At 36.0% G+C, this 72,089-nt stretch overlaps 1 protein-coding gene across 2 annotated transcripts; it reads right to left on the bottom strand.

Annotated features, from left to right (window-relative positions):
* Positions 1 to 33,080: 33,080 nt before the first annotated feature.
* PI15 (peptidase inhibitor 15) lies at positions 33,081 to 61,323 on the bottom strand. 2 transcript variants are annotated; one of them, XM_032316653.1, is made up of 6 exons: positions 61,149 to 61,323; positions 60,275 to 60,615; positions 38,604 to 38,722; positions 37,525 to 37,657; positions 37,289 to 37,404; positions 33,081 to 33,580 (listed from the first exon to the last, which is right to left on the bottom strand). In XM_032316653.1, the coding sequence occupies exons 2-6, from the start codon at positions 60,545 to 60,547 to the stop codon at positions 33,445 to 33,447; spliced, it is 777 nt and encodes a 258-aa protein (XP_032172544.1). In that variant the 5' UTR covers positions 60,548 to 60,615; positions 61,149 to 61,323; the 3' UTR covers positions 33,081 to 33,444. The 2 variants fall into 2 exon arrangements, with proteins under 2 accessions (XP_032172544.1, XP_032172545.1); XM_032316654.1 differs by having other exon boundaries at positions 60,275 to 60,587.
* Positions 61,324 to 72,089: the final 10,766 nt, after the last annotated feature.

Genomic DNA, 72,089 nt, shown 5'->3' with positions numbered 1-72,089 from the left:
CTGTACATGAATGTTTATAGCAACTTTATTCATATTTGCCAAAACTTGGAAGCAACCAAGAGATCCTTCACTAGGTGATGGAGTCAACCTTAACAAGGACCTGAAAGCTGTTGCTTTAAAATAGAATCATTAAGAAAGATAGCAATTGGGGTGCAGGGGTGGGGCTCAGGTGTTCAGCATCTGCCTTCCACTCAGTTCATGATCCCAGGGTCCTGGAATCAAGCCCCATGTCCTTGGGCTCCCTGTTAGCGGGAAGTCTGCTATTTCCTCTCCCCTCTGTTTGTGCTCTCTCTTTCTCTCTTAAATAAATAAATAAAATCTTTAAAAGAAAAATAAAAAATAGTGATCAATCAAAATACTTGGAATATTTAGAACCTGACATCACTATTGAGCCTCTAAGTGTGGAAAGAATATATTTATTTCTTTTTATATCTTTAGGCAATTTTAAGAAATATTTTTTCTTTTATTTCTTAGTTTGTGTTTCAAAAGCTTGATTTTGGACAATTTGGATACCTTGCAATTAACTACATGTCAGGTAGATGTGGCCACAAATGATTTGTACAGAATTGTTGCTTATCGTATACTTCCTTTTTTTCACTGTTTTTATTCTTACATAACCAAAATACACCATAGGTCATGAGTTCAAACAAAGCCACAACCCATTTATAGTTTCCCCCAATCATGCCCACTGTAAATTAACCCAGCTGTTGATTGGCTTTCCAGTTTTAAGAACCCATTGTAGCTTTGCTGAATATTAGGAGATATTTTGAGCTTTGTGTGCTGGGTGCAGTTGGAAGTCACTGAAACATGACTTCCTCAGAGGGGAAAGAGTTTTTGGCCACAAGATAACTCTTACCAAAGTTTTGATGAGTTAAGTGTAAATGAATCAGAAACATATTATGTTTCCCTTGAAGTACTCAGGATTTAAAAATTAAGGGGCAAATGGCTTGGCAAAATGTCTTAAGAGACTTTGCCAAACCCAAATATTAAAAAAAGAATAGTTTGGGTATTTTCAGAATTCTAAATGCTACCAGTTTTGCCTATAACTAATTTTTATAGTTTGACATTGAATCATGGAATCTAGTGGAATCAAATAGAAAATTCTGAGGAAAAGTAGATTACTACCTTATTGCCACTCACTAGTGTTTTCTATAATTAGTGTTTTCTGTAATTAGTTCCTAATATATTTTAAATCTACACTCAAAACAAAAATTTTCTATTCCACCCAGGTTCACATGCTGCCTCCTCTAGTTCGTTACTCGCTGTTTGAGCTCGAACAAGTAACTTAACCTCTCTGTGCCTCAGATTCCTTATCTTTAAAATGAACATTGTTGCAATGAGCACTGGGTGTTATGTGTAAGCGATGAATCACAAAATTCTACTCCTGAAACCAATATCACACTATATGTTAGCTAACTAGAATTCAAGTAAAAACTTCATACAAAAAGAAGAAGAAGAAGAAGAAGAAGAAGAAGAAGAAGAAGAAGAAGAAAAAGAAGAAGAAGATGATGATAAGGAAGAAGAAGGCAGAGGAGGAGGAAAAAAATGAACATAATTATATAGTATTGCCTGCATATGTAATATATTGAAGACCCCTAAGCAGTATTAGGAACATAATATGTGCTCAATAAATAATCAATATTGTTAAAGGGTACAGTTGCTTCAGTTACCAAAGATAAGCCACTTATAAATAACTTTGCTTCCCTGATCCTTACTGGAGTTGAAAGAATTAAATATCCAGATTCTAATTATGGTATTTGGCTTCAAGTCCCAACCCAGTTTTTTAATGAACTCTCTAGTTACTTCTCTCCTCTCAATACTATTCCTGTGAGGTTGCTTTTACTCCCCACCTTCAAAAGAGGAATTGTCGTCACTAGATCTGTATGGGCAGTTGGGACCATGTTCTCTATTTCTCTGCTCCTGCAGTCCCAAGATTTACAACATGGTGGTAACTCCATCCCTTTATGTTCTTTATGAGGAAGAGAGGAGCTATCAAAACACATTCCCCAATTTCTGCATACACCCGTACCCCAACTCTTGATATCACCAGTAGAATCATTGCTACCAGAAAGGAAGTCATAAATCTCATTTTGAGGTGATAGCAGTTCCCTGAGATAGTGTTTAAAACTAATCTTTTGTCATTCATGCATTTATTTATCAAATATATACTGAGAATGAATGACTATTTGATCTATTAGAGGAACCAGGGTTTTTGATTTGTTTTATTTTGTTTTATTCTGTTTTTTAGAGAAAGGGAGAGAGATGGGGGAGGGGAGAGAAACAATCTTAAGCAGACTCCACACCCTGTGTGGAGTCCCATGCAGGGTTCAATCTCACGACCTTGAGATCATGACCAGAGCAGAAATCAAGAGTCAGATGCTTAACTCACTGAACCACCCAGGCTCCCCTGGAGGAACCAGATTTTATGAAAGACAGTCAAATCTATTTATCTTGCCACTCAGAATAATGCTATGTAGCTGAGGAGATGATGCAGCCATAAATCTTGGTATTATAGAGCAGAGTACCTTTAAAAAAGAGACTGAGTGGAACAGGCATGTTGGAGAAGGCAGCAAAGGCTGAGAGCTCTCTGCAAGCTGAAAGGGTCCAGAAAGGTTCGAGGAAAAGGTGGAACAGAGAGCTGAATGTTGTGATGTCAAACAGTTATTAAATAGATTGAAAGAGAAGACAAGGACATTCTGAGAACCCAGAAGACAAAAACTTGAGGGGGAGGAAATTCACGTGAGACAGCAATAAGTCACAGCTGCCTGGAAGAGAGCATGGTAAGGAATCAGACTAATGACTTTGAGGATGGTCTACATAGGGGGAATACAGACAAAGTAAATTGTGCTTGAAGTATATACAGTCCTAAATGAAGCTATTAGCTGGTGTTGAATGAATAAGAACACCCAAGGTAAACTGGGTCATGAAAGAGGTGCCTGACCTGTATCTCTAGTTCTCTTGGTAGGATCTGGTAGTGCCAGAGAGTATTCCAGACACTGAGAAGCAGCAGTGAAGAAAACAAAGAAACCTTTAGGTGGTTCATTCTAGAAAGGGAGGGAAAATAGGAAAAAACACAATTATATCATTTGTCTTATGACCATAAGTATGATGAAGAAAAACAAGCCTGAGACGGTGGGGATGGTTACCATTACATGCTACACTCTCACTACACTACACTGCTATTCTTTGTTTACAGGATAATTTTTGCCTCTATTCCTCTAGAAGCTTTCATTCTGTCCAGAGATAGGACTGTAAAAGATGATACATGAGTGACTCATATTCAAATGTTTTCCTTTTATGAATGATGAAACTGTAGTTCATGATAGCAAATAAGTATTTCAGTTCTATTTGAACTCAGGAATATATATATATATATATTTTTTTTTTCATGTAATTAAAATGCTCAAGAGTCTTAATTTTAGTGTCCTGAGAGTCTGAAAATTGGCCTCAACTCTCCTGAATATTTTCACACAGGTTATATGAGTGTTTCTATATAAAGGAAACTCCAACTGACCCACTTGATACCCAGAGTCTCCAAGTTTCAAGGCAGGACTTTCACAAATGTTTGTGATTAAATACAGGAAGGCAGCAAGTGACAAAGGGTCAGTTGGAAGTTGTCAACTTTTCCAGGAGAAAAAAAATCTTATATTAAGGAAGAAGTTACATATATCAGTTGATTAACAAAATTGCTTTTTAAATTCTAGGGACATAAATCTAACTGTGAGAAATTTTAACAAAAATTTTACAAAGATTTACCAAAAGAAAGTTCCAAGAAGAATTGTATTACTAGCCAGGAGAATTTGTTCTGTAAACTTTGCAAAGTCACTCTTTGTACATGCTGTTTCTTTGGCCTGGAATGCTCTTCCCTTTAACTAATGAAACTCTTACCATTTACAGTTCACTTTATGGTCTACCACTGTTTCTCTGATAGCACGCCCATGTAGATTTCAGTGCAGTGTGTTCCTATCAAACACTGAGATTTCTTCTGTTGCTGATTTTTTCATCAGAAATGTAACAACTCAAACCTGATTCTCATTTCCATTTTTCATGGTTGGTGGAAGTTTGTCCTGAAATCTGTCTGTTTCTCAGTTAATGTGAAAAGGAGGCTCATTCAGGAGTCACTAACGTTTCCAGGCAGATTTGGAAGTTATTGGATCAGAAATTATGATTACCATTGTTAAAATGAGGTGTAGCTTGAAATATAATACGATTTTCTTTATGTTAAGATTGCACATTGACTATAGAAGCAATGAATCAAATGAAGACTGATGAATTCATTCATGCATGCTTCAATTGTGCATTCAAGCATGGTAATTGAATAGAATAGAGTTATTATAATTTCTTAAAAATTATCTAAACATATGATATAGGAGAGAGCAATTACCTGCCGTCAAAGATTTTGAGAATTTTGGTCAGAATTCTCATGGAGAGGCTGAGATCATTGAACTGAGATGAGACATCTACAATAAAAACATAAAATAATATTTTAATGGTTTTCTCAAGATGAAAGAGAAGATTGCTCTTCCAGGCTTCTAATAGTTTTGTTCACTGGCAGGATTTTTTACTAAGAAACTTATAAGTCGGTTTTAATACTTGCCCATAAAAAGAAAGGAATTGAAATTCTGAATTAATTTTCATTATGCCCTTCCGAGATATTTGGCTAAAGTTGAACCATATTATAAAGTATTTAGTTATTATTATTATTTTTTAATTAAGGTGGCTATCTATAAAGTATTGAGGTTTAATCAATCACCTCTGTGACATTGGAGAATCCAATTTGTTGATTTTGCCACTTGTATTTAAGATTAAATTCCTTTTCATCCCTAACTTTGTACAATTACTAAATAAAAATTTGACTTTTTCAAAATAAACTGAAAATGTTTATAAAGCAGTTTAAGTTCTTCTCTTGATAAAACATGAGCATAAATATCATTGTGAAACTCTGGACTTAAAAACTTCTGATAATACACCTTTTTGGGGGGTCTGGATTTTTTTTCAGTCAATATTATTTTGAAATTCATCAGTATCTGTTTATCTGTTTATCATGTACAGCATATAATTTAATGCATAAAACTCTAGTAAAATATATACAGAAAACCAGTTAGGGATGCCTGGGATCAAGGAGAGGGCTAAGGAAGCCAATACAAAAGAGCATGGGAAAGTTTGGTAGTAATGGAGACATTCTGTTCCTTATTTTATTGTGCTAATAGTTTCCTAAGTACACACAACACTTATCCAGCTGGATAATTTAAATATGGGGAGTTTGTTGTATGTTAATTATAGCTCAAAAGAGCTGTTTAAAAACTCATGAAAATAAGCTTTTCTCATTCCTTTTTTTTGTAAGATAAATCACTCTGGTACTTCTTAAATTTCTAGTCTATTAAATTTATTAATTATATCATATTTTCAAAAATTTTGTCTTACAGAGTCTATGAAAAAAATTTTGAAAACTTTCACTAAACAATGTATAAGCATATACACATCCAGATGATATAACCTCAGTCTGATTTATGGCTTATTGTTAAGGACAAAAAAAGTTGAAAATCATGATTTATGCTCTTCAAAAAAGCATAAGAACTAAGTCTGAAATTCATCGTTATGTGGTCAAGTTATAGTGGCTGTGATATTTGGGGCCACCTGGCTCTGTTCAAGTCCCTTCTATGAAAGCACTATGAAACTCAAAACTGGGAGAGACCAATGGTGAACTAAGAAGGGGTCAGAATGTTCTCTGTGAATACCAGCTTTTATGAAATATCAGTTCTCTGACAACATCAAAATTAATCAATAAGTAGCTTAGTTAATCAATAATTAGCTTATAATCCAATAATAACAAAATAAACAAAATCTTAGGTTATCTTAACATGCATTGGAGTTACCATTAAAAATATATCAATTTATATATTAAATTGAAAATTTAAAATATAACTAAATCGATTTTTACTGGTAACCCCAATATACTATTGGTAACACTAAGAGTATATTATTGATATTACCAATAATATATTATGGTAATACTAATATGTCTTATTGAAAAAGTTGTTTTGTGGTCTTAACACATGCAGTTTGGGTTAGTGGATGCTTCTGGCCAACAGACTTTCTGGATTCTCTGTTTTGAAGTGCCCCTCATCCCTTGGATGCAGCCTATCCTCACAGTCGCAGCTCCTGCCTCTGTTTCAGGAGACCCTTGTTTCAATCTGCATGTTGCTACATGCAGTTTCTCAAAACTACTAGGGACTTTTGTTTCTCAAAAGTACTAAGGACTTTTGTACTTCTGTCTCTTTTCCTATACTGTCTTCTATCTCAAGCCACAAAGTACATCTGGAAAAGGCAGTTTTCAAGCACCAGATTTAAACATTGAGTGAAATAATTTAAGTAAAAAAAAAGAAGTATCCAGTGGCTCTATGCAAAGTCAATGTGCAACAAATGGTAGTTAAGTAACATTTTTTTAAAAGATTTTTATTTATTTATTTGACAGAGACCACAAGTAGGCAGAGATGCAGGCAGAGAGAGAGGAGGAAGCAGGCTCTCTGCTTGAGCAGAGAGCCTGATGCGGGGCTCGATCCCAGGACTCTGACATCATGACCTGAGCTGAAGGCAGAGGCTTTAACCCACTGAGCGACCCAGGTGCCCCAGTTAAGTAACATTTTTAACTGTACTTTCTCAGCTTTCAAATAGCAACAGAATTAACCATATTATATTTAGTAATGCACTTTATTCTTTTTTCAGTGTATTTAACAATCATATTAGACTCTATCTCTGTGAAGTGGAGGGTCAGATAGCATCTTACCTGTATCCTTGACAGCTCATTGAATTATGCCTCCTCCTGGACACTTAATATAAACTAGCTGAATCCAGCTGCCTTGATATTTAAACAAGAGTCTGAAGATATTCAGTGACTCCTAGGGCATATCATCTTGGTGGAATATAGAGTAGAGTCGTCTACTCTAGCCTTTCTCTTTTGTTACAAGAAGATAATTAAACCCAAGAAAAAGGGCATGAGGAAGCTGAGATGCATTTGCACACTTGGAGAACAACATGTATCGCTTTTAGTCTGGCCCCATCAAACCCAAGATTTCCTGGTTCTGGTGCGGAATTTGCCAGTTGATCATGTTTTAGACAATGCTTTAAGTATACTGCAGTGTGATATCAAGGTTCAATTCAAATTTGCATATAACAAAGTTAGACTTTGGATTTCAAAATGATCAACAAGACTATAAAACACTGAATCACTGTAGGGTCATTTGCAGGGTGGGGGGAGCAGGGGAATGTTAATCTAAGGATTTTCTGAATATATGCAAATTCTCCAATTTTTCTCAAAGAAGCAAATATAACAAGGATGTTCTGTTTTGAAATTTCTTATGGCCTTATAATATTTCAACATTTATTCAATATTAATCCATATCTGCTGACAAATCTATCATTTTATCTGTATAAAACTTGCTCTCCACTCTACTTTACTATCCCAGGACCCTGAAATCATAATCTGAGCCCAAGACAGTTGCATAACTGGCTGAGCTACCCGGACACCCCTAAAGAGATACTGTTTAAATGAGGTTCTAATGATGAAAAGGAATTCACGTATAAGTCTGGGGAAGAGAGTTCTAGAGAGAGATGAAGAATAGGTCTAGAATTGAGGATGCAAAGTCCTGAAACAACTTGGCGGACTATTGTCAGCTTAGGATGCACTGTGAGATGGGCAGATCCACCCAAGAAATCATTACATTTTCTTCAAGAACAAAGAACATATGAAATAGCCAACACTTCTTGAGAGATGTCTAAGGGCAGACATTGTTTGAAGTCCTTTATATATGATTTCTTAATCATCCCAACAACTTTATGAGGTTGTTTTTACCCCTATTTTATAGAAGACAAACTGAGACACAATGAGCCTAATTTGTAAAGAATCAAAGCCAGATTCAAACAAATCTTTTGTCTCCAGAGTCTATACCATTATGCTATTCTGCCTCTTTTATGTTCTGTAGCTTTTAGGAAGGTATTACAGAAATAAAATCAAGCTGGCTTGGACAGTATTGGGATGGGCCAGAAGAGGATATGGTGAGATGAAATAAAATCTACAAAGGAATCTCTCCCCCACACACTTGTCTTCCCTTTGCTGTCCCTTTGCTCCAGGACAGAGAGGGGCAAAAAATAAATGAATAAATAAATAAAATCAGGCCTCAGGCTTAGTTCATTAGTCCAGAGAATATAAATTTGAAAGGAGATCTAAAGCAGGGATAACAATTAAAAGAGGAAAAGGCACGTGTTAGTAATTGTTTTCACATTCTGGTGCCCAAATATCATTTATGGAGCAGTGGTAGATTGAACCAAAAACTTAGGGTTTCAGGTTTAATTGTATAGGTGAGGTTTCACAGAATTTTTCTAACTGATCATAGCTATGTAATGAGAAGATCACTGGAATTGAGAGATGGAACTTTATTCAATGGGAGAATTAGAAGGACAAATCAAGAGCCCAGTCAGAAGTGAGTTCTAAAGAACTGGGATACCAAGGCCCTAGAATGACCAGTGGGAGTATGGACATTAACCTATTACTTATCTAAGTTCCTTTTGGTCTTCTCGCTTAGGTAGAAGGTACCAGACCTTCAGTGCTAGTTTATGTGCTCCTGACCCAGTTTGAGAGTCACAACACTTGAAAACTGAAAAGGCATTTGAAATTGCTGGGTAACAAAGCAGAGGCTATCCAGTCCCCACATCAGTTTTGAGACCCACCTCATGCCCACCAATGGGCTACTCCCTTTGTGGCTATCTACCCAGACAAGCCCGTGGAAAGATGAAGACACCATCAAGGTCTTTCCCCAAGCTGGATCGTTATAAATAGGAGAATTAGACACAGTAAATACTGTAATTAAAAATAAACTAAAACAATCATACACACAAAGTGAACTTCTGCCAATTAGATACACTTGAATGGATCGGAGCCAAAATTTTGGAAAAACAGAGCAGTAAAAGATGCAAGCAGTCCAAGAGCATTAAAGATTGCTAGGATGAGAGGATATCACAGTGTCTCACAATATCTTTCTCTTAACTCATCCCAACTCACTTTCCAGAAATCTCCAGTCCACACTTCATTACCTTGTCCAGCCATAGTTGTTAAATATACATGGGAGAAGTACAAAGTCTTCAAGAACATAGCTTTTCCCACTTATTCTCCTGGACAAAGCAAGGGTGGCAGACTCCACCAGAAAAATGTCTCCAGCTCTTTTCTTTCTTTCTTTCTTTTTTTTTTTTTTTTTAAGATTTACTTATTTATTTATTTGACACACAGAGAGAGATCACAAGTAGGGAGAGAGGCAGGCAGAGAGAGGTGGGAAAGTGGGCCCCCCGCTGAGCAGAGAGCCCAACACGGGACTTGATCCCAGGACCCTGAGAATATGACCTGAGCCGAAGGCAGAGGCTTAACCCACTGAGCCACCCAGGCCCCCCTCTAGCTCTCTTCTTTATCCACAACATTCAAAGCAGCTATTTTTTGTGTTGCTGTGAGCGGATACTGCAGAAAGCTCCCCAAGACAGCTGTGTGTGCTTCAAGACAGAATATAAAGATAGGTGTATTCTGTAGTGTGTGGAAGATCTCATGTACTCCTTAGATAACAGTGCCAATACTGACAGTGGTATCAAAGGAGAAAGGGTAGATGGGATAATTAAAACAATCCTCAGTGCCTGAGCAAGGCCTCAGCTTCTTGTATAAACTTAAAAACAGTACAAATCATTTAGTCACTGAAACCCTTTTCCAATCCTTGCTTCAATAAAGTAAATAGCTCCTTAAGAACATAAGAGCTAACACAACTTTAGAGAACTGAAGCCGGCCAGTTTTCCATTCTATGTGGCGTCGAGAGCACAGAGAGGGGGGCTAGTCTATTAAAATCAGGTGAGCCCATAGACATGTCTGCACTTGGAAGGTGAAGGGCGAATCCCCAGCTGTTTAAATCCTCAAAGAAATAATGGGCTGATATCCCAAATACAGAGATGTGTTATATGTAGGTCAAGAGAGTGTAAACTTTTTTCCCAAGGTTCCTCTGAGCCAGAAGCTGGTTTTCTACCTTTTGAAACATTATTGTGTACAAGCAGGGACTGAGATCTCTGCTGGGGAGCCAGCCAGACTGCCGGCCGTGGTTAGTAGAAATGCTTATTTGTTCTGGGAAGCAAAACTAGTGGGAGAAAAAAAGGCAACTCTTGAACAAAACTCTAAAAAGAAACAGATCTGAGGAATCTGGTGAAATTGAAACTTTTAATCCAAGAAAGATAATAATGACTGAATGGAAAATAATCTTCATAACCCTCATATTTTCATTTCAAACCTTGGAGTTATTTTATGGTCTAGAATTGCTGCCATCACAGTGGATAATCGTTGCTTGATCTGCAGTTGCTTATTGGAATTATTTCTTCTCTTAACCTCAGGTTAACTGATGGCAGCAAAAGAATTAGTTGGGCAAATTTCTTGAAAGGTAACTATTTCAAGTGGAAGCCCGACAACTAATCCTAGGCTCCTTTGGCTTCCATAGGAAGAGTGATCACACTGTAAACGGAGGAAGAGAACTATACACAGGTGTGGTGGCTAGTTTCTAAATGGAGCAGCTGAGCTCTGCTTAACAGGGTCTCTTTCCGGCTCCTATGATCTTACTAATGAACAGACTGGCTTACATTTTAGGGGAAATATCAGTGTAGATAATTGTCCATTCATATTTCTTGTCCCAATATCAGTATAGATCCTTGTCCATTCATAGTCCATGCCCCAAATTGCCATGTTGCTCCCCTTCTGGCAGATGCAGGTGGGGAAAAGATGGGTATCAAAATTATTCTTTTTTTTTTTTTAAGATTTTATCTATTTATTTGAGAGAGAGAAGGAGAGGAGAGAGCATGAGAGGGGAGAGGTCAGATGGAGAAGCAGACCTCCTGCCGAGCAGGAAGCCCCATGTGGGACTAGCTCCTGGGACTCTAGGATCATGACCTGAGCCGAAGGCAGCTGCTTAACCAACTGAACCACCCAGGTGCCCTCGGGTGCCATCAGTTAACCTGAGGTTAAGAGAAGAAATAATTCCAATAAGCATTAGAACTGGAAAAATACCCTTTCCACCTATTGCTCGTATTGAGCAAGGGGCTTCCTATGTTTTTAGTTTAATGGACTCTTCTTCCCCCATTGGATATAATTTCTTGTCTATTTATTGTTAGCAGGAATTTGAATTGTTCTTAAAAGTCCTTTCAATCCAGTCCTCCATGGAAACCTATTAATTAATTAACTAATTAATTAATTAATTTTAGTCTACCTGAAGACTTTAAATGGGAGTGTAGTGAAAATTGTATCCACTTTTTTTTTAGCAAATTAACTTTTTATAACAAGAACTGATAGCAATAAATATACCTTATGTTCATTCCTTACATTCTTCCTCAAATCATTTGCTCTATCAAAATGTTTGTTTGAATTATTCATCAATATAAAGTGTGGCACCTTTGAGGCAAGTTTCAAATTCAGTTCTTTCTTCAAGTAACTGTGAACTTGAGAGAGCCAGAAGAAAAGTTCTTTTTTTTTAAAAAAAAAATTTTATTTATTTATTTGATAGAGATTACAAGTAGGCAGAGAGGCAGGCAGAAAGAGAGGAGGAAGCAGGCTCCCTGCTAAGCAGAGAGCTCTAGGCAGGGCTCGATCCCAGGACCTGAGTTCATGACCTGAGCTGAAGGCAGAGGCTTTAACCCACTGAGCCACCCAGGCGCCCCAGAAGAAAAGTTCTATTTCATGTTGAAACAAAAGAAGTCTAGAGACAATGTGAATCTATCTGGCAGAGCAGGAGTTAGCATTAGTTTCTTGTTATCATAAAAATATTAACCTTCCATATTCTTTGACTTGTATTTAATATGCCCAACTCTCAGTCTACCCTTTGTCCAATCCAGATATCCAGTTAGACTTTTGGAATAACAAGATAGCATTTAGTCAAACATCTAAAGTCACCAAATTGCATTGCACTGTGGTTAAATTACATATTATTTCTGTTTTTATATTCATGTTGGAATCTGGTTAGTTTCAGCATCTAGAGTTCTGGACTGGGAAAATATTCCCACTCTCTTGAAATTTAGAATGGAAAAAGGTATTCAAAACAACTAAACCCAAGTTTCAGTTAAGTCCCAGAGAGATACAGAGCAAAGAGCACAAACAAGGGGAAGGGTAGAGGAAGAAGGCGAAGCAGACTCCCCACTGAGCAGGAGGTGGGAAATGGGGCTTGATCCCAGGACCTGAGCCAAAGGGAGCTGTTAAACCAACTGAGCCGCCCAGGCACCCCAAATGTTAAAGGCTTTTTAACTATACATTTATGTGAATGTACTTTCATTATCATATTAACATATTACATATTGGAATTGTTTCTCAACCGTCTATCTCTAAGAGTTCAAATTACTGAAACATATACTCTTTCACACTTGTAGGGGAAATCTCTGTTTGTCAAGATTGTTAGAAATGTGATGAGCTTTCTAAAAGGGAGAAATCTAAATAGAATCACCTAGCAATATTTCAGAGGAGAATGCGGGCAGCGTGGTATTTTCATAAAATTAAAATTGTAAAAATGAAAGAGTTATTTTGATTTGGGAGGAGGAAAGTCAAAATGTAAAAAATGTTTTATTTTACAAATGATAAGATTACACCGGAAGTTAAATTATAGCGAGCAACATTCCTAACTTCAGGAAAGGATCAAAAACATTCATGAAGAAGGGTTTGATGATTTAGTGTCAAATAGTGGATCCAAAGACTGTATCATTTCTCCTGATGTAATTATGGGGGAACACAGCAACACGTCGAGAAGGTTTTTAAGACACCGTGCCTTGTTTTGGTTTACTGCAACTCTTTGCACTTCTGTAATCACTTGGGGGTTATCTCTATAACAATAGTCATGATTTATAACCAGTGATTCCCTGTTTAACTAGGGGCAATGTCACTATTCAATATTTATCAACTTTTTACTAATTTACTAGTTATTCTGTCAAGAAATTTACATATGAAATTGACTAAGGTTAAAAACACAGTCTGAAGTTTAAATTGCTTGGAGTCCAGTCCTGACTCTGCCATGTACTAGCTGAAGATCCTCTTGCTTTTGTTATACAACTATCTTTCAAACCCTATTTGAAAAGGCGAGGAATCCAAAGAATGTAATAACAAAAGAGAAAGCAGGTGGGTAGTCTCATAGAAAATAGTCACATAAAGATGGCCTCCATCAGCATAAGAGAAGATGAGAAATAAAGCCACCACACAAGAGGGGACAGCTGGAAAACTTGCCTGACTGCATCTTGGCAGTAGGTGGTAAGAAAATAAAATTGTCCTTGAAAATTTTCAACCACAAGCCAGCCCTGACAAGATGAATGTTTCCAGTCCAGCTCAGCTCTGTCTTTGAGGTCTGAAAAATCTGAATCAAGGAACTTAAAGTAGTTCCAGATTGGTAGCATCCTTACGAGACTAACTGAAACAAAGGAAGCTCATCTTAGAGTAACTTGGCTTTAACCCAGGCCTCGATCTGGGTCATGTGTGAGGTAGAGGATACAATTAGCTGATATAGAATATAAAATAACTACATTTAATTTATGCAAGAAATAAAATAAGCCTATAAGAATAGAAAGGGAATAAGATGCTATAAAGAATAACCAAGAAATTTTGAGCAAAAACTTATTGTACCTTTGGAAATAAAATCAAATGTTTTGTCACTTCTTAGAATTATGTCTTTTTTATATTGATTCACTTAATAGTTCTGGATATAAAAACTTTTAGAAGTGCACTATAAACTCTTTCTCCCAGTTCATGCTTTGCCTTTTCATTTTCTTGATGTCATCTTTTGATAAACAGAAGGTCTTAATTTTAATAAAGTTCAATATATCAACCTATTCTTTTAGTTTTAATGCTTATTGTGTCCTGTTTAAGAAATGTTTGTCTATCCCCAAATCATGAAGATAGTCTCTGATATGGGAAAAAGAGGCAGATGAGAAATTATTAAATTTCCTTGCTGCCCATAGCCCATTGACAAGTCCTTAAAACAGGCAGAGCGACATTGTTCTAGGGACACAACTGCCTCAATGTTAATACTTTGCTAAGGGCAAAAGGCAACCTTAGTCTGACCCCCAGGATCCTGTAAGTTTACTTTAACATATAAAAATTCCTTTAGAAATTTCCTTTATCTCTAAACCCCCCAAGATATGTGTTGTCAATCACCCCCCAAACATATGACCTGTGTTTATACATCCGAAGGGTCTCATGACTCATGACTCTCCTGACTTAACTACAGTAGTTGTGAAATTAGTACTGAGATCTGGTAATGTACGTCCTCCAGTTTTACTCCTGCAACTCAAGATTGTCTGGGCTTCTCTAGGTTCTTTGCTTTCTCATGTAAATTTCAGCTTCGACTAATCGGTTTTCATAGAAAATACAATGGAACTTTAAGAGGGATTGCACTGAATTTGTAGATTAATTTGAAGGGTATTGGCATCTTAAAAATACTGAGTTTTTCAGGACACCTGTGTGGCTCAGTTGATTAAGTGTCTGCCTTTCATTCAGGCCATGATTCCAGGGTCATGGAATTGAGCACCACATCCGGTTCCTTGCTCAGTGAGGAGCCTGCTCTCTGCCTGTTGACCCCCATCTTGTGTACATGCTCTCTCTCTCTCTGTGTCTGACAAATAAAATCTTTTAAAAAAATATTACATTTTCCAATGCATGTAAAAGCTATACATTTTTATTGACAAACTGTGACAATTTCCCTCATTCTTTTTTTGTACTTTTTAAATTGAGTTATAATTATACTTACAGTGTAATAATAGTTTCAGGTGTAAAATGTAATGATTTAGTAATTCTATGCATTTCTCAGTGCTCATCATGATAAGTGTACTCTTGATCCCTTTTATCTATTTCATCTATCCACCCAATTTTTGTATTTTTTAGTGGTAAAGGCCTTGCACATATTCATTAAATTTGAAACTAGACATTTTGTATTTTGATACTATTGTAAATGAATTTTTTAAATTTTATTTACTCTTGTTGCTAATAAGATGAAATTCAAACAGACATTGATATATTCAGTGATTTTTAAAAATTAATTCTAGTTATTTGTAAGCTCCTTTGGATTTTCTATGCATTATAATCATGTCTTGCATTGATAATGACAGTCTTAATTTTTCTTTTCTATTCTTTGTATCTTTTATTTCCTTATTATTTTACACTGGGTAAGACTTAAGTACAATACTGAATGGAAGTGATTGTAATGTACATCATTATTTCATTCTTATTTCAGTAGAAAATTGTGCAGTATTGAGCCAGCTTAAATATGATGGTAGCATAAGACATTTGTCAGTAGCGTTTACCAAATTAAGGCAAGTTCCTGTCTTTTCCAAAATAATGAGAGGCATTTTCATTTTTTCCAAGATAGTGTGATAATTTTTATCAAATGATCTTTCTGCTTTTATTCAGATGATGTATGAATTTTCTCTTTTATTCTAATAATGTTAAGAATTATACTGATTGATTTCTGAGGAGTAAATAAACTTTAAGTTGCAAAACTAAATACTTATTAGTAATAGCACACATAAAAGCTGCCTTTTATATATATATTTAGATATTTTATTTGGATATTATATTATCTTTTATGTCTATATTTGGATATCTATTTGGTTATTTTATTTAGGATTTTAGCATAGAGGTATTGGCTGATAGTTATTGTTTCGTGTAATGTCCTTGCCTCATTGATGTACCAAGGTTATACTGGCCACATAAAACAAACTGGTAACTATCCCTCATTTTACAACTTTTTGGAAGAGTCTTTGGAATTTTATTATTATTTCTTCCTCAACTGTTTAGCATAATTCTCTTGGGAAATCATCTGGCCCTGAAGAGTTCTTTGAAATAATGTATTTAATTACAAGCTATTCAACTTTTTCATTCTGTCTTATAGTAGTTTTGATTTTTTTTCAAGTAATTTTCTAATTCATCAGATTTTTCAAATGCATTTGCATAATGCCATTTATAATGTTTTATTATTATTTTAATATTTGTAAGTTCTATAATCAGTTTTAGTTTTTTACTCTTGATATATCTTAAGAATGTAACACATTTATTAATCTTTCAAAAAATCTGTTTTGATTTATCTGTGTTTTCTATTATACATCTGATTTCTTTCATTGATTTCTTCTCTTCAATTTGCTTTTTTTCCTTCTACAGTCTTTTAGTTTATTTTGCTGTTTTTGTTAGCTTCTTGTGATAGAAGCTCAAGTTGTTACATCTTAACTTTCCTTCTTTTCTGCTACATGCATTTAGAGCTATAAATATATAGTTAAATACTACTTTTGTTGCAGCGCCCAAGTGTTTATGTCATTGTTTCATTATCATTCAGTTAAAAAAATCTTATTATTTCTAGGTTTCAGCTTTGGCTCATTGATAAATTCCTTAATTTTTAAACATTTGGGATTGTTTTCTTTATATTTATCTTTTTTTCTCATTTAATTCCACTGAAATCAAAGAATATACTATTTGTGGTTTAAAATTTGGTAAGTCTTGCTTTCTGGCCCAGCATATGGTCCCATTTGGTAAATGGTCCATACAAAACATTATTCTGCCCTTGGGTGAAATCTTCTATATGTATCAAATAAGTCATGTTGGCTGATCAGAACTTCTATGCCTTTTTAAATTTTTGTGTGTGCTGATTCTGTCACTTACTGAGACATGTGTTAAACTCCCCCCTCTATGATTTTGAGTTATTTACTTTTTCTTTTAATTCTATCAATTCTTGATATTCAAGCTATGCTATTTGGTACACAAACCTTATAATTCTTTAATCTTCCTGTAGAATCAAGAATTAATGAGTCTTTCATGTAAGTAAAAACTGACATAGCTGGATTTTAAACTAACATCCAGCAATTTATCTCCCATTTGTCCACCTCTTCTTTGTTTCTTGGTTCCTCCTTTCTTGACTTCTTTGAATTAATCAATTTCTTTCCATTTTCCTGCTCCACTAGGTTCTTATTCTTACAATGTTTAACTATTCCTTAAATAATTACTCTAGAGATAAAAATATGATTTCTTTCTTTCTTTTTTTAAAGATGGGTTTATTTGAGAGAGAGTGTGTGAGTATGCACATACAGGGGGGAGGGGCAAAAAGGGAGGGATAAACTTCAGCAGACTCGACACTAAGTGCAGACCCCAAAGGGGGCTCTATCACAGGACCCTGAGTTCATGACCTGAGCTGAAACCAAGAGTCAGACGCTTAACCAACTGAGCCACCCAGGCACCCTCAAGTATGATTAATTAAAGCATTATTTACATTAATACTGCAACCATTTCCTCATCAATGTAACAGTTTAATTCCATTTATCCCTGAAGGGGAGCAGAATATGCCACATCAAAATATGCCATTTTGGCATATTGATTATTTTGAATTAAAGTTACTTGAGAAAAATCCAGGGCAAGACACTGTGACCCTCCTTTGTCTTCCTGAAAACAATAAATAAATCTCCCATGTAAAAGGTACGTACCTTTTACTAAGAGGAAGAGAGACACCCTTATAATCAGGGATAGGGAATTTAGGGCTAAGAAAGCTGTATAAACAAAGCTTATTACTTCTTCATTAACTTATTATCCCAAACCCCTTTGTCCTGTCAATTCTTCACAAATTTATTCTTTGTCTAAAAGGTATAAAAGCTGTCTGCTTTGGTCACTTTTTTGAGTTCCATATTTTTATGGGCTTCCATATGTACAAAGTAAGTTTGCTTTTCTATTTTCAATCTGTCTTATGTCAACTTAATTATTAGACTAACCAGAGAACCTAGAATGGAAGAAAGGAAAATTTGTCTTCCCTAAACTATTTGCATTATTGCATTATTGTTACATTATTTAGATTATTGCTGCATATGTATTATTGCATATTTATTTTATAAACTGCATGAGGCATTATTATTGTTATTTTAAACAGCTAATATTCATTTATATTTATTCCCATAGCCACCTTTCTAATGCTTTTCATTTCTTCCTATAGTTTTATTTTTCCAGGTAGGATCACTTTCTTCTATCTAGGAACTCCCATTAATATTTCTGACAACATAGGTATTTTACAATAATTCTCTCAGCTTTGTTTTCTTTTAATCTGCAGTTATGTTGATTTCATCTTCACTTTTGAAGGATTGTTTCTATCCTTCAAATATAGAATTCTGGGTTGGAGGTTTTCTACCTCTAATACAATACTTTAAGGACATTGTTCCTTTGCATTCCATCTTCTGTTGAAAAGTCACCCACGAGTCTTGTTATTTTATTACTGACAATGGGCTTTTACTTCCTGTTGCTTTTAAGATCTTTCATTGTCTTTGACTTTTAGCAATTTGACTATGATGTGCTTAGGGTAGTTTATATACATATGTATATATATGGTAATTGGGGTTGTAGAGCTTCTTTAATCCCTTGGCAAATGTCTCATAGCTCTTGGGGAAAAGTCTCAGTAAATCAGAAGAATGTAAAATTTGCATTATAATTATGTATCATGGAGAAGGGGTAGAGGGAGAGAGGACTTAGTTCAGATAGCAGATCCTTCAGAAAATCTTGGGAGAGCCATACCTACTCACAAACCCTAGGTTTCTCCTAGTGGTTCTCTCCTAGAACACTGCATTACAGCAAATTTAGTAATATACTGTAACTGTAACTGTCTATATTTTTACCTAGTGAAATGATCAGACCACAAATAATATGGACTCTTTGTTCTCCCTATGCACAAATGTGTATGTATGCAAAACATGAAAAATAATTTTTATTAATCATATAATCATATTAATAAAAATTATTTTATTATGCCATTATATGTCTTTATTTTTGTTTGTGTATTTTGCTTGTTTAAAATTTAAAAAAAGGGGAGCCTGGGTGGCTCAGTGGGTTAAAGCCTCTGCCTTCAGCTCAGGTCATGATCCCAGGGTCCTGAGATAGAGCCCCACATCAGGCTCTCTGCTCCACAGGGAGCCTGCGTCCTCCTCTCTCTCTGCCTGCCTCTCTGCCTGCTTGTGATCTGTCTGTCAAATAAATAAATAAAATCTTTAAAAAAAAATAAAACTAAAAAAAAAAAAACCAAAAACTAGACAACTAAATAGGTGCTTTAAATTGTCCTGAATAGTATTTACTTCCTGGAGTCAATTAAGAACGAGTTATTGGAATTATGAAGTTAAATTTCCCCCCCAAATCAGTAGAGTTACTGAATAAGGGGATCAACTCTTACATTGTATTTGATTTCTAAATTTTTATTAAATATAAAATACCTAGAGTAGATACACCTTTGAAAGTACTTTTAATTAAGCATAAAGTATAACACTAAAAAATTATTTAGTATTTACAACCCTTTATCAATTATTCAAGCTCTTAGTCAGTGTTTCTCTTCAACTACAATCTCAGATATCTTCAAGAAAATCACCACCCACCTGTTTGTCCACCCAAAGAATGACGTACATTATCTTGTCAAAGTTTGGGAAACTTAAGATCATTTGCATATTCTTGATATAGATTTTGTTAGCATGTATGGATTATTGTTTCTATATTTAATATGAGTAATGCAAAAGAAATACTGAATGTCCGGTGACAAAATTCTTTTAAGGCCCTGTGAGTGTTTAACAGAAGTGTGCTACCACAGATAGTTACAAGAGTGGCATCTGTTGGTCACTCATGTATCTGCGGATATGTGGTTAAGGCACAAATAATGCGGCAGGTTGACCACAGGAATGCATTAATTGCTTCACTAGGTAAAGGCTGTTCTGTGCTAACACTTTGTGATACCAAGAGGACCCTAGCATAGACCTTGTAGCATTCAAAATAAGATTTTTGGAATGATTTTGAATATGCAATCAGGGAAACTAAGAGGCAAATGTAATAATTGAGGTGTCATTCAGTGTTATTGGGGCTTAAAGGAAAAAGAATAAGCTTGTAACATCAAGTAGAAGCCAAAGATAGCCCAAGGAGGTAAAATAAAGCCATAGGATGTGTGTTCTGGGGAATACACACACACACACACACTCACACACACACACACACCACACACACACAAGCATCCGGACAACATAACTACACAAGACCAAAGATGTTGAGACATTTAGGTTGGTTCATCTGTAGAAAATGTGTGTGAAGCATAGCCAGAAAAAGCTACCAATAAAAATTCTCCCTTCAGCACAGGGGAGGGTAAATGTGAGGAAATGTTCCTTGCACTTATTCTGTGTGGGCAAGAAGCAAAGGAAAGTATTTGAGCAGGGAATTTACATGTCAGCGTTGGCCTCAGAGAGACTGATATAGCAATTGGGTGTTTCGCAGTCATATATATATATATTTTTATTTTCACAGTCATATTTAAGAATCTACTTATGTCTCACTTGAACCACTGAAATGTCCTAGAGGTAATAGACATCAAAGAGAGTACACAATCCAAGAGAAGAATTAAAAACAAGCAAACAAAACAAAATGAAGATTGCATTGAATGCAGCAGAGAGGCTGAAGAAAATAAGCACTAATTGTGTTCAATAAATAGATCACATAGATCTTCCCAGGCAGTTTCATTTGATGAAGAACAAACATCAAGTATTTGCTCAAATTTCATCTCCTCAGTGAGACCCTTCTTGACTGCCACCGTGTAAAGTACCTTTTATCCACTATCTCCTTCCCCTGTTTTATTGCTTTCATAACAATCACCTCCACTGGGCATTTTATTATGTATTTATTTGTTTCTTTGTTTCTTCCCCTCTGCCAATGCAATGTAAGCTTCTGATAAGCAGGTACTTTGTCTGATTTTTGTCTTGACTACTGGCTGATCTGTAAATGTACTCAAGAAATATTATGGAATAAGCAGATGATTGAAAAGCATCAACAATGAAAGGGGTAACCAGGATCTGAAATCAATGACTAGAGGTGGCATGACTAGGTGAACAGTGAGGGATTAAAGAGTGTTAAGACAGTGTACACACACAGTTCAAATGCTGCTGGTTCTCAAAGGAAAGAACAAACTGAATAGTGAGAGATTGAAAAGCAGGTAAGACAATGACTCTTGTGCTATTCTGGGCTTGGACGAAGAGTAAAAATGTAAGAGAAAGAAAGAATGATTGACAAACCAAGTCTTAATAAAGACAGCCTCTCTGACTCTCTACAGGGAGATAGTGGCCAAAGAGATCTTTATAAAATGTGTCAGGTCCTGATGCCTGTCTGCTTAAAACTCTCAATGACTTTCCACTTCATTTAGACCCTTAAATGGTCTACCCCATGCCACCTGGTCTGGAGCCTCCTTGACCTCATTCCAACTTTGTTTTCTTCTCTCAATCCACCACAAGCCTAGTCCATAGTTCCCCTCCCTTTCTTCCTCTGCCTGGAAACTTCTTCCCTAGAGGTCTACACTGTTTGTGCTTTGGTATATTTTCCACGTAGCTATCTCCCTCAAATCTTTCATATCTTCGCTGAAGATACCTTAGTTAGGCTTTTCCTGACCCTTCATGCAAAACTTCCTTCCTGTACTTCCCACTTGTCATCTACCTTATTTTTACTCCATAGCATTTATCACTCTGATATATTCCATATCTCAATTTGTTTACTGTCAATGTCCTCACCTCTAGAATATACATTCTGTGAAGGTATGGATTTTTTATGTTTTGTTCACTGCATAGCTCCCAAACCTGGAATAGAGTCTGACACATAGTTAGAACTTAAAAAAAAAAAATTAGAAAAATGAGTGCCTGTGTGCATAATTATAATGAAATATAGGAATGAATAACCCATAGAGGAGTTTAATGTATTCACCAGACTAGTTTGGTTTTGACTGCTTACTCATGAATACCTCTATCAGTGGTTCTAAGTCAAGGGTATCACTGCATCCCTCCCCCTCCAGAAGGCCATTTAAAATGTATACAGGTAATTTCTGTATTAACCATTCTGTAGAAACTGAAGAAATTTCTCTAGGGATTTAACATTCAGATAAGCCAGGAATGATAAATGCCTTTCAAGGCAGGGACAGTCTGTCTCAACAAAATATTTCCCCATCCCTCATGTCAACATCATTCTTACTGAGAAACACTACTAAAAAATAATGCTTTATTATCTATAAAAACACAAAAGGCTGCCCAATACTGTTATGAGTCTGTTTATTAATAAATAAGAAAGTATTAAAAATAAATGGACATTATGTTTTACTTTAGGAAAGATTTATAATTTATCCCAAAACATTACTACAATTATAGGTTTAGATCGTTGTTCTATTATATAGTAAGATTTATCATTTTATTTTCTATCTCCAAAAAGATAGTTCACGTTCTTAGACTTCTTTTTTTTTTTTTTTTTCCTACTTGAATATGTTTCTCCTTCACATTGGTTTGATGGTTTCAGTTCATGAATCCAGTCAAAATAGAATTCTCACTGTCTCAGTGTTCTGGGTACCAGAACTCACTAAGTATAATGGGGAAAGACCCAGGTTGTACACAGAACAATTAATTCTGTTATTTCCAGATTGTCCTAGTTGATTCACATGGAATTACTGAGCAAATGCAAACCTTGACATACTTCTTTTTACTTATTTCTTCTTTCTCTTTCTCTGTGGCTTACTCACATTTTTAAGTACAAGGTACAAATAGTGCAGGAAAAAGTTGAAGAATTTGGTGCTGTTTTCTCAGAACTAGCATTCTTTGTCTCATTCTTTTCCATATAAGGGTGAAATCGGGGCACAACATAAAAATGTCTCTCTAGGCAATCTCTGTCATAAGTTGGTCATTCAGATTACATGGACCTGTTCCCAAAGGGATACTAATTTAATTCTGATTTCCCAAAGGGATACTAATTTAATTCTGATTTCAACTACAGATTAAAAAATAAAAGGAACTTAGATGAGAGATAATGGTTTTCTGGAAAAACAGGCTTGGTTTCTGTATCTGTGGCAAATTAATTCTGTTAGCAGAAACTCTAAGGATATAGATTCCATAAATCCGTGGTTATTTTTCAGAACATCATGAAAAAGTAATAGTGATTACAAAAATTATTTATTTATTTATTCCTTACCAAGTACTGTGTGCAAGAAATTCTTTACATCTATTACCTCATTCATTCATTTACTGATCTATCTCACAAATATTTATTGGACATCTACAAAGTTCTAGGTATATTCCAAGGCCCTGAAAATAAGGTAATAAATAAGGTAAAGTGCTGCCTTCGTGAAGCTTATGTTCTTGTGGGAGAGACAGATAGTAGACCAATATATGTAATGCAATTAGCAGCGTGCACACATGCAGATCTTAGCTCAGTTATAATATTGGTAGTTCTATGGAGGCAAAAATGCAAAGGAAGAGTTAGAGAGTGATGGGGTGGGAAAATTATTAGTTGGGGGGCTGGTGCGGCAGATTGAAAGGCTAAGGGAAAAGCCTGTGTGACTGTCTGGGAGGAGGATGTCCCAGTCACAAGGAAGAACAAGTGAAAAAGCCCAAAGACCAGACGAATTTACAGAAAGCAAGCATATGAGGGCTGCCAAAGAGAAGTAGAGTAAGATGGAGAATGAGGAAGAAACCAGTCCAGCAGAAGTAATGATAGTGCACTGGGTGCATTGAGTGCCTTGGAATGTCAGCGGAAGGTTTTGGGCAGCAGAGTCATTGAATGTGCTTTACTTTCTAAAAGATCAATCCAGAAGCTGTGGGGTGCTGGATTGTGAAAGAGCAAAAGTGGAAGCAGAGAAATACGTAGTGAAGCTGCCAGTGTTTAGACTTGTCACCTCCAAACTTTTTGGTGTATACCCTTACTTGTAGAAAGTTTCATCTTGCACACTCTTGCACACTCACTGTATATAATATAAATTATACCATGATGCCAGTATATATTAGACATTATACCATGCCCTGATATATTGTGTGTTTATGAAATAGAAGTAACAAATAAAATATTTAGAATAAAATTTTTAAAAAACTTTAAAAATGTTATTATTTTACCAGTGTTGTAAAAACATTTGCCTTCACCAAAATATTATTTGGTATTTCTGCTATTATTTTAATTTTAAATTTCATTAGTATTTACAATTTCTATCGGAACAATAGGACAACATAAACTCAATAATTTTGAAAAGTCTTATTTAGTATAAAGCTTCAAGCACAATTTTCATTTATATTGGTTTAAAAATGTTTGCTAATCATGACAGCTTCACCGTCACTAGCTAGCATATCAAAACAAATGTCATTAATGAATATTTAAGAGCATTGTCACCATTCCAAATAGTCCTGAAGATTTTTAATTCTTCCACCAGTCTGTCACACATGATTGGATCATCATTGTTTTTCCTCATAATGTGGTTGACAGAAAGCTTGTTATGATAAGCACAGTAATTATGACTGCTAAAGTTCCTTAGGGTTAATTTGTGCTTTCATTACTAAATTATTTTAAATCTTGAGGTTCCAATATTTGTCAAGGTCCAGTAAAAGCTGGATTTCAAAAGTAGTTAATTCTCTTCCCTGAGTCACTAAAATGCACTATGTGCAAAAGCCCTAAAAGCAGACAGTCACCTGAGGAGCATAGTAAGGCCACCTTGTACACTCACCATTCCTTCAGGATGCCCCAACTGCTTCTGGAGACACATGACCCTTACATGTGTGGATCTGGGGGAGAAGGGGTATCAACCCATTATCCTGTACAAAATCTTAATAACTTTCCTTTTTTCTTTAGATAAAGTTAAATAAAAGTAGGAGTTCTTGTGTTTTTTAAGTGCTTTTCTTAATGGTTCTTCTTGTGCATTTTCTGGGAGCACAAATTCCTTGTTGGACACCATTAATTTATTTGAGAAACAATGGTGGCTTGGATTAGGCTGTTGGCAGTTGAGGAGATGTCAAGCATTACTTCTAATGGTGAATGGTATCAGAGATAATAATCTGGGCAATAGATGCACTAATTGTTACTGGATTGCCATAGTCCCTAGGGCTTTTTTACCACTCAAAGCTAAACATACTGATTTTCATAAAGAAGATAGCTTGAGGTAATAACTCATATTTCAAATTCATAGTTAATATTTTAGTGTTACTTAACTTTTTTAGAAATAATCTTCTTTTCTCTTAGATTGAAATCTTTGGTTCCTGAAAAGAGGACCCAAATTTCTTATTCACTTTATTTTTTCTCCTCTTTTACTCCTAATACCACCACAGAGAGCCAACTGAACAAAGTTGTTTCTTTGTAGCTCTGTCTTTGCAACACTAAGGTTATACATTCATTGCATTTCAAAGTTATTTGAAATATTGTTTTCCCCTCCATCCAGTTCCCGCTCTCACAGGTAATTATTTTTATTTTATTTTTATTTATTTTTTTCTTAAGGATTTTACTTATTTATTTGACAGATATCACAAGTACACAGAGAGTCAGGCAGAGAGAGAGGAGGGAAGGTAGGCTCCCTGCTGAGCAGAGAGCCTGATGTGGGGCTCGATCCCAAGACCCCAGATCATGACCTGAGCTGAAGGCAGAGGTTTAACCCACTGAGCCACCCAGGTGCCCCCATTTTTATTATTTTTTAATTTATGATTCTATGTCTCTTTTTGCAAATAAAAACAGATATATATTATAACTGCTTGTGAGTATATGTGTATTATTTCCACTAATATTTCTTACTAGGGGAACATTCTAGTTATATACTTATGTATCATGCTTTTTCACTTAGTATCATATCCACGGAGACCACTCCTTACCAGTGTACAGGGATTTTTCTTGTTCTGTTTTTCATTTGCATAGTATTCCCCTATGTGGACATACCATTCAGGTAATTCTCTTTGTAACTTTCAAACATGTGGATAGGGAACTGGAGGCTTGAAAGATGAGGGAGTGAAGTGAAAAGGGAAGACTAGCAGGAGAAAAAGAGGCAGTTGACAGAGAGCCACAGGGCTCCTGGAGAGAGTCTCTGAAAGGATTCAGGTTAGTGAGGCTTGGGTGAAATATGGTTCATTGGTTGTGGCAGCAATTCCAGTGTGTGTGTGTGTGTGTGTGTGTGTGTGTGAGAGAGAGAGAGAGAGAGAGAGGCTAGGCGACTTCCCACATATCACCAAGCAATTCTCAGACATAGGCAGGGTGTCTAGGAATTTTTTTTTTAAGATTTTTATTTATTTATTTGACAGACAGAGATCACAAGTAGGCAGAAAGGCAGGCAGAGAGAGAGGAAGGTAGGCAGGCTCCCAGCTGAGCGGAGAGCCCAACGATGTGGGGCTCGATCCCAGGACCCTGAGATCATGACCTGAGCCCAGGGCAGAGGCTTTAACCCACTGAGCCACACAGGCGTCCGGGGTGTCTAGGAATTCAACTCAATTCTGATACTATCTACTCAGAGATAACATCAGTTCCCACAGGTCAAGATTCAGTCCTACAAGACTGCTCTCCACCTCAGATGACAGGCACATGCCCAGGTTATTACCTGTGCTTACCACCAGCTATGAATTGGGGTTCCCAGGACTTCCTCCTTGGAGTTCAGATGCCAGTCACAGGTCTAGGTTTCACCTGTACTTCGGAGCAACTGGCTATAAATCAGAGGTTCCCACCACTTCCTTTGGACTCCATGAATTTGCTAGAGCAGCTCACAGAACTCAGAGAAACATTTTACTTACTAGATTACCAGTTTATGATAAAAGGATGTAACTCAGGAACAGACAGATGGAAGAGATGGGCCAAGCAAGGAATGTGGGAAGGACAAGGACTTCCATGCCCCTCCTGGTGCCCTCTCCCTAAACTTCCTTGTGTTCACCAACCCCAAAGCTCTCAGAACTCTGTGGTTTTTCTTTATCTATGGAGGCTGCAAAAGAGAGGCATGATTGATTATATCATTGATCATTGGCTATTGATTCAAATTCCAGCCCCTCTCCCCTCCTGGGACATCAGGGGGTGGGACTGAAATTTCCAAGCCTCTAATCACAGGGTTGGTTCCATTGACAACCAGCCCACATTCTTACCTGCTTTCTAAAAGTCACCTCATTAACATAGCACACCTTTCTCACTCTCTGTCAACACTTAGGAATTCCAAGGATTTGGGAAGCTCTGAGTGAGAAATCAGAGGAAGAACAAATATGTATTTCTTATAATAAATCACAATATCACATATAATAAGGAGAATTTTAAAGTCCTAGATTCAGATACTTCTCAGCGTCCTGGCCTGTGAGATGTACATTTCGCCAGAGAGAAAGGAGTTACTCTTCTATAAGGTAGAGCCACCCTAGGAATCACTATCCTTGGGCCAACTAGTGGCCTGAGGTGTGCCTCTTCCCCAGGAACATTTACGGTTTCTCTTCAGGCTTTCTATGTGGGGAAGCATAAACATATTTGGGTTCAACTATTACAATTTTCCGCAGCCAGAACTTCTTGATGAATATTGATCTTTTCCTCTTCCTCCATGGAAATGTCTTTTATATTTTTACTTCAAAATATTATTTGGAATTGAGTAGAAAAAGAAGGGAAGAAGGAAAGACTGAGGCAGGGAAGAGAAGAAAGAAAGGGGAAAAAGGGAAAACAGAAGATTATTGGTATATTTCAGTGATGCATTAAAGATAAAATCATTGTTGCTTTAGAGATGTACCTCATCATACCTTATCAAAATTACTATGCCATCTAGTTCTAAGTCTATTTGAAAAATCTTCTGAAAACAAGAAAACAGATATACTTTTAAAACAAAACAATTATAGTATTTTATTGAAAGAAAAAAAATATAGCAGAGTTCAAAAAGCTACACTTGTTATGCTTTATAAGAACAGAGGTTTACACAGGTTTTATGTATGTACACATTCATGACATTATATCACAAAATCAAAGCACCTTTCACTGCCACAGTGTTAGGTAATGAATAAAATTTATCCAAATTAGTCTTTAAAAAAATGTAAACCGATATGGTATATTTTAGGATTATGTACATATTCAAAATGTTTAGATATTTAAAAAATACATTGTTTTGGTATATGCACCACAATTATCTCCAATTCCCAAACTACAATGGTACCAAAATTCTGTTTGTCAAACAACAAAACATGAGATCCTTTAAGTTATCTGCAAACACCAAAGTTAACATTTGATTCTTCATCACACCAGTAAAGTGAAGTGGGTATTGAAATAATTCAGTGCCTCAAATTTTTTCTTATTTTAATTACCTGATTGTTTTAGAGAAAAATAGGGGGTAACTGGATGTTTTAGATCATGTTTTTCTGTTTAATGGAATTCTTGGGCTCTACGAAAAACCATTCTGCTCACTGGGGAAAGTTTGGAGTTTGAGCAGATCCATTTTTTATGCAGTATATGTTAGAGTTTTATATATAATTGAGATCATAAAAAGTGTTCTTTTGCTTTAAAATAAGTTTGAAAATACTACTGTGGAAAACTGCTTCAAAATATATATCATTCGGTTATGCTAACATAGTATAAGAAACATTCCTGTCCGAACAGGTTCTCACAATTGTGTGGTACCTACACATAATGTCAATGACAACCTCAACTGGAAGTTTACAAAAGACTTTTGTCTTCATTAGTTATATCAAGTGATATAATTCTAAGTTTTTATATACATCTGTTAGGCTAGAAGGACTTTGAATGGAATAATACAATTTTATCATTAGCTAAATACTATGACCAGAGAACGTTATCAGATTTTAGACCAACAAGTAAAACTAGAGAGGTAATCCTTTTTTATGAAATGAATTATTTTAACATATCTCCTTTTAATCTTACATACTACGTTAAATAAAAATAATCACTTCTGAAAATGAGACATACTTATAATTCTGTTCCCTAACTTTAACTCTAATTGTATTTATGTTGTAAACCAAGTGAAAAACATACTTTAGTAATACTTAGTTTAAAAAAAAACACTTCGATGAGCACCTTAGAACTAAAATATCATTACAAAACATTATTATTTAAGAAAGTGGATGCCAAGACATAGTCTCTCTCTTATCCTCTTCGAAAATTATATCAATACAGCCAAGCATTTTCAAATGCTGTCAGATTTAAAGAGTACCCAAGAGTTCCAATATTGAGGAACTTAAATTTTTTTGAACAAAAGAAACTGCTCTTTTTGCAACCCAAGCAGCCACCAAAAATCTATTTTCACAATCACCAGAGGGCGCCAGTGTCCGCAGCACGACTGGTGTAGGTGTACTCCAACCTTCAGGTGATACTTGAATTTGGACACTGCCAAGCTAAAAATGACTTTAAAAAAAGGAAATTGATAACTTCTAAAAAATTATATTTACATTCTGTAACACCTAGGTAATGTTGGATTGTTAGATAAATAAGAGAGTTCACTGGCCCATTTCTGGGTAACATTAATTTAACAGGATCTTATTAATATTTCTGAATCAGGAATTGAACGGATATCACTTTTAACAAAATAAAAAGAGCATTACTAAAACTATTAACACTAACAATTCATTTAGCACCACGTATTTAGCACCAGAATCAATATCGATAGTTCACACTTAGTAAAAACTTTAACTGAAAAGAACCTCAAAATGGTAACAAGTATATGGTGGTTTTAATGCATTTCAGCACCATTAACGAGTGAACTGTTAAACTTTGTAAACTTTTGATTGACCTCTCATAAGACAAAATTATATCATGGCATAATTTTTAAAAATAATTTTGCATGTGTTTAAATATGTCTCTCTCCACACAAATAATGACAATATTTTATATATATATATATATATATATATATATATATATATATATATACTGTTTATAGAAACTATATATATCAAATATACTGTTAGGCACTGATAGAAATCTAACTTTACTCTCCCTAAACACTTTGGTAGGTAAAAGCTTCCATTTATGTCAAAATTTGCATCCTTTGGTACTGAGGAAGACAGGGAAAGGTGTTTTACAAAGGGGAGAACACAGAGCACAGGCTGTTACTTTTCCTTCCTGGACACAATCAAATTGCCTGTGTAGCTTATATATTCATTTACTAGCAGGGTATGAAGATAAAACACTTCAGCTGGTCTAAATGTGTATCAGGTTTGCTTCTGTAGATGTTATAAGTTGATTTAACACAAGCATGTATTAGTGAGAAAAATGCACGCTGTTTCAGTCCATATAGTCTGAGTAAACCGTACTGGGTCAACTTGCCTTCGTGTTTGGTCAGCTCTGTGCTAGACCTGCACGGATCTTTCGAATGAATGTTTCCACGAAGGTTTCAAGTGAACGCTATGGCGCTGCCAAGTGAAGCTGGTAGGGGAAACCCTGACGGACAACAGAAATCACGACACTTAGACTACTGAACAGAAGCAAAAATGGTACTAATAAAAATTGTTTCCACCACATTTTAAAAGCAAACTTATCTGTCATAACCAGCAACATTAAGATTGTGCCTACACGACTTAAATACAATTCTGTAAAGAAATCCATCAGTTTAAAAGTTAAAATTGTCATTTTTCCTGATGACATGGAAGCAAAAAAAAAAGTCCTGTATTGTGACAGAGTGTTTTCTTTTTTACTGTATAAAGGGTGATCTGAAAACTCTTTGCCGTAGAGAGAGGATCTGTACTGTGGGATATGGAGAATACGGAGAATACTCTTTCTTTTGAGTGACATGTTTGGAAATGAAAACCTCAACATTGACTGTTTAAAGCTGCTCTTAAGAAATATCCGATACCCAGACTCTTTCTGCCCCTGGGAATTACAGGAAGAAGGAGCCATCTTAGCACCATGGTTGAATGCTGTGAAAAACAGAGCACACTGTGGATATCAGCAAATTTTCATTTGCTTTTGCCTGGAAAATGAAACATTTCACTTGCCTACCTTACGCTACTCACTTTAAAAAGTACACAGAGCGTAACAAAAATACCCGTTATATTTTCAGCTGAGTTGTTAAGTTACAAATAAATGCATAGCTCTAGTTGTGATTTGGAAAGGATTGTGGTGGAAGTTATTCATGCCTAGATCCTAGGTCTTAATCTGGTATGTTTGATGACTTATCTGGATTTCTGATGCATTCAGAGCTTTATATTTAAGACATTTTTTTGTCTTAATAAAATACAGAAAGGAGGGAATCCCTTAAATTGTTGCAATTCTACACTTTATAGTTAATTCTAAAAATATATTCATAGACACATTTATTAAACACTTACTGCATTATAGGCACTCTATAAGAAGTTGGGATGAGAATCAGACAGTTTCTGCCAAAGAGAAGCTCATAAAACTTAATTTTTTCCAATAAGTTTCACAACATTAATGATGCTTTTACTATTCATAAATTTGCTATTAATATCGTAACTTTAGTCTCATAGGAACCTCTGTGAAATATGTAGCAAATATCATTATTCTTTTTCAGAACTGAGAAACCAAGCCACACAAGCAATCCAGCAACAGGACTGGAACTGAGAACAGTCATCTTTGTTTAATAGTACTTTTGCTACTTCTATAGAAGAACTCTAGGGAAATGTAAGTTGGAAATACTTTGTAGAGAAAGCATGTAAACCTCCCACTAATTAGCTTTCTCTCCAATTGCCCATAGCTAGATAAAAGTTAGACTGGGGCTTGAATCTTACTTACAACTACTTCTGCTCTCCAGTTTAGTCTCCAAAAACATTTATTTTTAATACAGTCTATGTATGTGCCCACAAAAGCAGAGTAGTATGATATCAAAAACTTTTGGTCACCACATTCAATTTGTAAAAAGGAATCAGACCAATTGTTTGTCATCATGTAAACCCAGAACTCCAGATGGTGGATTTTTCCCTCGTTGACTGGATTTAATTGTCAACTTTCAGTGCCTCCGCCCTAAAAAACTGCAAATGTGTAGAGAATTTTAAACAAGTAGCTTCCTTCTGTTATTTGCACTCTGGAACTAACCCTGTTTGCTTATGCTGTAATCCTATGGAAGCATTACAGAACTTGTGAAAACACACACACACACACACACACACACACCATAATATAAGATGTCTCGACCCAGATGTTGAATTTTTCTCTCTAATAGCAAATTCCTGAAGGAGGAAACATTGCATTTCCAAACCATATGAGTGAAATTGTCACAGTGACTTTGATTTGATTTCCACAATCCAACTTAATGGAGAACTGAAAAAATTATTCTTCTACGTGGACACGGAATTAAGCTTTGCTAAGTAGTCCTTAGCAAATCATCTGAAGAGGGCCACTTTGCCAAACCCTAACCATGCTGTGCATGCAGGATCTTTATGATGATTGGAGGGATGCTCACCAAACAATGATGTGAAGAGATGCAAATGTCCTTGGCATCTCACATGTCTCTGGCACCCTTCACCCCTGCTGACAGGCCTCAGGATATACAAGACTCTCTGGATAAGCCCTTCTGAAGCTCTCACCTGTAATTTTTTGTGCAGTGACCCGGTCTCTGTCACTTTTCATACCTGTCTCCTAAATCTTAATTCTCCTGGGCTTTGTCAGGTTTTTCAGCGTCTTGCCTCCGCCTTCCGAATTCACAACTACTTACTCTGGTACAGTAATCCCTGGGCAGTTCAGACTCTTAGTTCCAAGTGGTGTAGCTACATTTTCCTGCTAATCAGAAGCCTTTCATATTACAGTGTTCTCATCACCTGTTTCACCTATAGGTGACCATTGTGGCATCTAGTTCCTCAAACTTACACTGACATCAGTTTGTTAAAAAACTGTAATTTTGCAGCGAAATCTTAAACTGCATTGTTTCCTGAATATTTTTTGTGAGCTTCTTGAAGGCAGGAACCGTATCTCATGATTTTTGCATTATCAGAACATAACTAACAGAGTGCCTTGCACATAGGAAGCACTCAACACATGATTACTAATTCAATAAAAGAGATTAAGCAAAATGCATGATGTGACCTTACATAAGTTGAGCATATCCTTTGGTGAACCCAAATAAGACAAGATACCTCCAGAATAAAATCCTTGGTTGCTTAATTAAATTATTAAGCCCAGAGATCACTGAATGTTATCTCGTAAATTATCACTTTGTAGGTATTATAGGAATGGGAGCTGAAGATGTCCCAGCACCTCATATATATTTTTAGAATAGTGTAATTTTAAATTTCCCTCAAGTTAACTACTGAATTACATTATTGCCTGTGTTACATCATCTATTACATGTCTCTGCATGTAAATATACATATACACCTATGTGTATATGTATATCTACATACATACACATAAATTACAGGTCAAATATATATATTTTATTCCTCACAAATGTAACATCTTCCCTTTGGAAAGTAAGTTTTAGAACTGGATGCCTCAACTATGTCAATACTACATAGACACCATTTTAACTTGGGCTTAGAGGTCAGAAGATAGAAATGGATGTTTTGATTACCTCAAAGATGAAACAAACAAACTAGACAAACACTAATTTATACAAGGAATAATAAAAGAAAAACAAGATTATTATAAAATATGTATAATATGTGCAAAACTCAATATATATATATGCCTATAAGTCCCAGAAAACATTCTGTTTTCTGGAGGAAAAGATAAGCTTATTTAAACCAGTATAGGTAATTTGATGTTACTCCTGGAAAACAAAGATTGTCAGTACAAGAGCCTCCGTAACTTGGAGGGCAAGCAGAACATGGTACTCCTACTTTATAGGGTGCTTCTCCAATCCAATTGCCCCTAAAAAAAGAAAAAAAAAGTACAAAGATAACATTAGTGCTCTATTAGTGCTCATTTAAAGAAATGTGCTTGTCCTTAAGCATATGTCTGCATGGATTGACATGTAATGATCTTTTTGAGAAGTTTGTCAGTTTAGAAAGTCACTGAAAATGATATCCATTTCTTTCTTTCTTTCTTTCTTTCTTTCTTTCTTTCTTTCTTTCTTTCTTTCTTTCTTTCTTTCTTTCTTTCTTTCTTTCTTTTTAAAGATTTCATTTATTTACTTGAGAGAGGGAGGGACTGGGAGTGGGCCTGAGGTGGAGGAGGTGTGCGCAAAAGGAGAGGGACCAGTAGATTCTCCAGGGAGCAGGAAGCCCCAGGCTGGATCCCAGGACCCTGAGACTATGCCCTGAGCCCAAGGTAGACGCTTAACCCACTGAGCCACCCAGACATCCCTCCATTTCTTATTTATACAGTAACTTATTTTTCTATCATATCTTACTTCTTAAATATTTCTCTCTGCAACACTTACTATTATCTTAATTTACAGATAAGACATGAGGCACTACAATGAATGATGACATCATTAGTCATCTGATGCCAGGCTTGATACTCATTCAGTCACCACATCTGTGTCTGCCTTGTAACTGCCTTCTAGAGCATGTTGGCAGGACACACTCCCATTTCTAAACTCCTGCTAATGCTAAGGATGGTAATATATATATGCACTTACTATTTTCTGGGAGAATTAGAAATGATGAGATAAGCAAAAAGTTGTCATGGTAAGAGATTAAGGGCTCAGGGAAGCAATTAAAGGTGATTTCAAAACCTTTACCTATGTGTAAACTCATAGCTTTTGTTTTTAGTAATACTATTTGTTTTTTGATAATGTTAAACACTGTGTTGTCAATCTTTTCATCTGTATTGATGGCCATGATCATAATACTACATCAAATTCATCATTTACAATAGTCAGAAGTAGCTACAATGTCTTACTGTTCAATTATGAGGGAGGAGGTAATAGATGTATTTTCAATAGCATGGTGATTAGCCCTAAAAATAGCAACATAGCCACATTTTGAAGGAAACTGAATGGTCAGGAGGAAATTTCTTTGTCAGTAGTAAAAAAGTCAGGGTTGAAGATAAGACAACTTTAAGAAAGAGCCTAAAATATGAAACAGGTGGTTCTCATCTTCTTTACAACCTGAAGAAGCCCAAACAGCGACTCTTAAAGTGAATCTATATAAAATATCTGCTGACATCGGTCAGTTAAAAATTCAGGATTTGGGATGCCTGGGTGGCTCAGTGGGTGAAGCATCTGCCTTTGGCTCAGGGACTGAGTCCTGCACTGGGCTCCCTGCTCATTTCTCTCCCTCCACCTGCCCCTCCCGCTGCTTTCTGTCTCTCCCACGCTCACTTTCTGTCTCCCAAATAAATAAATACACACATAAATAAAATCTTCATAAAAATTCAGGCTTTGATCTACAAACTATTTATGGAGGAAAAGTTACCTATACAAATGAAATACATGCTGATAGTGATTCATACCACAAAATGTCATCAGATTCCAAGAACACCCACCTCCATTCAGTTTATTGTATACTCTGCCCTCTGGATAAGATTCCTCGAGTATATTTTGGATAATGACACATGCTTACTCCAAAACACTCGAGGAGGCCCTTTCTCTTATGAGTGTAACTCACTCCTTTATCCTAATCTCTCCTATTCTATATTAATAATCTCATTTCCCTCTATATCTTTATCCAAAGCCCATAAGTGCGTATGGGCCAGCCTATGCTCTTTTAATGTCATATTTTTCTATTTATTCTACATAACTTTTTGAAATTACACAACACATATTTTTGGTAACATAAGCTTAGAAATACATTTTATTATGCGTCCAAAGTATTACATATTACGTTACAAACTTTTACATAAATCACAGATTTTTACTGAATAGAGGACAATTACATTCAGAAGTAAATCTGTCAACCAATGAACTTACATTATTTATCCTTCCATTTTTTGTTGTATTCCATCTAATTAAAATTCCCTTCTTTCACTCCTTCCCTCTCTCCACCTCTCTCTTTTTTCCCCCCTAAAAAACAGACTTGAGATAACTTTATATTGGCATTGGAAAATTCACACTCAAATAACAGTCAAGATTTTAAAACTTTTTTCATTGCCTAGGTTTCAAAATAATGGCTTTTTTTTTTTTACAACAAATTAAGCGTTTTAACACAATATCTTAATCTCTCATTGAAAACAATCCGATATCCCATCAATAATAATATTAGAAAAGTCGAATCAATGTTTAAAAACAAAACAGCTAAACAAATGAAATAAAAATCTCTTTCACCATTTGAGTACTCCTTGGCCTATTTATGTCAAGAAGAAGGGTAAAGTCTTAATAGGAAAATATAAAGTGTGAAACTGAAAATATCAAGCAAATGCACAGTTTCAATGTTTTTTGTAATGCAAACACATTCTACTTTCCAAACCTAATTATTCCAATAATTATGAAGGGGCACCATGGGGAAAATCGCTATTTTTCTAACTTTGCAAAAACACTGCCACTGGCATTTTACCATACAAATGAGTAATGCAGTTATTTGTGAAACGTTTTCTCATTCCCTCCCCATATTGGCAAAGCTGGAGAAAATCTTTGTTTGGGACTTACTTTGGAAGACACCAAGAGTGTCATAAATCCTTTTGCACATTTTGCTATTTACTCCAAATGGGAACAGACTCATGTATAAATATTGGAAGGTTTTATCGTCTCAAGAGTTATTGTTATCAGGAAGGCATTTTATCAAATGTTAACAAATGCTTATTTATACTCATCTTGTAAAGAATATTTATAAATATGGCTATATTTTATAATCTTTGATCAATTTTCACAATACACTTTTATGTATGCTATAAAATATAACTAATGAAAAATTGTGTTTTATTTTTCTTTAGATTTATTTATTTGAGATAGAGACAGAGAGAGTGCACACATGCATACAGGAGAGGGGGAGGGGCAGAGGTAGAGGGACAGAGCTAATCTCAAGCAGACTCCCTACTGAGTGGAGTCTTACCCTGAGACCATGACCTGACCTGAAATCAAGAGGGGGACTCTAACTCAACTGAGTCTCCCAGGCACCCCCATTGAGAAAATTCTAAATTTTCAATACTGAAACTTAAATCATGGCAAAGCTTTAATTTAAAAAGAAGTCACAACATTTAAATTTTCCCTTCTGGCAGTGAATGACTCCTTAGCCAACTATAAAATTAGTAAACTATAATTTTTAGTTTTACTCTTAAAGGAAGAAGGACTCTGTTTTGCTTTTCCAGTGAAAAAAATAAGCCAACATTCTAGTACTGATAGCTGGGAATAGTGCAGTACTGATAAATTTCCTAAAAGATTCTTCTCTTTTTTTTAAAGAACAGTCAAAAGCCTGAAAGTACAGTATTTATTTTACAATTATCATGACTAAAAAACGGGTAAAGGGAATTTAGTGAGTTTCTGTATCTCAAATTATTTTGCCCACAATTTTAGATAGAAATACCTATCTGTGAAAAATAACTGTTCATCTCATTATTTTTCAGGTGTATGAGGTCACGGGAGACTTGAGGATTAGAGGCTATTATAATTAAATCTTATTCACATTAAAATAACTAGCAGACTGGAGATATTTAATATCATTAAAAGTTCCAAGAAGTAGAAGCCAGCCTAGTACTTACTTTGGGGCATAGTTGCATACCAGGTAAACTGCACGTCGCCACACAGCTCCCCAGACATTCATGTTTTGACAAGTATGAATTGCACATCCTACTCGATTGGAGGTGGCCCAAACCATCTGCAAAAATAAACCAATACATTATTATTGAAGCTAAAGCTAAGAAAATGCATATGCCCCAAAAGAGTAAGAGCATTTTTGAAACTATGAATCAAAAATTAACAAGACAATTGAAATAACCTGTGTATAATGTGTGCACATGGGGCCAAAACATCTCATAGGACATCTGGGGTTGCAATCCTGAGGATATGGGAAAGCATAATCTTTCACCTCATCATACCATGGCTTGACCAACTGGAGAATAGAGCGATATCTAGATACCAAGAAAAGAGAAAGAGAGAGTGAGAGAACTTAGAGTATAGCAGTCGTAATTTATTGTGGACTCATGTTAAGTTGTAAGTTAATAGTTCTTTTTTGCAGATTATTCATGATGACTCAGTAGCAAACCCATACCTCATAATTACCACCATCACCTATTCCTCCAAGTAGGGCCAAGCTTGAAAATGCCCGGGACTAAAGCAAGTGAGACTATATTCGTTTAAGTATATGTCTGGTTGTTTCAAAAAGAAAAATGCAAATTTCAGGAGTCTTCATCTTTATCTTGTTTCTATCTATATTGTTAAAAATTTCTCCACCAGAATCATATATACAATTAAAAATTAGATAAATAAATTGTAGTTGTGATACTAGAACTAAATGTGTTTTTTCCCTTAAACTTGATTCACTTTAATTTTAATAATAGCACACCTGATTTTTCTCTTGTATATAGAAGAGAATGGGTCTTTGGAATCTTGGATAATGACATTCCTTGGTAATGGAAAAGTTATCCTATCACTGGGAACAGACTTTCCCATAGTTGAACAGACATATATGAGTATAGATATATGCAACCATGGGAAAGTTTCATAGACACAAGAATGGTTTCTGCCATACTGAAAAAAATTTCCTGAGGTGGGAGAGTTAGGATATAGGCCATAACATATGCCTAATCCTTTCAAAGATTCTGTGACATAAGCAAAGAATACAGGCTAGGAGAGGGTGTTCCAAGGGTGAAAGGAGAAACTGGTCTTACTAGGACCTTTTAACCAATTAAATAATCTTTGAAGACATCTGAAACAGTCCCAGGCCAAGCATCATTGCCTGACACATAGTGAGCACTCAGTAAGTATTTGCTGATATTACTGGTGGTATCACTCCCCCTTGGGGTCCCTAAGTAATAAAATGTGTGGATGAACAGTATCATTGAAACTGCTTCTTACCTTCCAGTTCGTACAGAAAGGTTTTGGCCCAAAAATCTCAGTAAATAAGAAGGTCCATGGTCCCAAATGCAAGTAGCTGCCCACGCCTCTGCAGATTTTGCAAGATTTTCATCCCAAACCTGTGAAGGGGAAAAAACCTTGAGCTTTACCAGTTTTGCCAGTAACTGACAAAAGTTAAGAGGAAGAAATGGTACTACGATTTCCTAAAGTTCTTTCAATTCTGGTTTCTTAGACTATTTTCACTAAAGAAAGCAAATTCAGACAATTGATATTAAAAGTTCTATAATGTAATATGATTATATCACAGAAAACATTACTGTTCTTACAGTGTCATCCAAATCTGAAATCCAAATATCAGTTTTATTAATGGAGGGACTAACAAAAATACCACATCCATCTAGATGTAGCTTGGGGACATATCATACTGACTACTGAATTTTTAATCCACCTGAGTCGACTGACTTTCCTTAGAGGTCATCTTCATAACAACGAGGAGCGATGTTATTAATGTATCTTAAAAACTAATATCATCAAATTATTTATTCAAACTGATATATCAAAATTAATAATGTCTAACATTATACAGCAATTTTTAAAGGTCAAACTATATTGTTGTGTAACGATTCCCAAGGAGCCTTCATATTTTACATTTGAATCTTTGGTAGTAATAATAGTATGAGAACTAAATTTTAGTGTGTATGAACTAGAAACAAATTATGATCAAGAATAATTTGAACTATGCCACATAAGACTTCTTTGAAAATATAGTATATTATAATTCAATTAATAAATTAAGAAAAATAGTAATTGTTCTCAAAAAAGGAAGTTGTTTACATTGATAAGGGTGTTATTGACATATAATAACTTTTATTTAATTAAAAAAACCTGTGGAACAAAATTGAATGAGCCTTAGATTTAATAGATATTTATATTGGTTACCATATAGATTGATATTTTCATTTCTAAAACTGTATGGGGAAATGAAAGCAAGAATTTGTGGACCTGCCAATTATAAATCAACCTAAAATGGTAATCTATTTTATTAGATGCTTCTAGGTACAAAAACACAAAATAGAGAATATTTATAATTCTTGTAATTCAATATACAAAAAATGCATTCAAACATTTTCCCTAGTAAAAATATAATTTAGTAAAATATTTTTCTTCTCTGTGAAATGGTTTTAATTGAAGTTGATAGTTTGTATCATGACATTATTTCCTAAGTTATTTAAATATTTAAATATTATTCTAGCTCTCTGAAAAAAAATTTGTCCGAATTTTGACTAGATAGTAGCATATGTTAGAAGGTAAGAACTTGCATGAAAAAAATACATGTCAATTTTATGATTACTCAAATTCACATGGAGCTTCCCATAGGAAAGTGTATAGATATTCTTCTACTGATCATTATTTTTCTGTTTTTCATAGTCTCCCTTATTTTATCATTCTTTGATGACTTTCTCCTACACCAGGTTGTATGGAGTTAAGTAAGACTCACCTACATTAGGGTTGATGGTCATGAGTTCACTTTGAGTTATAAGCTTTCAAGAAACTCATGAGACTGCTTGACTAGGACACAGGGAGGCTTAATTTTCCATAAGGATGACGGGATACATATATTTAGTTAAGATAACAATGTATTTAAGGGAAGAGAACTTATTTTAGTGACTTTGAAATAAAACAGGCAAAAATCAAAATAATGGATGAACTTTTCCAGAGACACTTTCATCCCATGAGGCCACCTTCAAAAGAAATTTGTTAGTTACTCTGAAGTTGTTTTAAATTAGGAAAGCAATATCATCTTACATATACTTATCTAGAATTACATTAAGGTAAACATAAGGTTTGTATAAAATGAGAAGTATTTGGAAAGAATCTGGAGCAATTCTATAGTGACAATGGCCACATCTTAAGGAACTATAACAAGACACACTTTTCCAGAATATCATCTGCCAATTTTGAAGATTAAATTAAATGTGGCAAAACATTACATAATGCCATTTTAGTCAGTGAGCAATCAATGATATATACAGTACCAAAAATTGAAAACACTCTATCATGAGAGACTTTGTACTACAGTATTCACAGTTACTTAGGTCAGAGATAAGTTTTATGAATTACTGTTTCAAACTCCTCCTTTGTCTTATCTGTAAAAAATTTGGGCAAAGTGTATCAACAGTGTGAAATAAATTTATAATTAAAGTCACAAGATCTAAGGACTGGAATTAACTTTTAAAAACATTGGGGTGCCTGGGTAGCACAGTCATTTGAGCATAGGACTCTTGATTTCAGCTCAGGTCACGATCTCAGGGTCTTGAGATCAAACTCCAAGTCAGGCTCCACACTCTCTCTCCTGCTCTCCCCTTCTTCCCCACTCTCTTTCTATCCTTCTCTCTAAAATAAATAAATAGGGCACCTGGGTGGCTCAGTGGGTTAAGCCGCTGCCTTCGGCTAAGGTCATGATCTTGGGGTCCTGGGATTGAGTCCCACATCGAGCTCTCTGCTCAGCAGGGAGCCTGCTTCTCTCTCTCTCTCTCTCTCTCTGCCAGCCTCTCTACTTACCTGTGATCTCTCTCTGTCAAATAAATAAATAAAATATTAAAAATAAATAAACAAACAAACAAATAAATAAATAAAATCTTTATAAAAAAGTATTTGTTAGGCTGATAGTGGATTTATCTAGTATTTATTCTTTTGAAGTTTTCTCAATGAAATATGGATTACAGTTCACTGAAGTACAAAATAGCATAATTAATTCACAAAGGAATTCCAGATGGCATGGCATCAAAAAATTATGTCCCCTGATGGGTTCTTAATTAGTTGTAATCACTTGGGGAAAAAATGCATCTAAGTATTATTTACATATTGAACTACAATATATACTCAGATCAAGAACTGCTAAGAACACTTTCCTATAGTCTTATCCTAAAATATAAGCACAGCATGGCACAGATAACACTGACCTGAAAATAAAAATATCGTGTTCTAACCCTAATTATACTACTAAGATCAATTATGATGAAGACATGTCAATTATTTTCTCCCATTTACCTCATCTGTAAAATAAGATTGGATGAGGTCATTTCTAGGGAACCTTTCATCTCCACTTCTCATGATTTAATATGCCTGAGTAGCACCAGCATCAAAGCCAGTAAGATGTATGTTATACTGGTCTACAACTTGCTCAATTCTAGCCCTTTCCATTCCATAGAGAGGATAAAACCAGATTTTTTTCAAAATAATTAACAATATTTAAAGCTGTTAAGAATTTAGAAGTAATTTACCATGTATAAGTCTATCTTTATACTCATTCATATATTTTAAAAAAATATTTTAGGGGCGCCTGGGTGGCTCAGTCATTAAGCGTCTGTCTTTGGCTCGGGTCTTGATCCCAGGGTCCCGGGATCCAGCCCTGCATCGGGCTCCCTGCTCGGCGGGAAGCCTGCTTCTCCCTCTCCCCCTCCCCCTCCTTCTGTTTCCTCTCTCACTGTGTCTCTCTGTCAAATAGATAAATTTAAAAAATCTTAAAAAAAATAAACTTCATATTTTATATGTCAAAATCTGTATTTATCTGAAATATTTCCACTCAAAACATCAGTTTGGATATACAGATGAATCCTTTATGTATGGCTAAAAGCATTTTTACTTTATTAGAATGTTGGTAACAGTTGGGGGGGAAATGAACCACAAAGTTCATTCCCAAAAAATATCTTACATGTACAAACCTTATTAACCATGATAAGGGATTTTGATTAAGAAGACAATGTATTTAGCATTACTGATGCCTACATTTTTAGGCATGAGTTTCTATATATAAATATTACAATAAAAATTTGGGGGAAGATGGTTATGGAGGAGAAGGGATAATCACTTTCTTCTTCATATTTACTTTGAAGGAACTGATGAGAGGGATTTCTGCCTGTCTCTATGCTCCTGAAGGAAGATGCTAGAGAGACTGATAGGCATGGCCTTCATCCCACCCCCCCAGAGAGCTGGTCATTTTGACTCCCCTTGGGAGACATGGTCCAGACATACCCACTGCAGGAGAAGTCAAAGGGGCTATACTTTTTCTTGCCTCTTTGTCCTCAAATAAGGCTCACACTCATTCTGTAGAGAGGGGAAGATCCAGCTTGAGTAGGGAGCTCTGAAATTTAGGAATTACATCAACCACGTCAACTGGTGAAGTTAAGATCTATGTTTGCTATCTGTCTTTCTTCTTGAGTTACAGCTTCCAGGAGTAAATGGGTACATTATTTATCCTCTTAAGATCCAGTGGTATTTAAATTTATTAATATGATGAGAGGTCTTTGAAGTTTGAAAATAGCAAGCAACAATAACTTTATTTAATAACAGTAGGAGATTTCAACAAAAAAATTGTGGCTATAGGGAATGGTCCAGTATGATCTTCTTTTTCCTATCCAGAATCTCTAAATTATAGTGAATGTGGCAACCATGTGAAAGAACTCCTACAACTTACGAAGTTCAGGAAATGAAGATGTAAATTGCTTAAGCATTTAACTTAGCATATAGGTTTCTGGATGCTTGATGGGTAATATATCTGCTGAATTTTTCTAAGTAGGTGCAGCATTTATTTGAAATTATTTTATTTTTTAAAAGATTTTATTTATTTATTTGACAGAAAGACAGAGAGAGAGAGAGAACAGCAAAGCAGGGAGACCAATGTGGGACTCGATCCCAGCACCTAGGGATCATGACCAGAGCCTAAGGCCGACAACAAACTGACTCAGCCACCCAGGCAATCAGAAATAATTTTAATATTGGATCCTGCAAATACAGCAACAGAAAAGAGCACACATGTGCATTCTATGGAATTTCTAGTAAATATGTAATATACTATTTGTTACCTTTCGTTGGAAAAACTAGATATCTGATACTTAGATTTTATTCAACCAGGTTGAACATCCTGTATTTTGGGGTTTTGCCCTTCTAAATAGGTAAGATGAGTTCACAATAAATTAAGTTGTAAACACTTAAAATTTGATCTTGCCTCCTAAAAGTGAGGCAAAAATTAAGAATATTATGCATGGAGGCACCTGGGTGGCTCAATCGGTTAAGCACCTGCCTTTGGCTCAGGTTATAATCCCAGGGTTCTGGGATTGAGCCCCACATCGGGCTCCCTGCTCAGCGGAGAGCCTGCTTCTCCCTCTACCTCTGCCTGCTGCTCTGCCTACTTATGCTCTCTCTCTCTGTTGAAGAAATAAATGAATAAAATCTTTTTTAAAAAAAAATATTATGCATGGATACTCAAAAACATTTATAGGACATGCTAGAAATTAGATATTATGATTAAATTAGTTCACAAAGTAAAGATGGTTTAAAACAGTGTGAGGTGTGTCCTATTGCTCCAAATGCTTTTCTTCCAATCCTTGTTGTTAGAGCCATTTAGTTGGTTGGCTTATAAAAGGACTGATTTATCTTTGTACTAAAATATTCATCATGAACTATTCTACTTGCAAATAAAAGTTAGCATCTTGTCTGCGGCAACCACATAGTTGGACTAAGCCCTGAGAGATATCCCAAATTCAAACTGATGTCATTTAAATATCTGCAAGAGTTGTGGCTCCAAGAAATAGGAGGGGTATGAAAAGAATGTAGATTCTCATCAAGTTTAGAAGTCTTTAGAGCTTGAGCCAAAGAAATACCAAGTCAAATAAAGAATGTTGCAGTATGGGAGAAGTTTGCTGACTTTCATAAGCAGACAGAAGAATTGAGTAGTGATCTGATCCAGCCAGGGATAAGGTTGTTTTGCCAGCCCTCCGTGAGTTTTGGTATCCACAACACACTGACAGCCAGAATCATGAAGCACATTGACATCTGAAGTACACATCCCAGTCAACATCTTGGACAAGAAGTGTACTCAGACTAGAAGGCATCCCTAAAAATTACTTGGGAATACATCCTCACATCTTTGACATTGTTTGAAATGTAATAGTGCTTTTTAAAAAATGGGTAAGATATTTTAATTCCACACGTAAGATTTAAATGTAGGACTGTTTGAAAGAATCAAATTTAAGGTATTAGGAAAGAATTTCTGGCTAAGGAACCTGTGTGTACTTGATATTGAAAATCTGTAATGGTTAAGAAAATGTACCTATTAAAGCAACAGGTTAGACTTGTAATTTCAACATAAGTACATCAGTGAGTAATTATTTAACTTGTGATTTTAAGTTGAAAAATACTAGAAAAATCTTAAATTTTTAAAATAACACTGCACAATTTAAAACTGAAGAGTCACTGTATTTCTTAGACTTTTAAGATCCTTTAAGGGGAACCTGGGTGGCTTAGTTGGTTGACTGTCTTCCTCCTGCTCAGGTCATAAGGCCGAGCTACATGTCAGGCTCCCCACTCAGCAGGAAGCCTGCTTTTCCTTCTTCTCTTGCCCCCCACCCTGTTCATGCTGTTTCTCCCTATCTTTCTCTCTCTGTCAAATAAATAAATAAGTAAATATATTTTTTTAAAAAGATACTTAAATGTATGAAAATAATTTTCAATAAATCAATTGAAATGCTTTTAAAACCCAGATAAATGAAATGTATACATGCGGCTTAGGAAATTTAATTAATTAAATCTGCTGGTAATAAATATTAAATAAATGTGTCTGTCAGAATCCTAGATTTATAAATAGGACAAAAGATTAATGAATTGTGACTAAATTAAGGAAGAACCAGGAATACTAATTTTGGCCTCTTGAAAGAATCTATTCTGCTCATGGATACTATCTTTGAAGACATAAAATGCTAAAAATAAAAATAACACACTTTGAATTTTCAGAGGCACATTTCTTTTCTTTTTTTTTTTTTTAAGATTTTATTTATTTGACAGAGAGAGAGAGAGAGCGGAGAGCGATCACAAGCAGGCAGAGAGGCAGGCAGAGAGAGAAGGGGAAGCAGGCTTCCTGCTGAGCAGAGAGCTCGATGTGGGGCTCGATCCCAGGACCCTGGGATCATGACCTGAGCCGAAGGCAGAGGCTTAACCCACTTAACCCACTGAGCCACCCAGGCACCCCCAGAGACACATTTCTAAATTGGTTATTGTCATAGATACTATGGTGACAATGCCATTGGAGAGAGTTTGGCATGTCCCATAATTATGTTGCCATTTCTTGTATATTTTGAAAAAATGTAAAGTTAATTTAGACAGACATGCTTTGAGGTTTTAAAGAAATAACTCATCTAAGACTGTTTGATCTTTTCCTAGGTTAGTCAAATTGGAAAAGGGGTACTGGCTTACGAAAGTGAGAAAGAACCATTACAAAGAAGTTAAGTGATGATAAAATTATTTCCTCTGAGGGCAGCCAAAAGCTTTTAAAAAGTTTCACACGCATGATTGTGGTTCTGATTTGAAATTGGTTGGTTTTTCCCTGTTAGGTAGAAATGTGCGCATAAAGGACACTGAAAGTGGAATATAGAGACCCAGTGTTAAACCAGGCAGGAGGGTAGAAATGAGCTTTGGTAAGACCAGAGAGGGAGGGGTTGAGGTCTGGTTGGGTCGGGCAGAAGAAGAGAAAATGCCTTCTTATGGCAAATGCTGGGCATTGGTTAAAGTAATGAAACTGATTCTACTTTATAGAAGTAGATAGTTAAACGAATTTGATTTAAAAAATTCCCTCAACCCTCAAAAATAACTACAAAATATGGGAACACATTACATTACAAAATACCAAAGTAAGGTCTGAAGCTTTTTTTTTTTTTTTTTTTAAATGCTTAAAAGAAGATAGCTTGGGTGGCTCAGTGGGCTAAGGCCTCCGCCTTTGGCTCGGGTCATGATCCCAGTGTCCTGGGATCGAGCCCCGCATCTGTGGGGGGGGGGGGAGGTCTCTGCTCAGCAGGGAGCCTGCTTCCCCTACCCCCTCTGCCTACTTGTGATCTCTCTCTCTCAAATACATAAATAAAATCTTTAAAAAAAATGCTTAAAAGAAGATAATGAAGACTTACCTCAGGTAGAATGAGAACTACCTTTCATGTAGGGGGGAGAGGAAAATTTCTATAAAAAGATGATGTAAAGTGGACTCTTTTTTTTAGAGAGGATCATTGCCAATGACATAAATTTATTAACAAGAAACTAAAAAAGGCCTCTCTTGACCCCTTTTCATCTTCCAATCAACCCATCATTCTCTCCTTTCTCTTGCAATTAAATTCCCTGAGAGTTGTCTTAACTGAGAATTCCCAGTTTCTCTTCCTCCCTTCTCTCTTGAGTCCACAACAGCACACTCCCACCCCACCTCCACCGCACCTAAGCTGCTCTTATCAATGGTGACCAAGAAATGGTCACCATTTTACTTGTTCTAGCGGCAGTGTTTGGAATGCCTGACCACCTACTCTTCCTGGTCACAGCCCATCTCTTGGTTTCAGGACCCTACATTTGTCTTGATTTCTTCTGGTGACTGCTTCTCCTTATGCATGCTGACTCCTCCTCATTTCTCCAACCTCTGCGTGCTGGAGGGTTCTCAGGACTCAGGCCACATCTATTTCTCTTTGTCTCCCCCTTTGGTTCATCTATATTCAAGGCTTAAGAAATCTCATCCAATCTCACAGATTGAAATACCATTTATATGCTGGTGGTATGGTTCCACATTTTATCTGTAGTAGTTGAATTCCAGACTACTTTAACCACCTTACTACTTTCAGTCTCTACTCAGCATACCACAAACTGAGCTCCAGAGAGTCACAACCCCGCTCCACTTCCTAGCCCCTCACCAGCTACTCCTGTAGTGTTCCTTCTGTCAGTAAATGGCATTGCCCATCTTCTCATTCAGGAATCACCAATTCTGTCCTGCTACACTGTTACATTAGTCTACGCTGCTGTTGTGCTATAAAAGCAGAGCTGAGTGGTTGCAACATACGCCATATTTACTACTTGAAGAAATGACTACCGAAGAAATTTACCAACTGCTGTTGTAGTTGCTCTGGCCAAAAATCTAAGTGGTCATCTTTACTCTTTCTTTGCTTCATAATCTTAATCTGTTCCATCAGCAATTCCCTTCAAAATACTGTACATTCAGAATACAACCAACTGCTGATCACTGTTACTGCTACCACCTCTGTCAAAGCCAACATAATTTGTTATCTGGGTTACTGCAAGAAACTCCTAACTGAAGAAGTGCTTCGTAGCCTTGAAACCTTAATATATAAATTAATGAGGGCATGGATAAAAGATAATAATACATTCAGAATTTGAAGTAAAAGTACTTAAATATGACTAGCGTTTAGGAAAGAAAGTTCCAGTGCTTTAAATCTATGTATGGCTAAATCTGCGCTGTGAAATTGTACTTGACTTAAGTGCTTTGAAAATATTAGAGCTCTCTATAAATATAGTCGTATTCAAATGACTGTGTTGGGGGGACGGTCTAGTAAGGAAAATGAATAAAGTAGTATTGATTGTAAGATGGCAAAGTTGCATGTCCAGAGGACAGTTACATGGGGAAAAAATAGTCTCATAAATGAACAAATCTGCCCCACCCAAAGAGGCTACTCCTCTCTAACCAATTGCTGACAAGTAGGAAGTGGGCTTAATGTCTCTAGAACTTTCCCCTCTTGAGGATAATCTGGAAATACAGATGTATATGTAAAATGTATCAACTTTAACATTTGACAAATGATTTTTTAAAATGTAAAATTCTGTACAGTTCAATATCATGCAGAGCAAATTGAATATGCCCACTAATTAGAATGGTTGATGGACCTACAGTTTATGAATTCTAATGTAAGGTATCATTTTCATAATTATACTCACATGGATGTGGCATCTTCCTTCCTAATACCCATGGATGGTGGCAGGAAAGTGTTCTGGAGCCACATTTGCCCCAAACCTCCTACAGCAGACTTACCACACATGGGCTGCTGTTTTGTCCTCAACAATGGAAAATGCAAGAAACACATATTTTAAGATTAACCAATAGGACCCCAGGTAATGCATTCATCTAGACAGCCAGTAAATGAATATTCATTGGGAGGTCTTGGGTACTGTGAATTCAACAGTCAGTAGGGCAAACATGGACTTTATCTTAAAGTTTAGGGAAGAGACAGATAACAAAAAACACTAGCAAACAAATAAATGAATAATTGCCAACTGTAATACATCACAAAAATACATTATTATATAACAAATTATATATATATATACAATGTATGTAATACATTATATTAAAAAGCTCCAGAAGAATCATGTGCTACTTAAAAGTTTGCTTCTTTTAAAGTTCCCTTAGTCAATCAAGTATATTCCCAAGTGAGCATGATTTCATGTTGCAGACCCAGAGGGCCCACATGATATTTTGTGAAATTAGGTATGGAATAATTTCAAGTGAAATCTTGTGATAGTGTAGAATTATCACTGGGATAATTTTTCCTTTGGGTTAACCCATTAATTTGTTCAATGTACAGTCTCTTGACAAACAAGTGGATATTTAAGCCATGTAATATTTTCCTCAGCTCAGTTTTGTGTCCTAAACCATGATTGAAGAAATTTACCACTTGGGAAATTACTCCAGGATCTTCTGGGAAACTTTCAAGAAGATAGATGCTTAGCACAATCCTGGACTTATCAAATCAATGTTAAGACTGGGGATCTTAAATGTGTGCTTACAAAGTAGTTCTGTTCTCTTCTGATTAGAAATAATTATCTAAAGCCTTCTTGCTGGAGAGGCATTTTGATTGCAGAAAACTTTGGGCCTCCCCTCTCCTCTCCTGTTCCTACTCACCCCCTGCCACACCACATGGAATGCTCAAGAAGAAGGGCATGTTTCTGATAGTTAACATTTATTAATTTTCACATGTAAGCACTTATATCAGTGTCCTTCTTCTATACTCTGGTCTGTTATTGACTGAAGTTTAAATAAAAATTAAAAATAACATTTTGTCCTGAATATGCCTCACTGTCACAGATGCTAGATGTTAAACTCCATGAGAATATTTATAATGTGTAGTCAAGGAACACAGAATTATTGGAGAGAGAGAGAGAGATCATTGTGTATGTTGCTATACAAATGTGCTAACATCATTCACTCTGAGAGTGACAATTTCAGAAGAAAAGAACATGTATTCTGTGGTTACCTGGATATGAACACAGAAATAACATGGTATTCACAGAGCTTATTTAGACATCATGGGAAATCTAAGTGGCTTTATTACTAAGATATTACAAATAACATGGGAAGAAAAATATACAGAACTTTCTGAAAATCTAAAATCTTAAAGAAAAAGATACAAAATTTAAAAAGAGCCTGCCCTTCTCTCTGCTCGGCGGGGAGCCTGCTTCCTCCTCTCTCTCTGCCTGCCTCTCTGCCTACTTGTGATCTCTGTCAAATAAATAAATAAAAATCTAAAAAAAAAAAAAAAAAAAGACCCTGCCCTAGGCCTGTGGGGTGGGTGTCTTTTTATGATAATCTGTGACCAGCAAGGAATAACTAACCAGACCCTAAAAAGGAAGTAAGCCATTTAAGGTGCTCAATGGTGATATCAATAGAAATGTTTAAAAGGATTTAAGTACCCTGGTTAGCTTTCTATAAAAGACCAACCCTAAAGGCCCTTACTGTCAACCCTATGGGAACCCCTTTCACTCTTGAGAACTTTTTCTGTATCTTCACATAATAAACTTCTATCGCTTTATTCACTCTCCTTTGTCTGCGAGATTCATTCGTTGACTCTGCAGGTCAAGAACCTAGCTCTCCCGCATCGTATCTGTCTTTCTATCTACCCATGCTTTCACTGTCTCTCTCTAGCAAATAAATACATAAAATCTTTAAAAAAACACAACTTTCTCTTCTGCTAATATCATCATTTGTGTTTCTATTGTCTGATTTATCTTTGCTACATATCCTATTTTTCTGCTTCCTTATATGTCTGATACTTTTGATGTCAAACATCACGAATTTTATGTTGTTAAAAAAATAAAATAAAATAAAAAGGCAATCACTTTCCACTATAATGACACTGAACCTGAATTTAAAACACATATATGTGACCAATATGCAATTCATGAGGATACAAGAATATGATTCAAATCAGCAGAAGGTGACTGCCAATTCTGCAAACTTAACTTTAGGATGCATTCACAGAAGTAGAATAAATGGAAAACGATTTGTCATTGCTACTCTGCACTTGTCAGATCACATAAATTCTAGGCACCTCACTGTAAGAAGAGCACATATGTATTGGAACCCAACTGGGATGACAACAGGATGAAAGGACATTCCTTGCTCAGAGCCACTCTGCTTCCATTTCCCAAAACAATTTAATGGACACCATTCATGTGTGTATGTAAAACAGCATGGAGTAAAAAGTGTGGGGGGAGTACACTGATTTTCTATTTATTTAATAGTACGATTCTTACCTTTTTCAGTATTTGCAGAAGGCAAATATCTCTTTGCAACCTTCCCTGATAGGCTATGTTGTCCATACTCTGCATGCAAGAGGAGGCATATATAGATACTTAACACAAAGCAGCTAACGGCTAAGAAAAAGCTGGGTGATTTGAGGTTAAGGGTCTGAGACATCAATGTTCACAGTTCTCAAAGACTTGACGCACTGTCACAATGCAGAGTTTTCCTATATGGTTACCAAGGGTAGAAAGAATACTGGGAATAAGATTTGATTCCATGTGCAGAAATACTTTCTAATATTCAATGAGGTCCTCAGATCAAATACATGTAGAGAAATACCTTAGCCAGTGGTCTCAAGAGCAGGAGATGCACACAGGAAGGGGAGCATGTAACATATGGCCTTTCAAAGCATGGGCTTTTTTGTCCTATAGAACTCCTTCTCATCATTTCGGTTTACCTGCTGGGTGATGTTGGGAAAGTTATTTATACTCTCCAAGTTCCAAGTTTCCTGTTTCTAAATGAGAAAAATTGTCTTCATATTTCAAGACTTCTTTGATGGTTAGACAAGATCATGACAGGAAGACTATTAACACAGCCCTAGGAGGACAATGGTGTAGTTAATGGTAGACATTATTATCACTGGGGATGCAGGCACTGGAATGGTGGTGATGACGAGTGAACTAGAAGGCTACCTAAAATGTGAAGCAGTGTAAAGTGCGCTTTTGATCATGTTATCTGGCAGCCTAAAGTTTAAGAGACTCCAAGCTTTAATCTCAACAAAGCAGGCATCAGATAAAGTGAAAACAGATAAACCCTGAAGCAACTAAATAATCAGAAACAGAATTGCATATAGATAATAAGGAGTTTGCTTTCAGAGGAATTAACATCAGACGGTGAAAGATAAAAATTAGAGAATATTTTAGATATCTTAAAACTTATTAATTCCCCTCCTTAAATCCCTCTTTAATATATGTTTTATCTTTAAATTTCAAGATCATTTGTTGATGGATTCTAGTAAGAATTCTCCTTCCCAGGGAAATATAATATCCATCACCTACTACTTAATACTGGAAATATGAGCCAGGAAGACATTTTCATGTGTGGCTAATTTTTTTCACCAACTCAGTGTCACAATAATCTAAAAACTGATTTCTTGATTGTTAAACTATCCTGTGATACACAGGCATAGCTCACATCTTGCCAGTGACCACGTGGTCAGAAGAATTCAAATGCCTTTCCGCCTACCTACTGCCTGCAGAAAACATGATCTCGCTGGAATGCAGAGAGAGAGATTTGGTAGAACGTTCACATTTAATGAAATTATAAGACATGAATTTGATGCACTTTTTAGGAGAGAAAAATAATTGTGTCCTGAAGCAACATTTCTCAACTGTTTCAGTTTGGAGTATGTGGTGTGAAATTTTAAGAGTCATGAAAAGTTTATTCTAAAAACACAACTTGTTGGGCATTATTCCATATTCACCTAAAAAAAAATGTTTGGTACCTGATGTAGACACTATGGATAACAGGCTGGAAACGTTTGAACCTCATGCCTCAAGTCTGTGATATATTTTATGCCAAGCATTTTCCTTGACCAGTTTAAGCTGTTAGTCTTGATTTTTCTCTAACCCCTAACTACACCATTCTTCAGAAATTCTCATAGACTATTAAACATCTCATGTTCGTAACTATTTAATGGCCACTGACTAGTACATGCTTTTTAGATATGTTAAGTTCAAGACACCAGCCCAGAGCCAGACTATTATTCTGAAATCCTCTGATTAGCTTTCAAAAAACCTTATCCTGAGCATATCCAATGAACAAGGTGGGCTTGGTCCTACCCAGGCCCCTGAAACAGATTTGGATTTGTGTGGATTTAAGCCTCAGCACTTATTTAAAAAAAAAAAAAAACAAAAAAAAGGTACATGAAACTTTCTTATAAAGACTCTTGAGTATATTCCCAGACATAAAATCATCCATCCATACTGTCTCTGTGACACTACCCTACCCCTATTATGCAAAGTGGTTCATGTTGATTACCAAAGTATACTCCTATCCAAAAATGTTCATAGTAGAAGAATGTTCCCTCCCACATACTAGCTACTTCTCCTAACCTTTGTAGAGGTGTACCCTGGATATTAAACCTGCAGCCCCTGAATGACTACCTGAAAACTGCTCTTGATTTTGTGTTCTTCAATCTGAGAAACCCAGCTGTCCTTCACCTTGAAGCCAGAACAACCTCTCTGAAATTCAAATGAATTATATAACCTTCCTGCTTAAAATATTCAGTAACTTCCCTTGATTTTATAATAAAACTAAACAAGTTTTTGCCTGCCTTCTCCAGTCTTATCAAACATCATTTTTTTTCTCTCATACACAACATCCAAGTCATACTGAATTTTTACCCTTGCCTTCAATGTACTATTCACCTCTTAGAGCACCCTGCCACACCTACTCCACCTTCCCTACTTCAATACCTTCAGCTTAAGTCTGGGCTAAATATGTTTCTTGTAATCCCAGAACACCCTGTATGTTTTCCTACTTTAGCACCTAACTCACAGCATTTGCACTTACTTATCTGCTCACAGTTCTTCCTAAAAAGAGTGTCTTTCCACTCCCCATTGAATGCCCCAGCCCAGTGCCAGGCACAAGAGTAAATATTATGGAATGAAGGATAGAATAATGAATGACTCTTGCCCATCAGACCACTATAGCCACGTGTTCTTTACACGTGGCTATAGTGGTCTGAATGCCCAGAAAATGTTAGAAGACTTCATTCAGGTGTTCCACAAATATTTATTGAGTCTTCTCTGTGGAACAGATATGAAGCTAGGTTCTACAAATACTCAGCAGGAATACAATAGATTTATTTTTCTACACTGTTGTATGTGGTCAAATATCATTTGCCCTCAAAAAAGCAGTGTTGTGGGGCACCTGGGTGGCTCAGTGTGTTGAAGCCTCTGCCTTCAGCTCAGGTCATGATCCCAGGGTCCTGGGATGGAGCCCCGCATCCGGCTCTCTGCTCGGCAGGGAGCCTGCTTCCTTTCCTCTCTCTCTGCCTGCCTCTCTGCCTGCTTGTGATCTCTGTCTGTTAAATAAATAATTAAAAAAAAAAGCAGTGTTGTAATACTAGGAAATATAGTTGACATATATGTATGGACTTCATGAGATTCACGGCTTTTCTGTCTACCACCTAATGGTAAGGTTCTGAATCATACCGTGTTAATGTTTCCATTTGCACTTTAGAGATTGAATTCAGAATGGTCACAAAGAAAATGTTCTCAACCTTCAGCTGGCTCCATACATGAAGAGTTGAACATTCATATATAAGTAACAGTAAGTAATATTAAGCAACATGCACCTTGGAAGAAAATTCCTACAAAATGTGCCCAGTCTCTGTTAGAAGCCAAGACACTTAAAAGGCTCTACATCTATGAGAACAGGAATGTGGAGTTCCAAAAGCTCTGGAGAAATGCCTTCCTGTCAGCAGTCTTTCTCAGTTCACTGCTGGCTGGCAAACAGGTCTCAGGAGGCTTTCTAGTAGTCATAAAAGCATTCATCGAAAAGATGTAGGTTAGACACATCAAATTTCTCATGTTTATAACAAGAAAATTGAGCTATCCTTCCCAAATGAGAGGAAAATGTGCCATCTGGGAAAATATAGGGTTTCATTAAAAAAAAAAAAAAAGACAAGGATAGACATCACAAGTGTTTGGTCAACTACTGAATAAAGAAAAAAAAGGAGTTTAACATCATCAACATTCTCTTCCACATAAGGCCCAAATGAACAAAATCAGCATTTTCATTATTCCTGCCTGAGTCATAAATTATAGTAAGCAAATAGTTTTTTTGGCTATTTCCAAGGATGGATTAATCTATTCTCCATTCATTCATTGGAGTCATGCTTTCTGTTACTTTACTACCTGCCATGACTTGGTAACTAGTACTTTTCTCTTTTCCAGAAAAGTCTAAGAAGCCTTAAGTCCTTTTAGCTCTGCAAATAATACTTGCAGACACCAAACAAATGAAATGGATCACATTATCAACAGAGTCAAATTATGTTACACTTTCTCAGCTTTAAGTTGCTTGGTTCATATCTGTCATTATCTTTTCACTGTCCCTCACCTCTTTTTCCATTTTGTACACCGACTACAAAGACTGTGATTCCATACGCCATGCTTCAGTTAGCTGTTCATACCTGTTGTTGCGTAGGGGCAGGTGTCTGACTCCTTCTTACCTAAAGAAGTGGCACTGTTAACTCAGTGATTGCCATTTCCCCAGTCAACTTCATTGAATTTGAACTACATCAGCTGTTAGGATCATCTTTCCAAAATGCAGCTCTGACGCTACTCTAAAAGTTCTATAGCCTCCTTAATCTCTTTTGTATGAAGTGATTCTCAGTATTTTCTCAAACTCCTCAAAAATATGGCTAACACATTATACTCCTCCTCTCCTGGTGATTTTGTGCATGCATTGCTTTATCTGCTATCAGTCAACGCTTCCCCTTCCTGGACATCTATCTCAAATGTCCCTCCTCCAAAGAACCTTTCTTGATTTTGCCAATAAGAGATTATCACTTCTTTCTTTGATTTCTCCATGATATTTATCTGTACCTCACTGATTACATCAATCCTACACAACAGTGTATTATATTCAGTATAATGCTGAATTATATGCTTAGTGTTTTCTTTCTTTTTTTGGTTTCTCATGGTTTTGTTTATTACTCTAAAGACAAAGATTTCTGTTATCGATGGATCTCATCCTCTTATGGAAGGAACTCAACATTTTTAAGATCAATTTATTCAATTGACCTGTATTCAAGGAATATCTTACAAATTCTACTCTATGTGTGAGTCTTGCAATTTCATTCTTTGGGGGAGATAATTCTTATTCTAAGAAACTAGTGTGGTTTGTGGTTTAGAGTCATGGTTTAAGCTGCCCTTAGAAGAATGAAAAACAGCTGGTGTCCAAGAAGCTCTGGAAATTTGTCAATAAACTAGTTGTGGAACAGAAGCCAAGAGTAAAGAAGTTTGACTTGCAAAGCCCTATCTATTGTATTACTATTTTTTTAAAGATACTGTGTTTAGAAAATTAGATATTTTAAATATGTATTTTTTACTAAAATTATGGACAAAATATCCAAAGAAATATTGTATAACTGTAACATAAATGTCAACACTCCATTTAAATTATTTCTACTTTATTTATTCAAAGGTACACTGACATAACCAAGTACTTAAAAGGAGATAAAATCATTTAATTTTGAGGGATTATTTTAGAATTTAGGAAAAATTTTTGTTTTAAACTTTAGGTGAATGTGATAAAATATCATTATACATGATAATAAAATTTCCATTAAAATATATATCAAAATTGATGCTACTTGTAAACATGTAATGATTCATAGGGAATTCAATTAAATCATCAAATACATGTTGATCACTGTCTATACTCAAGAACTGGTTCAAAACAAATAGAGATACAAAGGTGAATAAAAATAGATTTAGCACCCAAAAAGCTTGCAAGAACTAAAGAAATTAGTATAGATTTTTGATATTGATAAGAGCAAAATAACAGACATGCAGGGTTATTTATAGCAGTTAAAAGAACAAGAAATTGATGGGGTGCCTGCATGGCTTAGTTAGTTAAGTGACGGACTGTTGATTTTGGCTCAGGTCATGATCTCAGGGTCCTGAGATTGAGCCTCCAATAGGGCTCTCTGCTTGGGGTGTGGAGCCTGTTTAAGATTCTGTCTCCCTCTGTCCTTCCCCCGTTAAAAAAAAAAAAAAAAAAAAAAAGGAAAAATTGAATATGGTCATGAGGGTAAAAAAAAAATCAATAAAGGACATAGCATTCTGACAAAACTTGAAGGTTGTAAATCATGAAATAAGTTAAGGAAGAGAAAGATGAAGAGAGACAGCCTGGAAAGAAGGTTCAGAGAGAAAAGTTGTGGATGAAAGGGACCCCCCATCTTGCCAGCACGTTTAACAAAAGCCCTGAGCTAAAGACCATCTTCAAGGAGGTTCCCGCAGCTACTATCACACACTGATGAGGACTTAAACACGTGGCTAGTGGTCCTGGTGAGCTAAGGGTCCTAAGTGTTTAATTTACATAATAAGTGTTAGGAATGGAGCTCACTTTCAGACTGCTCACAGTCCAAATCAATGCTGAACAGGTATGTGGTAAATTGAGATCTATATTTTTCGCCTGGCCTAGAGATTAGTCATTTACAGTTTGTGCTCCAACCTCCAAGTAGCCTCTTACATTGTAGTTCCCTCAATGAGTCTTCATGAAGGATCCATGTGACTTATTTCAATGACTTCATTTATTCAAACAGTCTTTCTAACTTACAATTTCATTAAATTGAACACAGTTTTCTAACCAAACTAATCAGTTTTGTCCTTCCCAGGGCCTTTTCCATTGCTCTTCCCTCTACCTGGCAAGTTCTTCGCTCATCTATCAGTGTGGTGGACTCCCTCACCTCTCTCCAGGACACTCTTAGTGAGGCCTTTCCTGGCCATCCTATTAAATTTCACAATCTCACCACAACCTACTTTATTTTTCTTAACAACCTTATCACCTTCTAATGTACTATGCACTTTTAAAATTTATCTTATTTATTGTCTGGTTTTCTACCCAGGAAGTCAAGGACTGTCTATTTTATTCATGAATGTAACCCAGTGTTTAGAATAGTGCCTGACATATAGTAAGTGCTCAATAAATAATAAGTGAGTAAGTACATGGGTAAATGAATTATACGCAGTATTTACATGACAATTTGATACAGTTATATTTAATTTTATAGAACTTACTGTTCCAATTACTACTTCTCATTACCTTAACTGAGTGAAGGAGGATTTATAAAACATCTACTGACATAACCAGCACTGTATCTGGTTCTTACAAAATAAATCATATCTTAGCTCCTATATTGAGAAATAAGAATAGAATAGAATATAAATACTACAAGATTTCAGCTGGCATTTTAAAGGAGGAACAAAGATACCCTGACACCTTCAGGGGCTCCCCCCAGTGGAGCATTTAATAAACTTAGCCAATGGAAAGATGCTTTCCAACACAAGCACTGGCTTTGAAATTCCATAGATCTAAATTCTAACTCCATTAATACCATTGACTGTCCATGCCACCTTGGCCTACTCATTAACTTTTCTAGGTCTACCTGATTTCGATTGTAAAATGAAGATCACAATCTCAACATCATAGGGAGAATGTGAGCTATCAAATGAGATCATCTACAGAAACAATTAGCCAAGTCATTGACACATAGAAAAAAATTAAATAAATGCGTGTGGAATGAATGAATACTTGATCAGTGGGGGAAAATATAGCCAGAAAGGATGTGGCTATTTCAACCATTTATACTGTGTTGTACCCCACCTTTACTCATGATGATCCCTCTGCCTTCAATATCATTAGAATAGTGAATTGCATTATATATAGGTTGGTTATTATCTATATTATTATTCCCATTTTAAGGATAAGGAAATGGAATCTCACACACATTAAGTAACTTGTCCAAAGTCACAAAGTAAGCAACAGTGTTAGGGTTTGAACGCAGAAGAGCTCACCTCTAAAACACCTCAGCTGTTTTCACCCTACTTTTTGTCTACATAGTGTTGTGATTGGCACCAGGAATTATTTCCTAAACCCACAGTCTATATATTATACTTTTCTAATCTCATTTAGAATCTTATATATATTTCTCTCCTAATTTATGGTAACTAAAAAACTTATTTGTTCTTTTTTCTATATCAATATATCACCTTCTAGAAAGTGCTGTTTATCGGAGGTCTATTTTGTTAGGTTCTGATCTACTTGCTCAGTCCTTCAACTCATACTTTCCTGATTACAACCCTATATGGCAGGTACTATGTTTATCCTCATATAAAAGATGATGAAAATGAAATGAAACGTTCATACAGGTTGTATTTCAGGACTGAGGTTTGAACCCAAACATTTAGATTCCAAAGTCCATTTCTTAACCATGAGGGTATAATGCTATTCCTAAACCAGGACTGATTATATCTCCTCTTCCAATTTCTTTACAGAAAACTCCTAGGAAAGTGCATTTTCATAGAATCTAAATTGTACTTCTATGAACTATGACTCTCTTACTTTTGGCAAGTCTATTTTCCCTCTAACTTTGACTTCTGCCATTAGTCAAACTTAAAAAGCTTATTTAAGTAGAAGAGATGAATTGAGAAACTGAGAAAAATACCAAATTTTAGGTCACTTATAAAAAGTTGTTAGTGGTACCACCTCCTCTCCCCAACTTAGAAAAACCAGGCTGTGATCATCATTGCCTTAAAGGAGTGTCAAGCTGTGCTCTTAGAAGGTACTGGACTCTAAACCATAAGCTTACATAAATACAAAACACAAAATAAAGCAACTTAAAAAAGCACAGCTATCCTTTCAGTATCAACTCAAGGGTTTTGTTTTATTTTTTACTTCCTAAGTATTCCTAAGTAGAGTGATTTAAACATAGAGTGCCTATTTTTAAAAGAGCAAAGAATGTGTTCATGGCAAGTTGGAACAGAGTGCAAGTGTGCTGGCTTCACTGTTATCTGAACGACAAAGCATTAAATCACAAAGAGGAAAAAGTCAGCATGTTCTCTGAAAACACAAATAGATTAGCATCAGGAAGAGCTTTGTCCCAGAAAGGGAAGAGACACCTACCCAAAGATAAATTATGTACACAAAACCTATAATTCTAAAAAATTTTTTTCAAGAAATGTTTTAGCTGAAAAATATGACTATTAGATACACAAACACAGAAATATTTCCATGTGAATATTTTTTAAAAAGTGTGTCTTTCAAATGTGGTCAGTCAACTCACCCCATTCTTTATCTCTGTTTCTTATATAAGACCAGATTCATCAGTGGTTACGGAACTCACAAAACAAAATGAGAACCTCCCCTCCCTTTAATTCTATGATGCAACAAAATTTAAGCTTACTAGGCATATAAGAACCTTTCCTAAGTTAAAATGTATAGCAGAGGGACACCTGGGTGGCTCGGTGGGTTAAAGCCTCTGCTTTCAGCTCAGGTCATGATCTCAGCGTCCTGGGATCTAGCCCCACATGGGGTACTCCCCTCAGCAGGGAACCTGCTTCCCCCTCTCTCTGCCTGCCTCTCTGCCTACTTGTGATCTCTTTCTCTTTCTCTCTGTCAAATAAATAAATAAAATCTTTAAAAAAAAAATGTATAGCAGAGCTCCGTATCCCTTAACATATAAACACTCTTTAGGTTCTTCAACGAACAATTTAAATCCAGCATCCTCACTCGGAACTCAGAGAAAACAAATTCCTCTTACCATATATTCCATGTTTGCTGCCGGTGGGAACACCTTGCCCCGAACTTGATTATGGTAATCAAGAATGGCGATCATGTCATTCTGCGAAATGTAGCGCTTCCGCCTGGCTTTGGGGATATCCGCAGAATCTAGTTGTGCTTTCAGTGCTGCTTCAATATCAGTGAAATTATTGGTTGGCGGGGATGAGTCAGTGGAATTGAGTAAGACCACGGCACTTGCTTCACAGAGAAGGGAGAACAGGAGTGCACTGCTGACTGCAGAGACTGCTATCATTTTGAGGAATGGAGGAGGAGAGGCCACCAAGTGTACTTTGCTTTAAAGCAGAAAGATAGAGTTAGTACCTATGAGAAAAGAAAAAACAGTGGGGGGTGGCAGTGAGTATGAATTTACAAAGTTATCATTTGGGAGCATCTCTGGATTTGATTTTCTCTGAAAAATTCAAAATGTTGAACTCAAGTCTAGGAAACAACCTACAGTAGTTGTTATACATTTCCCTGGGTGTTATGAGGCAGATTCCTAAAAGAAACTTCCTATAGCTAGAGAAAAATAAACAACATGATTACTAACCCTAAAATGAATGTGGGCCATTTGCCCCAAATGCCTGAACCATGTAATGCATTACTGCATATTTTCAGAGGGAAAACTTTAGGAATTGAAAATAATCTTGAGAGTGAGAAGGAAAAATGCATCACAGGTAACAACAGAGAATGTTCTGATAATGTGTCCCAGACATATATGGACACCAAGGGATAGAATACAAACCCAAAAAAAGTTATATTAAAGCCAATCTCATTTCTAAAAAAATAAAAATAAAAATGTAAGCTAGTATAAAACCAATGCATGCAAAATAAACTTGTTGAGCTAAAGAGCTTACCTCTGCAGAATGCCAAAATGAATATATTGTTCTTCCAAAAATTTAAAGTTCTTTGCTAGGTTGTAGCATGAACTCTTATAAGAGTGTGTCTTATTACAAGCTCTCAGAGAGCAAAACTCTGCAAGGTTTGAATGCTGTTGGCTGCAGGAGCAGCTAACAGCTTTTATATGTCACAGTCTGCAACTTCCAGAAAGGGCAGTCTTTCTTAGGGTCTCTCTTAGCCAAAATCAAAGGGGAGGGGTTTTGGATAGAAAAAACAGTGATTGGGTGGCAACCTTTTTATGTGGGTGGTGAGGAAATTGAGTCACACCCACGGCTTACGAAGTACAAACCATAAAAGACAAACCCCTTTTCTCTGGGCTTCCACCTTTTCTGTGAGTGGTTAATTTTCCTTATTTAAAGCTTTCTAGTTCCTGGTTCCCATACAAAAAGGAGGAAAAAAAAAAAAAAAAGATTGAGTTCTTGAAACACAGACGGCTGAGTAACAAGCAGTACATTTTTTTATAAGACAGTAAATGACATGGGAGCTGAAAGAGCAAGCTGATATTAAATCAAGAGATCAGCTCACATCATTAATCTGGGTGGCCACAAATATGACTCAAGAGGGATGCCAGGCAGATCAGTAGTAGCCAAACTATAGCATATGATATTAGGATAATAGATGTTCAAGTGGTTGTACTTTCTGTCTCCATGTGGCTTTATTCTTCTAGTTTATGTATTTATTCTCCCTTTGTCTTGTTTCACCCTCTCTCCGTTTTTTTTTTTTTTTTCTTTCTCCACAGAGGAAGGCAGCAAATTACCTGCCTTTTACCTGCTTTGTATACAATGCGAATAGAGAAGCTCAGGACAAATGACAGTAGCCAAGATAACATCTGTTTCAGGTTTAAAAGCATATAGATGAAATCTAAGCAGAGAGGGGTTCAGACTCTCAGGAAGCATACTGAAGGGCATAGCATAGAGGCCATGAAGAATTTAACAGCAGCAGCCAGCTGCCAACAGTAAAAAGTGCTTTCTCAGAAAGATGGCATTGGAACAAAATCTGTGTCCAGCAAGAACAAGAGCCAAGAATGCGAATGTTAGGGCAATCTACAATGAAAGGACCCTCAAAAATGCCATGTGTCATGATATCACTAGTAAAATGTGGACCATTCTCAGTCAGTGGCAATAGGAATCCTGGAGAATACACACTATTCCGTTTAAGAACTTACTTACATGCACTGACTTGTCTAGTTTACCAATGTGATTGTCTCCTGCATATTTCAGCAGGAAGAGTACTATGTGAATTTACAGTCATCAGAAATGACGGTCATGTGGTTAGAAATACACCAGACTGGGAGCCAAGTTTCCTGGGCTATATTCCCAGTTGGGTCTTCAGCACTATGTGTGGCCTGATGCGTACTGTTTAACTCTTCACTGGTGCAGCCAAAACTGGGAGGAAAAAGGTACATATCTTATGGTGAGATCTACAACTTCCAATTCCTTAAGAGAGCAGTAAGGCATTTGAAACCAGAAGTTTCTCTGAATTTCAAAGTACAGTGATGAGATGCAGTCTTAGATGTTAACAAGGGTCAAGTGTCACCAGATTTTAATGAGATTTAAGCTCCTAACTAAAGTCAAGTCATTTTAGAAGAGCTTACCGTATAATACTGCAAGTTGTAAACAGGAATTAATTAGCACTGGAGAACTGGAAAGACAAGAACACAAAAGCACAGGAGGTGAACAGGAAGAGTATAAAACATTAGAGCAGCTTGAGAGAATGCACATGGCTGTCCACAGTTACAGATGTTTAACAACTGGAGCTGTCCAGCAAGGGTCTCACCTCTTCAGAAGGTACTCATGGCACCTTGAATGAATCTCAAGAACACAGTGTTAAGGATTCCTGAATTGAATAGGAAGTTAGGCAACATCCTGTCTGTGGCCATCCAGTTCAAAGATCCCAGGACATTTGAGAATTTAGTGCTAGCACTGATTAGCCTTTATCTTTCAATATATCTCACATAGCTTTCTGGCCTAAATGGGACTAAAGGACTTTTATTAGCTAAACAGCAGAGATGAGCTTTTCTTTCTCCAGGGTGGCTGAGCTCTCGCTTAGAGTCTCATAAAAATTAACCACTACTTCCAAGGTTACCTCTTTGTCATGTCCACTAAGAGATATTGTCCCTCTATTGAGGTTCAAACTAAGGGACTTCCATGGGGATAAAAATGTATTACTTGAGTAATGTGTCTGGACCACAAATGAGTTTCCTCTAAAAGGAAATAGAGGGCTAGAGGAGGAGAAAGAGAAGGAAGGAATTTCTGAGTTGGACCTAAATGGGAGATTACCTCTTTGAGTCAAATACATGAAGACAGAGCTGATAGTTGCTTCATCCTGAGACCCTGAGGCATGTCAATGATTTCAGATGTCTTTCAACACACATGGATTATATTGTGGAATTTCAGACTATTAAGGAAACCCACAAGGCTATGGAATCATAAAAGGAAAGACCTGTGGGAGGAGAATTAAAAATTCTGCCTCCAAGCAGACGTTATTGCCAGGAGTATTTGAAATGCTTTGAAAGTAATTTTAATTTTAAAATACTTGCAAAATTAAGGGGCATACATCCAAGTTGCCAGTAAGAGAACTATTAATGAACAACTAACAATGAGGTGGTTCTTTATAAGATATCTTCTTGAAAAAGACCACTAACATGTTTAGAAACCTTAGGGGAATGCTTGCCAACAGTGAGAGAAATGAAATATAGCTATTGTACTGGAAAAAAAAAAGAAAGAAAGAAAAGAAAACACACATATGACATATACAATTGGTAACAATTACTTTCTACCTTGAAACCTGTGAGAAAATGATTATGATTTTTAAAATGAAATAAGATATAAATATCCCAGAAAGTGCTTAGTTAATTGTGATGTGCTGTATAAATAGAAACTATAATTGTATTCTCTCACCCCCAGGACAGAAACCCCAATCATCCTTTGCTCCTCACTCATTCTCCCCTTGTTTCATATATCCACTGGCTTTGTACAACATGTGGATTTATTTTGTTTTTATTTGAGCATTGTTGACACACAATATTACATTAGTTTCTCGTGTACAACTTGATTTGACAAATTTATACATTTTTCTCTGTTCACTACAAGTGTAGCTACCATCTGTCCCATTATATCATCACTCTTACAATATCACTTACTATATTCCTTATGCTGTAACTTTTATTCTCATGACTTATTCATTTCATAGCTGGAAGCCTGTATTTTCTACTCCCCTTCAGTTTTACCCAAGCTCCCATCCCATTTCCCATGGCAACCATCAGTTGTGTATTTTATCTCTGAGATGTCTCACCAAACTACCCTTTTTTTAATAGTATTATTATGTCTTTTTAAAAAATTTCTCTACTTATTTATTTATTTTTATTTAGTTTTTACTTAGCTTTATTTGTTTTTTTACTTATTTATTTATTCAGTTAGTTTTTCTTTAATTCCAGCTAGTTAATATACAGTATTATAGTAGTTTCAGGTGATTCAACAGTTCCATACATCACCCGGTGCTCATTATGATAAGTGCACTCCTTAATTCCCATCACCTATTTCATGCATCCCCTATCCACTTCCCCCTGGTAACCAACAGTTTGTTCTCTACAGCTAAGAGTCTGTTTCTTGGTTCCTCTCTCTCTCTCTCTAAATCATTATTATGACTTCTTAAAGTTAATCCCATTATCTTTTTCTAGGATTACTCTAGTGTCTCTCCTCTTATTCACTAGTCACATTGCTTTTCATTCTTGAAAAGCAAACAGAATAATTTCACTCACTTACATGTAACACTTTTGGCTGCCCATTGCCCATAAGATCAAGTCCAAGTGCCTTGAATGTACAGGAGGCTTGAGAGTATAGATCAATTATATGTTATTATTAAAAAAGCTCAGCAAACTATAAGATAAATGCATAAACGGTATATTAACTTCTCTTTATTAAAATATTTTCTTACTCAATTACAAGTCTCAATAGCATTCTAGAGCCTTCAATATTTACAGATGTCTAAGTGAGGTTTGCAAACTTTTTCACCAGATTAACCATTAATAATTACTAATCAATTTATGATATTTCACATAAAGGGCTGATATCCAAGATCTGTAAAGAACTTATCATACTCAGCACCAAAAAAACAAATAACCCAGTCAAGAATGGGCAGAAGACATGAAGACACTTCTCCAAAGAATACATACAAATGCCTAACAGACACATGAAAATATGTTCAACATCACTAGTCATCAGGGAAATACAAATCAAAACCACAATGAAATACCACCTTACCATGATGAAATACCAACTTAAACCAGTTACAATGGCAAAAATTAACAAGAAAGGAAATAAGTGTTGGTGAGGTGTGGAGAAAGGGGAACACTTCTACGCTGTTGGTGGGAATGCAAGCTTGTACAGACACTCTGGAAAATAATAAGAAGTTTTCTCAAGATGTTAAAAATAGAGCTACCCAAGATACATATGCAGTAAAAGGAAGGGGCACATGCACCCCAATTCATAGCAGCCATGACCACAATAGCTAAACTGTGGAAGGAGCCACGATGCTCTTCAACAGATGAATGGATAAAGAAGATGTGGCCCGAATGTACAATGCAATGTTACTCAGCCATTGGAGAGGATGAATATCCACCATTTGCCTTGACATAGATGGAACTGGAGGGTATTATGTTAAGAGATAAGTCAAGCAGAGAAATACAATTATTTTTTTTAATTTTTTTTAAAGATTTTTATTTATTTATTTGTCAGAGAGAGAGCGAGCGAGAGCGAGCACAGGCAGACAGAGTGGAAGGCAGAGTCAGAGGGAGAAGCAGACTCCCCGCAGAGCAAGGAGCCGGATGTGGGACTCGATCCCAGGATGCTGGGATCATGACCTGAGCCGAAGGCAGCTGCTTAACCAACTGAGCCACCCAGGCGTCCCGAGAAATACAATTATTATATGGTTTCACTCATATGTGGAACATAGGAATAGAGTGAAGAACCATGGGGGAAGGAGGGAAAACTGAATGGGAAGAAGTCAGAGAGGAAGAAAAACCATGAGAGACTCTGGACTCCAGGAACCAAACTGAGGGTTACAGAAGGGAGAGTGGTAGGGGGATGGTGTAACTGGGTGATGGGCATTAAGGAGGGCACGTGTTATGATGAGCACTGGGTGTTATATGCAACTAATAAATCGTTGAACACTACAACAAAAACTTATGGTTTACTATATGCTGGCTAACTGAACATATATATATATATATACAGCAGGTAACAGATGAAGGGTAGAGGACTTGTAAGAATGATAGAGTTTGGGGGCATCTGGGAGGCTCAGTACTTAAGCATCTGCCTTGAGCTCGGGTCATGATCCCAGGGCCCTAGGATCGAACGCTGCATCAAGCCCTGCAGCGTGCTCCCTGCTCAGTGGGAAGCCTGCTTCTCCCTCTACCACTCGCTCTGCTTGTGTTCCCTCCCTCGCTGTCAAATAAATAAATAAAATCTTAAAGAAAAAAAAAATGACAGGGTTTTGGTGTCTAATATGTACTTCCATTTATAATGTAGAGGATCATGAATTTATTGGTTCAGAAAATGCACAGAATAAACATACAAAATATTCTCAAATTTTGAGCTCTTTGTCTAATACCATATATATAAAATATATAGTTTATATGTCATATACTTACACAAATTTTACATATTATATAATAATATATATAATTATGATGCATAATACAAAAATACTGCATTGTCAACGTATTTGATAAATTTTGTAAAATATACATAATATTATCTATATATAATATCATTTATTTTACTATATTATTCAGTACTTTGAAACCAGATTCAAGGTTTTGCATTTTAATTTACCATTCCCTCTTTTTAAAAATATTCTTTTATCTTTTTTTTTAATCTTTCTAACAAAAAGTAATTAGGAACTAAATGTAACATAATGATATTTGAATGATTATTCCAACACTTTTGTGTGTTTATTTTTCTTCAAGGAAAAAAAAATTTTTAGGTGTTCTGTATTAAAATACAGAAAAAAACCATAAAAATTAACAATTTTAAGTATAACCAAACCTGAGGTTTCCCATTGGAAATAGTTGGAAAATTATAGCTTCTGGGAAGAACAAATGTAGGTGAAAATGAAGAACATAGGACTATTGTTTTTTTTATTTTAATTTTATGGAATTAGAATAAAATACATTAATTTATAGATAAAAATTAATTTGGTAAACAGCACAGATCAAAGTATCTTCATTGAACTAATAAACATGAAAAACTGGGAATGTAGATAAAAGGGAAGCCACATTTGAGTTTGCTTAGAATCTCTCTGATTGGGTTTGATTCTGTTATAGGAACTTCTAACAGACTAGAGCCACTTATCTTAAAAATTTAACGACACTCCTAGAAAAACCCTACTGTTTTTAAAGGCTCCTTGTCTACTTGTTTTGTCCTACTGAATTTAAGGCTATGCTTTCATCTTTCTATAATTCATGGAAGAAATGGTGTCCTGAATGAACATGTATGTAGTAGTTGCTACTGTGGATATTTCATGGGCTTGGAATAAGACAGGTTAGATTTCACTCATCTCAGGGATTGTTTTAAATGCTTTAAAACAAAATGTATGAACACCATGGCCTATGGTTTCTTCAAGGTCTATAAAAGACAAAGGCACTCTTTCAGTTTTCTAATCAATCTTTAAAACAGGCACATACTTTTCCCTGCCTCGCCTAGACATCCTTCAGAAATCTTGGGTAATAATCTCAAGGCTTTTAAGACCAATGTGTCTCGTGGATAAAGAAAAATCTCATAGCTTAACTGGACTTCATAAATTTATGGACTTTGACAACCTTGAAGGAAGACAGGCATGAAGGAGCTCTTCAAACAGCCAGTATGTTTGTATTGGTATCTACAAAACAACCAGTGGGAGAGCTGGGTCATTCTCCACTAAGAGGCTTCTAGATACATTAGACTTTAATGAGTATGAAGGGTGGTAAAATCGAACTTGTAACTATTTGACTCCAGGAGGTATATAAAAAGCATTCATGGTGAGTAGATAAAAGATATAGTTACAGTGGTAAATTCTGGCATGAAATATTGGTTATATCTGGCAAAACACATGAAGAATCCAAAGTACTTAAAGGCAGATAGTTGGAGTTGGGGTGTGGGTGTTTGTTATTTTGTGAAAGGAAAAAGGAGTCAGGTGTTAGGATCATATAGAAATTGTATGGTTATCCTACAGAGATGAAAATCCCTGAAGTTCTATTCTAATACATATATTTGATATATATGTGTACACACACATACAGGTATATATACATACATATACAATATATATTATAACCTTTTAATATATAAATACTATATATATATATATATATATATATACACACATATATCTGTTTGTGTGTGTATATATACGTATGTATAAATATATATATATTTCCATTCCCTAATGTTTAGGAAGTTGTTGCTAGAAAAGAACAACAGCACGATGACCCAAAGATAAGATATTTATTTTCCGCTTGCCAAGAATATATCAAAATAAAACCCAAGAGGTTCATGTTGTGGTCAAGTAGACTGAGAGATTTTAACGCACTTTTCTGTGGCATGATTTCAGACTTTGCCTATAGTGGGTATTCAAAAGATGTTTGTTAAATTTGATAAATAAACAAATGCTATATCAGCATGGCCTTTTCCTAATCCAAGACCTCAGCACACAGCCAGAAAAAACTTGGGCTTTCCAACAGTCATCTGCACTCCAGCCAGAGTCATCAATTCTCCTTGGTCCTTTCACTCACTATGAAGAAGGTCTGGATAAACTTTGTGGGAAAGTCTTGTTAGCTGCCCAGTAAAAATTTAGAAATGAACATATGGGATGGTTATATTAGGCTGTGTGGAGCCATTAGTCAGATTATATATCACAAAGTCCATCATTTGTCATTCACACATACCATGATTAGAGGTGTGCAATAGGGCAACTTGAATGAAGAGTCACAGAAAGAGAATTAAATATGTGCCATTCCAGACATTTGATAATAATCTCAGACTATCTGGTAATCAACAGTTTTGGAAAATTCTTCTGAGTAAAATTATCCACAATGGGTTAATATTCCAAAAATGAAAAGCTGCAGGAATGATTATTCCTCCCTTAAAACATGTTCCTACAAAGCCTGCCTGCCTGCCACTATGATCCCAAGGAAGGGAATGGGTTAATGATACTTCAAGGATAAGGAGCTTTCATATAATAGAAGTCTTTTCTAGACAGAAAGGAATAAAAAGAAAGTATTTCTTGTTCCAGGGAACATAAGAAGAAAACCAGGAAGATAAATGCTACAGTTAAAATTTCAGCTTGCATGCCTGGGAGATGAAGCGTGGATGGCAAAAAGTAGATATTTCATATACACAGAGCAGAAGGCCAACAGTAGAAAGACGTTGACTCACTTCCAATTTGAGCTTTTAGAAAGAAAGCACATTGCAGGGTGCCCCCATACCAGTATGAAATTTCCACTGGATGGAGGAGTGTCATTGAAAGCATGGCATAATTGAGCAGAGGAGAGAAACTGTGATATATGCCAAATCTCTCTCTGATCATAGATATCACAGAAAGCAATTTTCAGCATGGTCTAGTGGTAGAGAGATTGGAGGACAGAAGAGGGACAACAATGCAGAATGAGGTAACCTTGTATCAGAGGCTGCAAGCGGAGGTGGAGAAGCCAAACCAAGAGTGACAAAGAACAACCTGATTGAAATTCTGAAGACCTGTAATACCAGGAGAGCTGATAAAATCTAGTAAAAACAAAAAGCTCTATCATCATGAAATTACCTAAGATTTCCTCCATCCCTTATGTCCTCATGGTCAGGATGGAGGAGAAACCCTAGACTGAGTATTTATTCAAAAGAGATTGAGTTAACCTGTGAGAATGTGAAATTCCCTCTTTTAGCAAACTGGAGGATCTATTTGCCCCCAAATGCAACTACCTAGCAGTGAACGCTTTGGAGATTAAGGAAAAGAAAAGAGCTAAACTGCTTTTGGAACCATCTTGAATTGTGACACATAAACTTTGAAATACGCTGTAGATGTTTACATCAGATTGTTTGGAAGATCTACCTAGACTGTCCAGATGTTATCTCTGGATTAAGCCAATTGTCAACAGAGAGCCACAATTTTGGACGACATTCCTTTGAACCTGCTGCAATAATGCTTCACCTGTCTTAAACACTGATACTGAGCCTCAGGTGTAAGAGTGCTAACTGAAAGGGGAATGGTGCTATCTCAGTAATTCTAGGGATATTGTTAAACATGTTGTCAACCACATCTAGTGTTTCCATCAGAAGTCTTAGTATGAAAAGTCTGTTTCTTATAGATAATAGCAAAAAAATATTTCTCCACCAGAATTTGTATGTTTTTCCTTTGGACAGTTTCAAACCTTGTAATTCATTGTATTTCCTTTTCTGCTTAGGTTAACAGAACCTGACAGTCTATTTCAGTGTCTGCTGTTGACTCTAGAATTGCATATCTACATATCCATCTGTTTTTATATTCCTGGTCTATTTGTATTTTTGCCAGCCATGATTTTAAATTATTACTTTTATTTTAACATTGTTCTTATCTATTTTTAAAGATTTTACTTATTTATTTGACAGAGAGATCACAAGTAGGCAGAGAGGCAGGCAGAGAGAAAGGGGGAAGCAGGTTCCCTGCTGAGCTGAGAGCCTGATGTGGGGCTTGATTCCAGGACCCTGGGATCATGACCTGAGCCAAAGGCAGAAGCTTTAACCCACTGAGCCACCCAGGCACCCTCTTCTTATCTAGTTTTAAATGGATAAATATTAGATTAGATTAAATTAAATTAGATTAGATTAAATACTCTTTCATAATAGCAAATAATAATTGCCATGACATATTGAGACTTCTTATAGTAGGAACTCTTAAAAGATATGTTTAATCCTCACAAAATCTATAACCTATGGAAAAGTTCCCACACATCTTTATTTTACTGCTGAGAAAACAGTTTAATGAAACTAGGAAATTTACTCAAGTTCACAAAACTAGAAAATGCTTGAGCTGGTCCCATTTAAAAAGAAAAGAAAGGGTTCAAGCTAGGATACAAACCTATATCTTTCTGAAGGCAGAGGCTGATCTCTTAGTTGCTATAGTATGCCACCATTTTGGAGGAAAATGAGATTTATATAAATGAATTATCAATTATTAAACAACTATGAATTATTTACTCATTTTCAAGCTTCTGTTGGGCACTAACGATCACAATAGAAATAAAATAGTAAGTCACCCTGCATTCCTAGGGTCTTAAGTATAAATTATAGAAAAAAATTATAGAAGGGAATTTGTAACTAAATTTGCTCACAAACTAAATAATAAAAGAAAGTCATCTGGAAATGTTTAAATGGAGGAAAAGATCCAATATTATGTTAATTGGGGATTTCTTATCAAGAAATGAAAATAACCATATAAAGTATGGTTAAGAATAAAATTGGTGGAGGGGAAGACAGAGCCTTCCACAGAAGGGAATAGGTAGAAATTAGGCACATGGACAAAAATGACAAGAACAATTTTATGACATAAAGTGATTAGATTGTAGTCAAGGAATAAGGTTTCATAAGTGAATCACTAATAAGGTTTACATGCCTCCAAAATTCTAAGCCTAGAAGCTTGGGGAAAAAGTCTGACTAACAAAATCCCATTTGAGGAATAAATGGGAAGTTAGTTTGCATGTGTTGAGTCTGAAATGATATCCACTTGGAAATATCAAGCTGTGAGGAATTGGTAATGGTCAGGATGTATCACACTGGGATAGATGAGTACTGGACACAGAATATACTGCAGGCCAGGTTCTGCCCAGAAACCAATCAACACTAGAGAATTAGTTAATATGTGAATAAGTAACTCATCTTAGTCCAGGCAAG

The sequence above is a fragment of the Mustela erminea genome, chromosome 16 (assembly GCF_009829155.1).
Source record: "Mustela erminea isolate mMusErm1 chromosome 16, mMusErm1.Pri, whole genome shotgun sequence".
Classification (NCBI taxonomy): Eukaryota; Metazoa; Chordata; class Mammalia; order Carnivora; family Mustelidae; genus Mustela; species Mustela erminea.
This window is presented reverse-complemented; position numbering and strand designations above follow the sequence as displayed.

Coding starts and splice junctions, on each gene's coding strand:
- PI15 (XM_032316653.1), bottom strand. CDS start 60,547: ATGATAGCAGTCTCTGCAGTCAGCAGTGCACTCCTGTTCTCCCTTCTC. Junction 38,723..60,274: donor CAGCAAACATGGAATATATG/GTAAGAGGAATT, acceptor TCCCCTTCACAG/GTTTGGGATGAAAATCTTGC. Junction 37,405..37,524: donor TGTGCACACATTATACACAG/GTTATTTCAATT, acceptor TTATTTTTGCAG/ATGGTTTGGGCCACCTCCAA.